Here is a 72,089-nt window from a genome sequence, read left to right on the forward strand (position 1 = left end):
GATTTACAGCATATTTGGTTCATTATTTTTATTCCTATTCTGGACCGGATTATTAAAATAATGTTTGGTTCATTTTTTTCAAAACTCTATCCCCAAAACATGATCTTGACACAAGTTTGAATTATCTGCATCTTCACAGCTTTCTCAGGTTTTGACCGTTTCAATTTTTTTTTTTTATTCATTTTTCTGCACTGCGTGAACCATTTTCTGCATTGCACGAACCATTTTCTTCACCATTTTTCTTCACTTTTCATGATTGCTTCACCATTTTTTGCGCTGCATCTGACTGAGAAAATTAAACCATTTTCTTCACTGCATTCTTCACCATTTTTCTTCACTTTTTGTCAATGCTTCACCATTTTTTGCACTGCATCTGACTGAGGCGTGGACCATTTTCTTCACTGCATTCTTCACCATTTTCTTCACTGCATCTTCACAACCGTGAACCCACCTCACCTACTGCATCGCAACAGCCGTGAACCCACCTCAGCTACTACAGCTCCCCAGCCGTGAACCTACCTCAGCTACTGCATCTTCACAATCGTGAACCCACCTCAGCTACTGCAGCTCCCCAGTCGTCAACCCACCTCAACTACTGCATCTTCACAGCCGTGAACCCACCTCAGCTCCCCAGCCACCGTGAACCCACCTCAGCTCCTCAACCACTGTGAACCCAAATCTGTCACTTCTCTTCTCACGTTCCTAGTTAGTAAATACGGGTACGGCAAAAAAACAGTACGGGAATTTTACGGGTATAATACGGCAAACGGTGAAAAATACGTTTATAAAAATTCGGCCATAAAATTCGGATACGAAAAAAATACGGTACGGGTATATACGGGTTTAATACGGTGCATTATTAATAATACGTTTTGAAAAATACGGCAATATCAATCTTAGTTTTAACATTTTTATGGACTATCTGGTTAAAATCAATATAGCATTTCAAATGCAAAGTATTTAATTAACTAATAACACAAATACTCAATATATAACTGATATTCAAATTATAGTCTCCAGACTCAAACACAATATTTANTAAAACAACTGGTAAAGAAATGCAATTAAATTGTATACAGCCTGTAGAGGAGTTTACCAAATTAAAAGAACAAAAAGTTGAAGGGGAAAATGAAGAAGAAAGAAAAACCTTCATATCTCTAATGAAGGATTAGAAAGCCTAAGATAAAAGATTCAAAAGCATTGTAACAATGATCTAAAAGTTGAAGATTGAATGGGGTTTGAAGAAATTTTTAAACCAACAAAGGGATTATTGTATATGAATAATAGTGGAAAGGGGTTTTTTTGGGATAAAATTTTTAAACCAGCCAAAACACCTCGATTTGGGGTGTTTTATAAACCCCTCAAAAATGTTTTGGGGGGCTTTTTAAACCAGTCAAAACCAGTTCATAAAAAATCTAGCAAGTAATGGTTTTTAAATACCTCAAAACCAGTTTAATTAAAAACCCCTCAAAACCAGTGAAAAAAAAAAAACTCCCAAGCAGACCCTTAAGAAAATGTGTTTGGTTAATTGGTGGGTATGTTATATTAATATTTTTGGTTGGGAGGAATAAATTGGTGGGTATGTTATTTAAATTACTGAATTGTCCTCTAATTAAATATTATTATTATATTATTTTTTAATATTATTATTTGGATTATTTAACCCCCCCAACATTTAAAAACTTAGCAAAAACAATCCCATAATAAAAGTTTGGAAAATCAACAAAGCACCCCCACCAACCCAGCCACTTCCAGCCGCCGGCAACCACCGCAAGCCGTCGGCAACCGGCAACCTAACAGTGTACGGAAGACAGGAAATGGTCTCCGTGCGCCATTTGGCCATTTCCGGCCAGAGATCTGGTTGAAAATGGCCAGACTTGACAGATCTGGTTGTTGACGGCCAGATCGATGGTTGTTAACGGCCAGATTGATGGCCGTTAACGGCCACAGACGTGGTTGTTAACAACCATCGATTTGGCCTTTGATGGCTAGATTTGGCCATATCAGCGCACGACGGCCATTTTTGGCCTTTCGTGCGTCGTTCTGACGGTGGCGGCGGTTGGCTGCGGCGGTGTTTACCGGTGGCAGGTGGCTGGGGGTGGTGGCTTGGGTGGGCTGTAATTTGTTTTGAATTCAAGGGTAATTTTGTCCAAAAAGTTAATTAATTAGGGGTGAAATAGTAAAAATCATATTCATGTAAATAAATTTAAAAATAAGGGCATTATTGTCCTAACATTTTATTAATAAGGAATAAAATTATAACAAAAATAGATAATCCTGATAATCTTAAAATACTTAAGAAAATGTAGGTAATCAGATTATCTCAAATATTGGTTACTATTGGTATTTGAAGATTACCGGTATCTTATATTACTTGATAACCAAACATGGTAATAAAGTAATATAAGATGACTTAACCCCAGTAATCTCCAATACCCCTTAACCAAACGCCCCCCTAGGGTTAAGTCAAAAGTCAACATCCCTTTCTAAATTTCCAATATGTGTACTTTAAAGGAAGATGTGGTGATTTTTATATTTGGTTACAAATAGAAATAGCTCCACCCTATTTGAATAAATTCAAACTTTACATTTCAATAATACTCAACCAAATGATAACCAAATATAATGTTACAAATAAGCCTCCTTCATAAAATTATAAACTTTACAATACATTTAACACATCATTTTCTACCTTTTCCATGACGTGTCTTTTGCGTTAGAGTTAACTGTTAAGAACATGACACCGTAAATACATCGTGATATAGGAAGCCAATTTTTTTATGTTACTGTCCGAGTTGCGTTGTGACATGGTTTTGTATTCCGACGTGTCTTTGGCGTGGAATAACAACACCAAATTCGATTTGTAGAACTACCTATATACATGTATATTTAACAGTAATTAACACAAAATATTTCTGCATAAACATAATTAATATTATTTTCCATCTTTAGGCCGGAGCTCAATTCCTTCAACAATAAGGCCACGCTTAGTGTGCAATCCCTTGAAATAAAAAACACTACAAATCAACATTCCATTATCACCATTTTCATTGAAGAACTCACCCATCTCAATCTCCATCCATCCATCTCCTCTCTTTTGAGATAGTTTTGGCGTATTTCTCGGAGGATCTAAATACACATTGCGCCTCTCCCCATTATCTATTCCTTCTAAATACACACCTAATTTCACAGGTCTTGTTCTAAAACCGGATGTAGATTCAGTCAGCTTAAACACAAGGTAAGCTCCATAGTTGGTTTTGGGAGACAAAATTTTGGTATCGATTTTTCCCTTCACATCAAGCCACCACACATAATTGAGTTCAGCCACTTTACAAAACCTGCAAATGCAAATATTTTACATATTTATAAAGCAAAACTTAAGAGTTAATACTATTACAACCCTGAAACTCTAAATACTGACAAAAAAGCCTGTCGTTAAATGTCACCGTTGAATTGGATGATGACTCGTTTTTACATTTGCAATTTTGGTTTGCCCTTGAATCATTGACCTTCTGAATTTCTAAATATTATGCAAAATGATAACATTTTTTTAATATTAGTGCTACTAAAAATCTATATAGGTTGTATTCAAAACTATCAAATTATTTAGGTGAGACATAAGGGAGTGTACATATAATACATAATTAACTTTTATTTAAGTATTAGAATTTTTCCTTAATCGAACTCAAGACCGATTAAGTAATACACCCAAGAGTTTCCATCGAACTACTCGGCTACCCGGAGGTTGGTTTATGTCAATACACATGTGCGAAACCATGAATTTTGTTTTGGGGAGGGCTAAATTTGTTTTTCAAAACAAGAGCTAAAATTAAAGGTGCATTTGTTTCCCTATTTTTGCCCTACCATATTCCTATCATTTCCAAAATACACATTTGTTTCCCTATTCTGAAAATATTATTATATTTTATTCAATTATTTTTAAACCCCCTAAGTTTGTTAATTTAACTAAACACTACCCAAAAAAAGTTTAGAAATTGACAAAAACACCCCCACCCACCCACCCACATTTGCCAGATTCTGGCCACCACCATCGTAAGGTGGCTGGAATCTGGTATAATGGCGTACTATTGGTTGGATCTGGCCGGTAGTGCGCCAATATAGCATTTTCCGGCCAGATCTGGCCGATAGTACTCCAATATAGCCTTTTTCGGTTAGATCCACCATGGATCTGGTCGAAAAAGGCTAGATCTTTGGCCGTAGCTAGTCATCAATGACGGCCATATCTTTGGCCGTTGTTGACGACCAAATGCGGCCAGATCTGGCCATCAATGGCCAAATCTAACTGTAGATCTAACCTTTTCTGGCCAGATCCACGGTGGATCTGGTTGGAAAAGGCCATCTAGGTGCACGATTGGCCAGATCCAGCCAATAGTAATTTTCAATGTTTTTATTACAATGGTGTTTAGTAAATTAACAAACCTAGAGCGGTGTTTTTGTTAATTTTCAAATCCTACCTTGTTATTACCACCCAACTCTTACTTTTTCAAAATCCAAAATACTAAAACAAATGCACCCAAGATATTATAAAAGGAATAGAAGCACATCTTAATCAAGTATGTTATAGAAATTGGAATTTATTTTGGGGAAGGCTGAATTTTTTTTTTTTTTCATTTTTTATATTATTATATATATTTTTAGATATTTTAATCGCATTTTTTTATTTCGTAATAAAAAATTTATCAGATTTTATACAATTCAATAAATTCTTTTAGGTTTAACATGTAAAAGTCTGTTTTACCCCCAAAGGTTAGAGTTAACAGCTAAAATAGACGATAAGGGATATGTTTGGTAGTTTTTGGAGGTATGGGGTGTTTTCTGTTTGGAGTTTCAGGGGTTGCAATAGTATTATCCCACAACTTAAAGTATAACTCACATCCTGCATCGCCTAGTGAATGAACCAGTGATTCCGTTTAAAATGTTTGAATTCCTATAACTAAATAGATGCCTTTCGGATGAATCACGATAGGGTGAAGCAAACCCATGCGGGCTTAATCCTAAAATGGACAATATATGGATGGTTGCAACCAGCAACAAGTAACAACAATAATAATGTCATATGAATAATGGACAACAAAACAAACCTAGATTCTTGTAGGGACGACCACTTCCAACATTGAGAGTCTCCGCACGAAAAAGAAAGCCCTCTTACCCCAACCATGTAACACTTTTTTCCGCTCTCTTTTTCTATTGCAAAGCTCTGTGTTAAAGAATCGTATTAATGTTAGATTTTCTATTCAGAAAGAAGTAACAACAACATTATTTAATTTAGTTCAACCAAATTATGAAGAAGTGAACCCAGTTTTCATTAGATATCGAATAGAGATATGCACAATTTCCATCCAATTTCATTAATCAATCAAAACTCAATATTCCTGTATAATCCATACATAATAGATATATGAGTTTGGAAAGCGAATAAAATAATGAGTATAATTTATTAGCTTACCATAGTACCATTGTTGATGATGATGGGGTTATGGCAAAGATGAAGATAAAGATCCTTCTTGGACACGTTTGTAGTAAGCAACAACGGCGAGGCCGAACCGGAGATGATCTCCCGGTAATCAGACGGCAAAAACTTCTCCCACACGGCATCCGAGTCCGCAGCTGATTTGAAGACGGTAGACACCACTGAGAATCTGCATGCATCTCTAGCACATGTAAAGGAGATGGTTTCTGATATGCATTCTTCTGGGAAAACATCACTCATATCCATTTTCCTTGTCTTTCCCACTCACCAAACACCACCAGTAAGTCCTTTATATTTGATCTGTTGCCAGGGAACAACTACACAAAGACTTTGGATACTTCGCCTTGAAGGTTTGACAAACACATTATTTTAAGTGCTAAGGGACAAGTCTTTGTAATTTATTGTAACATGCATATCTATCCAATAATAGCCTATAATTTATTTTTATTTGTCCTAATTAATTAACATTAAACAAGTACAATGGTAGCATATTTTCTATTTTAAGAATATCCTTGTTGGACATACGTTGTAATTAAAATATTCTATCCAATAAAAGCCTGTTATTTATTTTTATTTGTTCTAATTAATTAACTTTAAATAAGTACAATGGTATCATATTTTCTATTTTAAGAATATCCTTGTTGGACATCAGTAGTACTTAAAATATTCAATCAGTCCAAGTACAAAGACAAAATTTGCATTGGAAAAGTTCATCCTCTATCCTTCATCCCTAGAGTTGAGGCATAAACAAATCAAACATGAAGACTCAAAACACAATAGATGCTTAAAAGTTAAAATTACGTGCGTGAAAAATAAGGACAAATTGGAAATTATGCATTGTATAAGTTATAAGAAAAAATAAAAGCAAAATAAAAAAAGAAAAGCCATTCTCTCACGAAATTGATATGGTTTAGTTGTTTTATTAAAACTCTCCCTAAATTTATATATTAACAAATAGTTGAATGACACTCTCACGAACTTGGATTCCAATGCCATCACTAATTAATTTTATATCTTAATTAATTGAGTAATATTACGTTAACAATATATTTTTACAAATCTCTTTTATAACCTTGATGTGACTGTTAAAGTTGACAAAATTACCTAATAAATAAGGAGGTGTCTGAATAAGGAGGTGTATTAATGGGCCTCGTGTTGAGGCAGCCCATTAACAGAAACCATTTGTTTTGAGGGTTCTGTGAAAGAAAGTAAGAACATGGCGGCCAATTTTGGGAGAAGAACCCTACAACTGACTTCTGCTTCAGCTAAATCCTTCTCAGCCGCTCACCGTCCACTTCAACGGCGAGTAAATTTACCGGACTAGCTTCTCCCATTAAGCCGACCTCTGCTTCTCGCTTGTCATCTCTTCACAAGCGCACCTACTCCAGGTTACTTTTTATCAGTATTTTATGGTTTTTTTTTTTTTTTGTTTTAAATTTATTTTATTACCATTTTGTTAAATTTTAATGTTCAGTTGTGTTAAATTAGTCTTTAAGCTTGAATAGGGATTGTTGTATGGGTTTTTCATTCAGGTTTCCAGTGGAGCTGGGTGGGGCTCTGTCTTTGATGCCATTACATAGTGTTGCTGCCTCTGCCACCTTTGTCTCCTCCCCAATATCGAGATCTCCCTTATCTTGGTATGTTTGCGGACATGCCCTTTTCTTTATTATAAGTGGTTTGACAGTCCTTTTTTTTTTTTTTTTTTTTTTTTTTTTTTTTTTTTTTTTTTCTTAATCACTGAATTAAAGATATGAAGATTTATGATCGGGGTTGTGTTTTTGAGATTTAGCTCAGAAGTTTTTGTTTTTGGTTCATTGAATTATTTGTTCTTTTTTGTTATAATCATATAATACATGATTGGAGTTTTGGGTTTTTTTTTTTTTTAAGAGATTGAATTTATATCTGGTTCAGGTATCAAAATACAACTTTGCGTTATATGTATAGGGATTATTTAAGCTGCAGAACTTGGAAGTGGTTTCTGGGTGTTTTGTTTTATTGTTTTTTATTTGTTGTTGCGGTTTTGTTTGGATTTGGGGATTGGTTTTTGCGATATGGTGACCTCTTTATTTGGGTTGGTGATCTAGATTTTCAAGAGATTAAATGTAGCTTTAATCTGATTCTTGAGTGTAGGACTCTCTTCAGATGTTAAATCCGAGTATGTTGTTTATGAGAGCATCCTCTTTGGCAAGGTTAAAGTCTGTACTACCTGCCTTGTTACTTATTGATTGTTTGTTTTAGTTTCACCATTTATTTATTTTTTTAATAAAAATTGATTATGTATTAAAATTTTTGTTGTAGAGGGTATTGATGTTGCAGCTTCTCATCCATTGATTACGAGTGGAGTTGCCATTGGTTTTGGTTCTGTAGTATTGAAGAGTACGTCCTAGTACCTATAATACCTGTTTTATGTCTATCATATAGTTAGTTGTTAATGCACTTCAGTCATATTGATCTATGGTTTATAGTTTTTAAATGGCTTTCAAATTAGTGATTCCAGGCCATTAATTGTAAAGACTTAAAATGCGTAAAAATATTCATCACTGTGTTTGGTTCATTATTAATTTCCCTATTCTGGACTGATTATTAGAATACCGTTTGGTTCATTTTTATAAAACTCTATCCCCAAAACACAATTCTACACAATTTTGAATTCTTCACTGCGAAAAGTGCATCTTCACAGCTTTCACAGCTCTCTGCGTCTCCATTTTTTACCGTTACAATTTTTTATTTTTCTTCCACTTTTCGTGTCACTTACTGCTCACCATTTTCTGCACTTTTCTTCACTGCATTCTTCACCATTTTTCTTCACTTTTCGTCACTGATTCCCCATTTTCTGCACTGCATCTGAATGAGGCGTGAACCATTTTCTTCACTGCATTCTTCACCATTTTTCTTCACTTTTCGTCACTGCTTCACCATTTTCTACACTGCATTCTTTACCATTTTTCTTCACTTTTCGTCACTGCTTCACCATTTTCTGCACTGCATCTGACTAAGGCGTGAACCATTTTCTTCACTGCATTCTTCACCATTTTTCTTCACTTTTCGTCACTGCTTCACCATTTTTCTGCACTGCATCTGACTGAGGCGTTCATTGGGATCACCTGTGACCACTTCTCGAAGCCGTTGATCTTGTCACCGTGAACCCAGATCTGTCACTTCTCTTCTCTTCCCAACCACCGTGAACCCAGATCTGTCACTTCTCTTCTCACGTTCGCAAATCGCAAGCTGTGAAGCTGATTTCTCTCTCAATTCCATGCCACTGTTCTCCTTCTCATTCGGCTATTTTTATACAAAGTTCGTTGATTAATTTTATTCGGCGAAGGTATTTTTCAGTTTTTTATTTCTATTTCTTTGACTTCGTGTGTAGCAATTGTTGTAATTGGTGGTATTAAACTTAATGGTAGTGGATGTTTGTGATAATAGAGTGATTAATGATGTGGTATGATGGTGCTGGTGGCGGATCGGTGGTAGTTTTGGTGGTTGTGGTGTGAATAAATTTGAACATTAGGGTTCAAATTGGGGGTTTTAAAATTTAGTCCTTCTGTCGCAATGTTTACTTGATAATGGCTGATATTTTTTGCAAAATCTTTGATTTTTTTTTTTTTTTTGTTGCTTTAATCGACTATTGTTGTTGGCAGATAATGGAAACTGAATAATCATTAAATGGTGAATGTGGTTCAATGTTAAGGGGTTTGGATTTGAGATTGGGGGCTTAGTTTTGAAAATCAATGATTGATTTTGAAGATTTGTTGATTCAGGTTTTGATTCGAAGAAGAAGAATCAATCGAAGAAAGTGTGGTTGTACAAAGGAGTTGTAAACAATATAGGGTACCAACGGAACTGGAACTAGTAGGTTCCTAAAAGATTTGGTAAAGTAGTATTTTGCAAAGCTTTTTTTGTTTTTATTCTGTTCTACAGTTAATAAAGCTGAATTTTCGGACTTTGATTTTCCTAAGCTTAATGATAATTTTTGTTTTGTTTGGCAGGTTTTTAATATTTTAATTCGGATTTCACTAATTGATATATTTGTTCTATAGATTCGACATTGTGATTTAATCGTAACAAGAAATTACGCTCATATGCACAGATGTCAGTATAATTTATCTCGACGTCGTAGGATTGATTACTACTTCCAGCAGAGGCGAAAGTTTCGATGTTTTTCCAGACTCGGAGTTCGTCATACACTTTGCTGGTCGACATTGTCTGTATCTTCCCCTATATTGACATCTTCAAGCAGTGTCGGATCGAACGAGGTATAAGTTTATATGTGTTTAGTTGATTACATTAACATATGAGTATTATATTTTGCAATGTGATTGGTGATTCGTATGGTGTCTCAATGTTGGTTGTCCCTGACCGTACCGTCCTTAGATGAGTGATTCTGTGGCCTGGTCTGCTGAGATGACTCACAGATTTCTGGTCCTATTATCTGAGCGGGCCAAAACTTCGCACGGTATTACAATAAAAATAGCTGATTACCAAGAAATGTTGGACGACATTTCATCACTTGTTGGCAGGAGACTCAACGTCACACAATTAACCTCTAAGTTCTTTCGGCTGCGAAAAGTGTATTAAGCATGATGGAAATTGCTGCAACACACGGGGTTCGGGTGGGATCACGAGTCACAAAGTCCAACGTGTCCCATTGAGGTGTGACAAGAATATGTCAAGGTATATTTTCATATTTTTTAACTAATATTATTCAACGACACCATAAATGTGCGCATTTTTTTCGAACTGCTAAATATTAATATATTATTTTTTTAACTTATCAACAAAACTCACTAGCGCAACAATTTTACCATAAGGGACTTTCTCACAAGGAGCTTTATGAAATAATATTTGAGCAGCAAACTGCCACTGGAAGATATGCTTACACATCTATATCCCAACCGGTGGAGACCTCCAGTTATTCCAATCCTAGCGCAGTTCTCATGGATGATAGTGACTTTGAACCTGATCCTGATCGGACGACAAGGGAAAAACGGTCAAACTCATCTGGCCATGGAAGAGCGAGAAATAGGAGGCACAGACGTAGCCTGGGACAATCAATTGCTGATGCCATTTTTAGCTTGAGGGACGAGCTTGCGGAGAAGCGGACTATGGGATCGAGGGCTAGCAATCGCAGTGCAGATGAGAGGGAAGAAGAGAACACCAGTGCTCCATCTGATCATTTTTCCATGAGCAATTGTATTGACATCATTACGGCCATGCAAGTATCGACACAGTTTTACTTGCCGGTTGTCACGTACTTATATGAAAATCCAAGGTGGCGAGAGATATTCGTGAAACTCCCACTGGAGGAAAAGGCTAACTAGATTTATAACAACTTTCCCAAGAAGTAGATTACACTATATTTCATAAGTGTTTGGCAACAATTTTGTATGCGTTAGTGGACAGTTGTCATTACAATTGCAATTTATAACGTTACTGTATGAACATATTTATGTGATATTACATGTGTAAACATCGTTTTCGATTGTCATTACAATTAAATATTGACTGTTATATTTTGCCAAGTAGTACAACAATTGTTAATTGTTGATAACTGTTTTGCAAATGTGTAGGTTTAAATGGCGTCGTCTAGCCGTACAGGAAGAAGACGACGTGCTACAGATGAGAGGGACGAAGAAGAAATAATGACAGATATAGCCATTGCACTTTGCGCTGCTGCCGCGTTAGAAGCAAGTGGGCTTCAACGACGACATACATCCGTATTAACTGGTCATCAGTACATCTTGGAAGTATTAAACGGTTATCCTGACAGGATCTATGACAAGTGCCACATGGAGAAAGACTGTTTTACATTGTTATGTGAAATTTTGTCCGATCAAGGCAAATTGCAACCAACCAGGACGACAAGTCTGGAAGAACAAGTTATGATATTTCTAACAATCGTTGGAAAAAACGAGACAATCAGAACGATGATGGAGGATTTTCAATATTCGGGTGAGACAATCTTTAGACATGTTACCGCAGTTTGTAACGCTATATGTGAGTTGAAGACAGAGTTTATCAGACTATCTGACTTCAATGATGTTCCAAGGGAAATATCAGCCAACATAAAATATTACTCTTTCTTTAAGGTACTGGTTCATTATGTTTGCTATTAGTAGATAGTTAAGTTCATTGTGTTATTAATTTTTATAGTAGGTTAATATGAGTAAAATTCAATTTTCATTATAGGACTGTATTGGAGCCATGGATGGCACACATGTATATGCTTCAGTTCCACGTGAATTTGCCGATAGGTATCGGAATCGCAAAGGATCGATGTCACAGAATGTAATGGCTGTATGTGACTTTAAGATAATGTTCACTTATGTCGTTACTGGATGAGGATGATCTGCGCATGATTCAAGAGTTTTAAATTCAATTATTGATGATCCTAATTCTGGATTCCCACATCCTCCACCAGCTATAAGTATTTTCTTGACGTATTATAGCGTATTACCTCCACCGTTGAGGCTTTGTAATTCAAATAAAATGTCTGATATTATTACAGGAAAATACTATTTGGTTGATGCGGGTTATCCAAATAGAGATGAGTTTCTCGCCCCTCATAGGCGAGTGGCTTCCCATATTTCTGATCACCGTCGAAACCGAAGGGGGCCACAAGAGTTGTTTAACTACAAACATGCTTCATTCCGCAATGTTATCGAGAGAACCTTTGGTGTTTTGAAAAGACAGTTCTGTATTCTAAATGGAATGAATAATTACCCGTTGGACAAACAAGGGAAGATTGTTATGGCATGTTGTGTACTTCATAATTTTATCAGAATGTACAATATGAACGATCGTATCTTCAAACAAACCAATAATAGTATGGGTAATGAGCAAGTATATAGCGATCGTCAAAACGGGGTAGAATATGGGCGAAATGGAGAAGGACTGAGTCAACCGCAACAAGGTATTGTAGACAATATGATGACTGTATGGGATAACATAACGAATGTACTATGGGCAACACAGTGGACCATGTCGTAGTTGTTAATGAAGTATACGTGTAATAATGATTGTAAGGGTTGATAGTTAGTACTTTTGTGATTAGTACTTGAAATTAATATGGGTTTTTGTTTTTTAATATCTACGGGTGACAAAATTACCAATAAAATATTTAGTATTATTAAAATGTAACTTGATAAGTTATATATATAATAATATATTATTTTAACAAAATTCAACAAAATATTATATTAATAAATCATTTATAAAAAAATATATTAATCAAATATTCAATACAAATATCAATGTCAAAATACTCAACTAAACATATGTTCTGCAAATCCTATTCTCGTAATTATAATCCTATCCAACTATTCAATCTTATCTCCAAAATCTTATCTAAAATAATGAACCAAACGCACCCCATATAACTCATTTTCTTTACATTATAATATTTTTGCTTTATTGCCCATTTGGGGATTAGCTGCAGATTTTGTTTTATTGGTTTTTTTATTGGTTGTTGCGGGTTTTGTTTGGATTTTGGGATTGGTTTTGGTGGGTATGGTAGATCTCTTTAATTGGGGTTGGTGATCTAGAATTTGAGTGTTATGTGAAATTTTAGGTTTTGATCTTTGAGATGGGTGATATTGTTGGAAATTTGATGTGGGTTTGGATAGTTTTTGTGAAATTTTAGGTTTTGATCCTTGAGATGGGTGATATTGTTGGAAATTTGATGTGGGTTTGGTTAGTTTTTGTGAAATTTAGTGAGCGAAGGGTTGTGTGATTTGTTAGAGTTTGATGAATTCATTGCTTCAAGAAAGAATGTAAAGAGAGGGAATGAAAGATTGAAGATTCATTTGGATCTAATTAAAGCATGAATTTTATTTTTGTTGTTTAAGCATAGTGTTATTGTAAATTTATTTATTTACAATAAATAAAATATTATTAAGAATGTGGGTATTACTCATTGCGCGGGGGCTGCTAATACAAAATCTCCATGGAATGCTACTGGTAAGCCTAACTACCTTTTTCTTTTTCCATCTTTGCTTTGGTTGCCCAATACCTTGCAGATCCATTTATCTAAATCTTATGCTATCTATGGGATGCAGTTCTGTGTCATGCCTGTAATTTTGTCTCTTACATAATCACATGTTTTCTGTTTTGATATGACAGAGCAAGTTGTGTGTGTCGCAGAGGTCACAGGATCATAGTGGACATGGTTGGCATGAATCAATAAAACAGGTGATGATGGAATTTGGGGGGCAAAAAAGGTCCTGTTACATGGACCCACAACTTTTTGGTAGTTTAGAGTTAGATGGTAAAAATTTAGGGGTGAGCAGTTCCAGGTACCCTGTATTTTTCAGGGGAACCGGAACCAGACCAGAATCGGAATCGGAATCGCAATCGCACAGTGCAAGTTCCTAAATTCAAGGAATCGGAACCTAAAATGCAGGTTCTGGTTCTTTACTAGGTACCCTGTAAAAAATCAATTATTCCCTATTAGTTTAAAAAATGACAAAAATACTTTAAAAGTTTACAAATACAATCCCTATTGCAAGTCGTGGCAGTCGCAAGCTTGTAAGCTGTTGCAATTTATGTTGTCTAGCTATATAAAAATTTATAAAATACAATCATACATAGCATTGTGCATTACATATATGGGGATTATAGATAGAGGTTATGGATTTTAATTTTGAGAAATTGCTTCAAAGAAATGAAACCCAGTTCACAAATCACTAATCTCTTTTGATTACCATTGTTTTGAGGGGCCAAAAGAGAAGCCCCACAAGCACAAGCACAACACCAAGGCAACTGAGCAGAAAGAATCAAAGGAAAGAGAGAAATATAGATTACAGCATAATAACGCCGAAGAGAGAAAGATATTAAGATAGTTGATTAGTTTCATATCATGCACCTTCAATCTGAGTAGTATCCCTTGGAGAATCAATAGTTGAAGTTCTAGATAACACAAGAGAAGAAGACAATAGAGAGAACGGAGAAAAAAAGAATCAAGAGATATTGAGCTAATCGAATTGGGTATTTTGCTTTGTGTTTGTAAATGTAAATTTACAACATGCCCACCAATTTATTACTCCCAACCAAACATATTAATATAACATCCTCACCAATTTATTTCAACCATCCAAATACATTTCTCTAAACATTCCCAGTAATCTTCAAGGTAATATTTCTTTCTAGTAATATAACATTCCTAGTAATCTTTAAGGTAATATTTTTTTCCAATAATATAACATTTTGGAGTAATACAACATTCCCTGAACCAAACTCACCTTTAATGTTAGTTATGGATGGAAAACATAACTAAACCAATCGGTTCGGGTCATATTTGTTGGGCCAGTTTGGTTTTCGGCGAATTATGCTCACCCCTAGTGCTATAACTAACAAAGATACATTTTTCACTGTGTATTCTTTTAAGAATGTATGTGAGCATAGGAAACATAGAAAAATTCCAAAATGTCTTACTGAAGGATTGCTGCTCTAAGCATCAAAAGCATCAAATGAAGTCATATTCTTTACTACTTTTGTAGGGTGTCTATTGAGAATATAAATAGTTGTACTTATAACTCCTGCCTATAAAGATTTCGGAAGACCTTCTTGACATATACAAAGTTTAATCCTTTGTAAGGGCACGAGTCGCAATTGCAGCATTGTGCATGAGTAAGGGTCGATTCCACAGAGACTGGAAGTGCTTTTGTGATCCTAGAAACTATGCCTTGATGAAAGTAACAAGAATTGAAATAAAGAAAAACACATAAACAACATTAAAGTAAATCTAAATCTAACTATCTACAAAGGATCATAGGGCTCTAACTCTATCATAATCATCAAGCTACGTGTTCATCATCAAACTATCTTTCTCCCTACTCCATTCTAGGGTTCGTACATCTTCGGGTTAAACCTAGTACTTTTCATCATCTAAACTAGCTAGTGGCCTACAGCCTAGTGTAAATAACAAAGGAACCAATTCGCATAGACATAAACCATCCATTCATAGAACTAATCAAGATAAACACGGCGTCTCTCATTTCTAAGGTATTGTCGTGGCCCTTCGGAATAACTTAGTGTTTCCATCAACTAAACTAGCTAGTGGCGTATACCATAGTCTAGTAACGAAAACCCATTAAGCACAAGATGATTTTAAAGACAAAAACCAATCTATACTCGGGTAGGGCTACAAACCAATCTTTCTATACCCAATCTTGTCTCATACAATCAATTAACTAACATCAAGGTTGATCAGACCCTAATATCAACTAAATATTGAATTAAATGCAATGAATAAATCTAGAACATAATAGAATGAATCAAACAAATAGAATAACAATAAAACATAAGACTTCATTTAGATTTATATAAAATCCCTAGAAAACATAAAGGAAAAGAAATGATTACACCTAGAGCCATAATTGTGAAGAAAAAAAGAGGAGAGGAAGAGTACCTCCTCTCCTCTCCAAGCTCCACCCTTCCAAGAAACCCCAAATGAATTCCCTTCAAAATGTGTATATCAAACCTAAAAACTCCCTAAAAACAGACTAAAGCTGTTTTTATATAGTTTTTAGACAAAATGACAAACTTGTAAATATTGGTCGCCGAAATTAGGGTTGAAAATGTGACATTTTTACATTCTGCGCGATTTGCTCCTCAGTGCTGTTGAATTACGCCCCGGCACGGTTGAATTGTGCTCCAACGCGTTTCAGGCGATTTCTTCTTCAACAAAAATCGTACCACGTCGCGGCTTAGGAAATCGTGTGGCGGCATAAAGTCAGAATTTCATTCTTTTTTTCTTCTCGCCTCGATTTACCTACACTCGATGGGTCTAGGATGTCCGAACACCAACACAAGCACGAATAATCCATTCTTTTGCACCTGAATACCTAAAAACAAACACAACACCTGTGATTCTGGAAGATAACAAAACATGCAAGAATTCATCATAAATCACGCATTAATTACCTTAAATTCCTTACAGTTTCACCCCCAAATCACTAAATAAATCCGCATTTCCAACACTCAACACTTCCTCACTTATTTTTGATATGGCCATCTCCACAATTGTTCTATCTTTTCCCTTCGCAATGTCTTCTATTATGGGTGTAACTTGTTAATTGCTTGCAAATTCTCTAACTTTTGCCGTAATCTTCAAAGTTATTTGAAGTATATTTCCTTCTCTATCAGTGCATATGGTTTTGATCATCTCTCCATTTTGTTTCGGAAAAAAAGCTTTAAATTTCTTGAACACCATAAAAAAGTTTATGATTTTTCTTTTAAGAAATAAACCCAATTCATGCAAGAATAATCATATAAAAAGATAAGAAAGTACATGTGTTCATTTAAAGATGAAGTTTACATTTTGCCTCATATGTCTAGACGGATAAGCTCTAATGGCTTCTTTTGTCTCCAAGAAAGTACATGTGTTCATTTTGGATTTCTAATGGAGTTTTTTGTTTGTTTTCAGGGAAAAAGGGAGAGGTTGAGTTGATTGGCAAGAAAAAGCTTTTAGCAATGCTCTGATACCATGTAAGGAATCGAGAAAGAGACGCAAGAGAAGCAATTCAAGACACTAATACTGCCAGAGAATGCCAAAGAGAAAAGCAAGCAAGAGAGAAAGAATATCTGTATATTTTTTGTATTATGTTGTAAGCCTGTACAATGACTAATTTGTACAATTTCTGTAGATGTAAAAGAGGAAAATAATAAATACAAATCCTTGTAATTATTCAATCAATCACATGGAATAAGGTGATTGATTGAAGCCATAATCACTCCTTAATCTTAGTCAGTAGAAATCAAAGGAAAGCAGTAATTATAATGATTCATTCCATATTTCGCCGCTCCCCTTCAAGCTTGTGGTTTGTAGATATTGAAAACTCCAAGGTTGCTAAGTAGATATATATGCTATCTACTGCATAACGGTTTTGTGAAGATGTTTGCTAGTTGTTCTGAAGTACGAATGTGTAAAGTCTTAATTATCCCTTCTTATATTTTGCTCCTAACAAAGTGACAATCAGTTTCTATATTTTTCGTTCTTTCATGGAATATTGGATTTGCTGCTATGTAGTTTGCAGCCTTGTTGTCATAGTATAAAAGAACATTTTCTCTTACTTGTACATCTAGATCTTCCAATAACCTCAAAATCCATATGATCTCACATGTCGTCTTTGTCATAGCTTTATATTCGACTTTTGATGAAGAAAGAGATACTGTAAATTTTTTCTTTGTTTTCCAAGAAATAAGAGCTCCCCTAGCTTGATGCAGAAACTTGTAAGCGATTTTCTTGTCATCGGACATGTGGCCCAGTCTGAGTCACAATGAGTTGTGATATCCAAACCTTTGTCTCGAGGAAGGAGGAGTCCTAAACCAATTGATCCTTTTAAATATTTCAGAACTTTTATTACTGCATCCATGTGAGATCGTTTAGGTCCATGCATGAATTGACTAAGAAAGTGAATTGCATAACTAATGTCTAGACGAGTCATGGTGAGGGAGATCAATCACCCAACAAGTCTTTGATAGTTTGTGGGGTCTTCTAGAGGTGGGTCATCTTCAGTGGACAATATCCCACTGTCATATTCTTGAGTAGTCAATTTGGTGTTTTGTTCTACTGGAATAATACTTGGCTTGCATCCTGATAGCCTAGAATCAGAAATGAGTTCCAAGACATATTTTCGTTGGCTGAGAGATATTCCTGCCGAGGATCTTGCAATTTTGATTCCTAAGAAATATTTTGGCTCTCCTGGATCTTTTATTTGGAATTGTTTGTTGAGACGCTCTTTCAAGGATTTGATGCTTACTTCATCATATCCTATAATAAGAATGTCATCGACGTAGATGATTAGAGTAATGGAAGTTTTACCTTTGTGCCAGGTAAATAATGCATAGTCATATTTGGACTGAACAAATCCTATGCTAGTGAGAGCTTTGCTGAATTTCTCATTCTATTGTCAGGATGCTTGTTTTAGTCTATAGAGGGATTTTCGTAGAGGACATATTGTGTTCTCCCCCTGTCTGCGAATGTCAGGAGAAAGATCCATATAAATTTCCTTATAAAGATCACCATGAAGGCATTATGAACATTCATTTGATGGAGAGACCAGTCACGAACGGAAGCCACTATAAGGAAAGCACGAATAGTGACATGTTTGGCTACAGGTGAGAAAGTCTCCTAATAATCGAATCCCTCATGCTGAGTGAATCCTTTGGCTACCAATCGGGCTTTGTACCATTCAATTGAGCCATCAGCATAGTGCTTGATTTTGTAGACCCATTTATAGCCAATGGGTTTTCTATGAGAGGGACACTTTGAAGTTGTGGGACACTCATAGTCTGCAGTCTAAATCAGTGGCCGAGTCTGTAGAGTATTGCTGTGTGTGGGAATAGTCAGAATTGGAACAGGGGATCCTAGTAGGGAAACAACAGTCGACATCTAAATAGGTGATTCTGCTAGAGGATCATCAATGGCTCCTGTGTCAGAATTAGAGGTAAGAGTATCAGGTTGAGAAACCAGAGGAGTAGGTAGCATAGTAAAAAAGGGATCTGGTAGAGCATCAGCTTCAGGATTCAACCTGGGCGATGGAGATGAAGTACTATTTTTGGTGGCAAATGGAAAAATATCTTCATGAAACACAACATCTCTACAGATTAGGAATTTGTTTTCAACTGGATCATACAACCTGTGACCCTTCTAGAGTATAGGGTATCTTATAAAAATACAGCGGGTGGCCCGAGAGCCGAATTCAAGTTGTTGGTGGGGTTTACACAGCGGAAAACAAAAATAAAACCCCTAACAACAACATTGAACCAAAGAGCCTTATACCTGATTTGCGTTATTTACATATGAAATAATATTGAATATAAAATTTCTAGATTTCATACCAGCGTTTGGAGGCTCCTTCAATCGATACGAATCGCTACCACTCTAAGATAAGAGTGAACTCTCGGTATCCATACGAAGACAGGATGTCGATTACCAAGCGGTTCGATGTGCTAGCAAAACCCGCAAGGATCAAGGATGGAAATGTAGCGGAATTTTTCTTTGAAAAATTCTCTTCTCCACTTAGAGAGAAAACGTGAGAGAATGAGGTGAGTGGCTAGGATTTTAATTAATGTGTTCTAATGTTTTATTTTAATTTTAAGTTGCCTTTTATATGCAACAAAAATTAAAACCCTAATCTAGTTAGGAATAAATTTATTCCATGACTAAAATAGTAAATCCCCATTACCAAACAAGGTAATAATCCACTTGGCATCTTATTTAAATTTAAATATGAATTTCATATTCATATATTATCTTTATTAATATCATCAAATAGTAATATTGAGTAATATATTTAAATTCAAATATGAATTTCATATTTCATATATATTTATTATCTTCACTAATATTAATACCATCAAATATTAATATTAAATAATATATATAATATTTAAATACATAATCTCACTAATTTTAATTTCAATATGAAATTAAATATAGGCAACGACCTCAATAAATTTAATTGCATTGTGAGATTACGAAAATGCCCTTTCATCTCAAAAGATGAAAATATCATTTTCATCATAAATGACGAAAATACCCTTTCATCACAAATGACGAAAATACCATTTCTTACCAATTCTTCCTTAATCTGTCTTATATGTGTGTGACCTGAAGGCTCCCCATCATATCGGCAGTGAGTAGTCTCACGGTTAACACCAATCAATCGTCTCACTAAACATAGACCAAGATTAGCCTCTAGCAAGACATCATGGCCACCTGATAGATTTGGATTCAGTGAAACAGCTTGCCTATCAACGATATGGTTACCGTGCAATCCGATCATTTCATCATACATTATCTCATCAAGGTCGAGGTACAAAAGTAGTGTCAACTTCAGATATCCTTGATCTCTCGATATTCGGTTATTGGATCAACCACCAAAAAAGTTTGGATTGAGCTACAACTCAATCCCATTGTGGCCACATATTCTATGTTGTTGCCATTTACCGAATTACTCAGTGAGATAATTTCTCCCATACCCGGGAGTGATGAATCCTTTGTTGATCCACCATAGTCTTGATACACTCCTTGATGTAGCCAATCACAACCATATTGATAGCTCTGAATAGAACTACGTTGGGCTAGTTCAAACTACACAAATTGGTGCACAAGACGCTCCAGTGATCTCAAGTCTAAGGATCACATGCACCACCATTCGTTAGAGGATTTATTCCATAGACACTAGGGTTACCATCCATATGGAATCCTCTAGTGGGTCTGTCTAGTGAACTTACCTCCAGCAAGCACCCATGCGTTGCACCAAGTTGTCAGCAAACAACCTTGACAAGTGAGATTATTCACTGTCTTTCGACAGGGTTGTTCAACACTATGATAGCCTTGCCGTATTATCTGTGTCCTTGGTTAGAATAATACTAGGGTTACGACATTTCTAAAACGACCACCTTATGTGATCATAGGGTTCTCACTATCAAGATTTGAAATACTTGATACCCTCGTCATTGTTCTATCATCCTAATGACATATATTAATACATACAATTATGATTTACATGATATGGTAGAAATTTCCTTTTATTGATTAATAAATATTATTACAAAGAGTCAATTTTACAATAATTGATTGGCTTTAGGGCAACTACTCTAACAATCTGCCACTTGCATTATTGCCAATCATTCATGTACTTAACATCGAATGACCCTAAGTGCCCATCATGCTTCTACTGCAATAGAAAATTTAACAGTGGGTTAGTAGGTATTCTACAAATCCGCACATCCCATTTTTCTGATCGATTTCTTAGATCAAATTGAATCGACTAAGTAAGTGTTTGGATCACTGGTGAGACCGTGGTTCATTAGCCACAACAATGGCTCCATGTTGTCATATTAGATCTTTACTGGATCAACAATGCTTGGAATCACATCAAGTTCAGTAATGAACTTCTTGATCCAAACCGCCTACACGGCTGCATTAGATAATGCGATATACTTAGCATCAGTTGTAGAATCTACTGTAGTACTTTGCTTCGAGCTCTTTTGGCTCACTACAGCTCTATTGAGACAAAATACAAATCCAGATTGCAAGCGAAAATCATCTTTATCTGTTTGGAAACTAGCATCATTGTATCCTCTTACAGTGAGCTTATCTTCCCCTCTATAAACCAAGAATATATCCTTAGTCCTTTTCAGGTACTTAAGGATGTTCTTGATAGTTATCCAATGGCGCTCACTTGGATCCGATTGATATCTACTACAATTGTTTAACGCACATGAGATATTAATTCGAGTACACAACATGGCATATATGATGGATCCAATTATTGAGGCATATGGGATCCTTTTCACTCTATCTCTCTTATCGTGTGATTTAGAACACATATCCTTAGAGAGATAGACACCATGTGACATTGGAAGAAATCACTTCTTGGATTCTTCCATACTGAATCTCTTTAGTACCTTGTCTATGTATATATTCTAACTTAGGCCAAGCAACCTACGAGATTTATCTCGGTAGATCTTTATTCCAAGGATGTAGGCTGCTTTTCCTAAGTCCTTCATAGAGAAGCACTTGGATAACCAAGTCTTTACAGACTGCAAGTTTGGTAAATCATTCTTGATCAAAAGTATGTCGTCAACATACAACACCAAGAATACCACTGCGCTCCTACTTACTTTCTTCTAAACACAGGGCTCATCTTTGTCTTTGATAAAACTGAATTCTTTTACGACTTCATCAAAACGAATATTGCAGCTCTTTGAAGCCTACTTGAGTCTATAAATGGACCTCTACAACTTGCATATCATATCAGCTTGTCCGTTAAGAATGAAACCATCGGGTTGTGTCATATACACATCCTCTTCAAAGTTTTCATTTAGGAAAACCTGTTTTGACATCCATTTGCAAAATCTCACAGTCATGATATGCAGCAATCGCAAGCATAATCTGGATGAATTTAATCATGGCAATCGGCAAAAAGGTTTCTTCATAGTTAATACCATGAATTTGTTGGAAACATTTGACAACCAGTCGTGCCTTATAGGTGCACCTTGCCATCCATGTTAGTTTTCTTCTTGAAGACCATTTACACCCTATGGGTTTTATCCCTTTAGGTGGATCCACCAGAGACCGTACTTGGTTCTGGTATATGGAGTCCATCTCAGATTTCATGGCTTTAAGCAATTTAACAGATTTGGATTCGATATAACATCTTCATAGGTCTCGGATTCATTGTTTTGGTAGACTAGTACGTCGCCACGTTGAGTCACAAGGAAACCATATCTCTTAGGCTCATGACGTACTCTTCTAAACCTACGTAGCTCTTGTGCTACTTGAGGTGGTTCATTTTGATCTACGGATTATGGAGTAACCTCCTCACGATGTTCAACCATTTCCTGTGGCATATCTTCTCGTCATTCGTCTAATGCATCTTGTGGTTCTAGAACTTCATCAAGTTCTACTTTTCTCCCACTAGTACTTCATAGGAAAAACTCTTTCTCTAAGAAGACACCAATACGAGCAACAAAAATTTTGTGCTCTTTTGGATGGTAGAAATAATACCCTTTGGTCTCCTTAGGATACCCCACAAATATACATTTGCAAGATTTCGAGCCCAGCTTGTTCGAAATCAATTTCTTGACAAAAGCTTCATAACCCCAAATCCTTAGATAAGACAAGTTGGGCTTTTGCCCACTCCATTGTTCATATAGAGTCTTATCTACAGACTTTGACGACACACGTTTCAGTACGTGAGTCGCAGCCTCTAGGGCATAACCCTAGAATGATGCAAGTAGATCACTAAAACTCATCATGGACCTAACCATGTCAAGTAAGGTCCTATTCCTCCTCTCAGACACTACATTATGTTGGGATGCATACAGAGGGGTGAGTTGTGATACTGTCCCACATGCCTTCAGGTATGTTTAACTCAACTTGCCACACTTGGCTTAGTTGTTATTTTGAGAATATCCTTATTGTCTATTTTAAGAACATATTTTTATGAAATTGTTCCATAAAGAATATTATTTATACTAAAAGACAACAATCCCTTAGTAAAGCAATATTCTCACTTGTCCAAAGTGGACACATAAATATTATTTCTAGAAACTGAAGGAAAATTATAATAATCCACAAGTTCCAAGTAACAAGCCCGTCGGCAAAATTAGACAATAAGATCCTATAGCTAATGCAGCATCACGTGCTCCATTTCCAATTGGTAGGTACACTTCTCCTTCGACGAGCAATCTACTCTACCGTAGTCCTTGAACATTAGTACAAATGTAAGTACCACATCCTGTGTCAGTGACCCAAGATGTTGAAGGGAGAAGTTAATCTCAATCATGAACATACCGGACGAAGGAGTAGCATTCTTTTTCCTTTTTCCTAGGAAGGCCTTGCAATGTTTCCTCCAGTGGCTAGGATTCTCACAGTAAGGACAAACGCTGTTCCTATCCACAATAGTTTCTTCCAAAGACTTCTGAGCCTTTTCCTTCCTACTTGAGTTAGCTTCAACCAACGTCAATGTTTCTAAGATTTTCATGCCTGATTCAGTAGCCTTTAACATATCAAGAAGCTCAGAAAGGGTAGTCTTCTTATCATCCTCAATGAAGTCATAGACAAATTGAGAGTAAGAACTGGCAAAGACTGTAATGTCAGGTCTATTGCTAAACCCTCATTAAGTCTACATCCCAAAACCTCAAGCTTGTTCATTTACTCGATCAACTAGAGTATATGATTGCCAATTTTGGTACCCTCTTTCATCTTGCATCTAAACAGTGACTAAGGCACCATATGCTTCTCATTTCTCTGGAGAGAATAAAGAATAGAAGCTAAGTCCATATTTTGTCACTACTATCGCAGTAATGGTGTCATTGATGCAAGCACAACGTAGCTTGTCATTTTTGCTTTTGCATTATGTGTATGCTTCATATATACGTACCTAGTTTGATGGATAGAACTATCAGTAGGCTCTGGTGACAAACATTATTACAATATTTATTATTATTATTATTATTATTATTATTATTTAATAAGGTCTTTTATTAAATAATCACTCCCACTATTTTCCTCAAGTCAATAGCCCTCATTATTAACTTGGGAAGGCCCATTGGCTTTCCTAGTGGATTGAGATCCCATCTAGCCCATTTCAAACCTTCACTTTGGCGAACAAGCCAAAATGGGTTGATTAGGTAGGCCAACAGACTTAATCTACATTAGTTGATAGCTCCCATTACCAACCTCAAATGCGAAGTGAGCCAACAAACCAATCACACAATACAATGATAGAAGCCTTTGTCCTCTAGTGTGATTCTTAGTATCAGTAGATTGGACACACGTACACACAACAAGTGTACTTCTCTACTATGCCTATGACGAGCTTATCAACCTTTGTTTTGGCGAACAAGCAAAACTCATCATTTTAAGTCGATCCATCACCATTAAAGAAAACTCCAATGATATTTCTATTGCATGCTATTGCATGCAATCTGTGAAGCAGCAGCATACGTTTGCTTGCTGCCGTTGCTGCTTCTTGTTGCTGCCGTGCACGATAGCACACAGTAGCAACATGCCACCCTACATAGTAGCATCCTCCTATGATCAAAATCAAGTTTTATTTGATTTTGGTCCCCCAAAAACAAATGCAAAAACCAGAATCGCAACACATCAACCACAGTAGATTTTTACAACCAAAAATTCAGTTTTACGTAACATGCAATAACATAATCGATACATATCGAATTCATCAAATCCAAACATTATAAAATAACATAAACAACATAAATTTGGCTCTGATACCAATGTAAGTTGTTGGTGAGGTTTACGTAGTGGAAAACAAAAATAAAATCCCCAACAACAACATTGAACCTAAGAGCCTTATGCCCGATTTGCGTTATTTACATATGAAATGATATTGAATATAAAATTTCCAGATTTCATACCAGCGTTTGGAGGCTCCTCTAATCGATACGAAATGCTATCACTCTAAGATAAGAGTGAACTCTTGGTATCCATACGAAGACAGGATGTCGATTACCAAGCGGTTCGATGTGCTAGCCAAACCCGCAAGGATCAAGGATGGAAATGTAGCAGAATTTTTCTTTGAAAAATTCTCTTTTCCACTTAGAGAGAAAATGTGAGAGAATGAGGTGAGTGGCTAGGATTTTAATTAATGTGTTCTAATGTTTTATTTTAATTTTAAGTTGCCTTTTATACGCAACAAAAATTAAAACCACCCTAATCTAGTTAGGAATAAATTTATTCCATGACTAAAATAGTAAATCCCCATTACCAAACAAGGTAATAATCCACTTGGCATCTTATTCAAATTCAAATATGAATTTCATATTCATATATTATCTTCATTAATATCATAAAATATTAATATTGAATAATATATTTAAATTCAAATATGAATTTCATATTTCATATATATATTATCTTCACTAATATTAATATCATCAAATGTTAATATTAAATAATATATATAATATTTAAATATATGAACATAATCTCACTAATTTTAATTTCAATATGAATTTAAATATAGGCAACGACCTCAATAAATTTAATTGCATTGTGAGATTACCAAAATGCCTTTTAATCTCAAAAGACGAAAATATCATTTCCATCATAAATGACGAAAATACCCTTTCATCACAAATGACGAAAATACCATTTCTCACCAATTCATCCTTAATCTATATTCTATGTGTGTGACCTGAAGGCTCCCCATCATATCGACAGTGAGTAGTCTCGCGGTTAACACCAATCAATCGTCTCACTAAACATAGACCAAGATTGGCCTCTAGCAAGGTATCATGGCCACCTGATAGATTTGGATTCAATGAAACAACTTGCCTATCAACAATATGGTTATTGTGCAATCCGATCATTTCATCATACATTATCTCATCAAGGTCGAGGTAAAAAAGTAGTGTCAACTTCAGATATCCTTGATCTCTCGATATTTGGTTATTGGACCAACCACCAAAAAAGATTGGATTGAGCTACAACTCAATCCCACTTTGGCCACATATTCTATGTCGTTGCCATTTACCGAATTACTCAGTGAGATAATTTCTCCTGTACCCGAGAGTGATGAATCCTTTGTCGATCCACCATAGTCTTGATACAGTCTTTGATGTAGCCAATCACTACTGTATTGATAGCTCTAAATATAATTATGTTGGTCTAGTGTCAAACTACACCAATTGGTGCACAAGGCGCTACGGTGATCTCAAGTCTGAATATCACATGCACCACCATTCGTTAAATGATTTATTCTATAGACACTGAGGTTACTATCCATATGGAATCTTCTAGTGGGTCTATCTAGTGAACTTGCCTCCAGCAAACACCCATGCGTTGCACCAGGTTTTTAGCAAACAACCTTGATAAGTGAGATCAGTCACTGTCTTTCGATAGGGTCGTTCAACACTATGCTAGCCCTACCGTATTATCTGTATCTTTAGTCAGAATACTACTAGGGCTACGATATTTCTAGAACGGCCACCTTATGTGATCATAGGGGTCTCACCATCAAGATTTGAAATGCTTGATACCCTCGTCATGATTCTACTATCCTAAGGACATATATCAATACATACAATTATGATTTACATGATATAGTAGAAATTGCCTTTTATTGATTAATAAACATTATTACAAAAAGTTATTTCTATAATAATTGATTGCCTCTAGGACACCTTTTCTAACGCCGAACTTGTCATGTGATCCAAGAGTGGTAACATAACAAAGACAACTAAAAACTTAGAGGTGGTCAAAAGTTAGCTTTTTCTTGAATAATACCTCATAAGGACTCTTTCCATGAAGGACTTTGGTTGGCATGCGGTTGATTAGGTGTGTGGCTGGGATCACACATTCACCCCAAAAGGGAACGAGTACATGGGTTTTGTGTTTGGGAGCACGGGCTACTTCCAGTAGATGATGGTGTTTCTTTTGACAACCCAATTTTGTTATGTAGTATATGTGCAAGAGCTTTAATGCAGTATGCCAAGTGATAAAAAAAGAGATGAACAACTGTGATTAAAAAAATCTCTAGCATTGTCAGTTTTAGCCCTTTGGACGGAAGTATAAAATTGGGTGGTGACCATGGATAGAAAGTTTTTAATGTGGGTAAGTGATTGGGTTTTGGATTGCATGAGGAATGCCCACATACCTTGGGAAAAGTCATCAACAATGGTGGGACAAAAGGTTGGTTTGTAGTGGAGGTGCTATGTGGAAAGGTAATTCGGGCTTGCTTAGCTAATGGACATATAGGACATTGAGGTTGAGGGATATTTGCACTGTAACATAATCTTTGTTGAAGAGTAAAAGAAGTTTTATTAATCATTGTATTACAATTGGAAATTTTATTGGTTACAATACAAGTAGGAAAAATATTAGGAGATTCAGCAGGTGCCTAGTAGTATAGACCTTGATTGACTTTACCCAAGCCCATTAGTTTCCTAGTCGAAGGGTCTTGAAATTCACATGTGTTAGGACAAAATTTTATAGTGCAACTATTATCTTCACATATTTTGGATACTGAGATAAGGTTAAGATGGAATCCAAGGACACATGTCACATTCTTAAGGGATAAATTTGCAGATAATTGGACAGTCCCTAAATGAGTGGCTGGTGTTATGTTCCCGTTTGGCATACAAACGGAAGTGGATGAGGTAGTGGAAATAGTGGTAAAAAATTTTGGATTACAAATTATGTGATCACTAGCCTCTGGATCAATAATCCACATATCAATTGTAATTAAATTTAAGCAGTAAGAAATACCTGTGTATGATGCTATGGGTGCAGTCGGGATATTATTCAGCATTTGGAGCAACTAATTGTATTGATCCAAGTTGAGGGTAGGGGTTGGCTAATTTCCAGAAGGAAGAGAATCAACTTGGAAAGAAAAGGAATTACCATTTTTGTCCTTGGTGTTGGAATTAGGATGACCATGCAATTTCTAGCAATATTCTTGATCATGGTTTCTTCTCTTGCAATATTCACAATATAATCGCCCTCTATTGGATCTTGAATTTCTAGATCCGTTTGACATGTTTCCAAACCTGGTTGACCAAAAGTTTGACCTGTTTAACCAACCCTAAACCTGTTTGACCCATTGCGTGATGTGGCACGATTTGACCTATTAGATACGTTTAAAAATGCGATTAGCTTCAGGCCGTCAGATTTGGTGAGTGAATCTAGGCCCTTCATTTCTTCATATAAATTCAAACTCTTTCCACCCTTATTTTGCCCTAGTTGCCCAAACTGATCTCCATTCTCTTTCACTGCAAGTGCCATCGGGTCTGTTGATGGTCGATCATAGTTTAATTGGCATTGGATCTCATCTTGCACTGCCAGTTGAAAACTCCGATGGAGAGTGGGTGGTAGGGATGTGGCCAGAATTTGTGTCAAGAAAGCTAAAAAACTTGCGCTCAAACCGAGCAAAAAATGCGACAATCTGTCGCGATCTCGGATTCTTTGATACTGGTGGAGCATTTCCGGCGGCCCTTCAAAAGTCTCCTCAGCGGCGTCCAACTCATTCCAAACAGTAGAGAGCCGATTGAAATAGCTGGTGACCGAGTTATTTCCTTGTTTGAGTTTGTTGAGGCACGGTCGGTGAGTGAATGTTTTGACAAGATCCAGCTTCCCATACATCTCCTTGCTGTATGCCTAGATCTTGGCGGCCATTTCTGTCTATGGGAGCCCTGCCGCCACCTTTGTCGAAAGGTAGTTGTTGATCCATAATCGGATCAGCATATTGCACCAGCTCTAATGGCGTTGAAGATGAGGTTGCGGCGACAGTAGGAGGGACCTATCAAGAAAAGGGTCTTTATCTTTTGTGATGAGGGCTTGTTGGAAATCGCGAGACTAAGAGGCGTAGTTATCTGAACCGGTTAGGGTTTGTTTGATGAGGACTAATTCTAGTCCATCAGAGACCGATGAGAAGAGTATGTCACCTGGTTTAGGGCGACTATTGCCAGTGGTTGGTACGATGCGAAAGGGATACATGCAGGGATTCGTATTTGGATCCGAACCTGACTAAGGAAACGAATCTGGGTTGTAACTCGATATTCCAAATGAGGTTGGGTTAGGCCTTGAACTAGTAAAAGAATCTGGCTTATAACTCGACATTCCATATGGGTAAAGGGTTGGGTCAGGCTTGGTTTGAGTTGTGTGAGCTATGTGGGCTTGAGTTGTGTGGGTTGTAGCATGCCTAAATTGAGTGTTTGGGCTTCAGTTGTGTGGGCTATCTATGGTGATCGAGTTGTTTGTATTGGTTGGGCCATCTGGTTTTTTGTATTGGTTGAATTTTGGTTTGTGTTTGGGTTGATTTCCATTCTAGATTTCAAATGGAGTTTTCTGTTTGTTTTAAGGGACAAAGGGAGAGGTTGAGTTGATTGGCAAGTGGAAAGCTTTTAGCAATGCTTTGATACCATGTAAGGAATTGAGAAAGAGAGGCAAGAGAAGCAGTTCAAGACACTAATACTGCCAGAGAATGCCAAAGAGAAAAGCAAGCAAGAGAGAAAGAATATCTGTATATTTTCTGTATTATATTGTAAGCCTATATAGTGACTAATTTATACAATTTTTGTAAATGTAAACTAGGAAAATAATAAATACAAATTCCTGTAATTATTAAATCAATCACATGAATTAAGGTGATTCATTGAAGCCATAATCACTCCTTAATCTTGACAACAGAGATCAAGGGAAAGCAATAATAATAATGATGCAATCCACATTTGGTCAGTTTTGAAAATGAAGCTCGCTAAAATTTTCTCAAAATGCAAGCTTCACACAAACTTATTTTTGTCGGCCCCTCAAGAAGTCCATTACCATTTGTAATTTGCTTTAGCAACTTCAGCATGTCAGAATCGTTTCTGCCGTTACCATGTATCTTTAATGACTTGATTTCTGAAGGAAAGATCTTTTTAGGAAAATTCTAAGGGAAAGCTTTTGTTCCTTTTCATTTCGACATTTACTATGATCTACTTGATTTTTGTTCTTTCTATCATAAATTCTACAAGCATTATTTTCAATTAGTTGCACAAGACTTTTTTGTTTTTTTTTTTTTATCATAAATTCTACAAGCATCATCATCTTTATCTTTCAAAAAACTTACGCGATAAGTTTTTCTTAGTCAACAATTTTTCTACCATATGACTAAAACCCTTGCAATGAAAACATTCAGGATTTCCGCGAAATCAAAATTTTGAGGAAACGGTTTTTTTTCTTGCAAATCATAAGAGAAGACTTGGAATCTGAAACCATACCTCATCTTTCACCGATTCTTGGTGTTGAAAAGCCCACATTTGAACTAGTCTCTACAGCACCAACATTAGTGCCTAATAGCCTTGGGGCTATTTGTGGGAGTATTCGCGAGCACGGACTTATGATTCATATTGGGAAGGAAGCTCCTGACCTTATTTCAAACCATATTAAGAAGCGACTCATTGAGGTATTCCACCTTTTAGGTATCACAGATTGGAACTCAATCTTTTGGGCTGCACATCCTGGTGGGCCTGCAATTTTGGACCAAGTGGAGGCCAAGTTGGGTCTTAAACCTGAAAAGTTACATGCGACCAGGCACGTGCTTGCTGAGTATGGTAATATGTCAAGTGTAACTATATTGTTTGTTTTGGATGAAGTATGGAAGAAGTCAACTGAAGAGGGGTTGAAGACCATAGGAGACGGTTTGGAATGGGGAGTGCTTTTTGGATTTGGTCCTAAGGTACTTACGTATTGGACGTTGGTCTTCAGTGTTAACATTGCTTAGGGGATCCTCTTATTGATTTACTTTGCTTTCTTTTCCTTTTTTTTCTTTTTATGGTTATTCACAATAAAGTATGCAAAAATGTCTAAAAAATTATGATTTTAAATTGTAAATCATATTCTTTATCATAAATAAATATCAAAAAATTTATGAATGCTTTATTTTTTTTTTCCTAGAGCTTGAAAAGTTGAACATATTAAGATGATTCTACGTTACAAAAGTGTACGTGGTTATAATAAAGTACTGAGAATCATTGTCATAAACTTTTATAGGGTATCTAGCGGTATAATCGGACAGCCTTAACTTGGTTTGTCTTTCCAATCCAAGGTGTCTCTTGTAGGGCTGGAGAGCTTTTCAGTTGATTACTCTTGTTAGGGTGTCTAGCGGTAAAGTTGGAGATCTTTATACTTGATTGGTCGGTGTCTAGTTTTAAAGTTGAAGAACTTTTGTTCTTCGTTATAGTTGATTTTTAGTTATCAAAGATATAAAATCTCGTCACATATAGGGAAGATTTGGCACATTGCCCATCATATTTTACCTAATCTGTACAGGATCTAAAGACACATGACAGTTTCACCATCTAACGGCTAAAATTAATTAATTTAATTTTTTTGTTCTTTTTTGCTAGTGGTGAAGCCAAAATTTCAAGCAAGCGGGGAAGGAAATTCACTGGTGATATAATTTGAAATTTTAAACATATTAATAAATATTGAAATTTTAATTATTTTATTCAATAAAATAACAATTACCCTCAACAAAATTTGATGTTTTAAAGTGATGATTGTCAATATTGTTAAACACATTAAATAAAAGAAATCATATCAACATAATGAAAGTTATAAAGCTACTAATTTTATAAAAAGTAAACTAAATTAAACAAACCAATTAGAAGAGGATTTTTATACTAATAGGATATTTTCCCATATTAAAAACATAAAAATCAAGTTTGGGGAAAAATATTATCTTTTGATTGGCTAGTTCAGTGTTCAATCCATAGAGCTCCGCCACGTCCATCTGCCCACATTCTGCATATAGTTTTTATTTTTTCCCTTAATTTATTGGAATAGCATGAAGATATGCTGATTACCCACACAGCAGAAATGAAAATTTGCGGATTGTTTTGGGGAAACAGAGGAAGAAGCTGGAATTCATTGTATTCCAAAATTAGAACATCAAAACTTCTGAGAGAGGTATGATGGATCGTTTGATTTTATATATTGTAGTTTCAGCTACTGTTATGATTAACAAATAAAAGCATATATAATTCTTTCCAACAAAGTTGTAGTTTCATAGAACTTGACCATGGAAAACCCGCTAACATCCTCCTAATCAACACCAACATATTTACTTGATAATAGAGTTTTATGGTTCAACTGTTGGAAATTTATTGCACAAAAACTGTCAATGTGCAATAGATAGTTGTCCCTTGCTGAAAGAATTTGTGCTAAAACAATCTGAAACGTCTTAAATGTCTTCAATTTTTCGCTTAATCATCAAATCTATTTATATATATGCTAAGCACAGCAGTAGTTATAACAGATTCCAAGTGTCACGGGGTAGGAGTTTCATACCCAAAATGTCACGGGCTAGGAGTTTCATACCCAAAAGGCTAACCTATTAGGTGGAAAAACTCCCCCCATTTATAAGCTCAAAACCTCCCCAATACGCTTCCAATGTGGGATTTGTTACATTCTCCCCCACCCAATCCTGTGACACCCTCGTCACAGGTAGGGCCCCCTGCCTACCCATCCACCTCACTCTCGTGTGAACCCACAATCACGCGTGAACACCCCTGCGTGGACGTTTGACGGGACATCAAAAGACAGATTGGGTCTGCTCTGATACCACTTGTCACAGGCTAGGAGTTTCACACTCAAAAGGCTAACCTATTAAGTGGAGAGACTCCTCTTATTTATAAGCTCAAGACCTCCCCAATACGCTTCTAATGTGGGATTTGTTAGACAAGGCGTTCAATCAATTTCCAATCACCAATTTGCTTCTTATTTTTTAAATAAGATTCACTGAGCTAATATAGAGACAATCTTAACTTAAAGATTCCACATACACCAACCACCGAGCAAATATACGTGATGTTTTTGCTTTCTTCGTCTTCATCTCGTGGGGAATTCATAAACACAATAGTCTTAAATCTTATTTTGTACATTAAGCTATCACCATTATTACACCAGCACCCCTTTACTTTAAAGATAGGACAAATACATGCTACACTCATTGAGCCAACAATTCCTTCTCAAACAAACTAAGCCACGACTGGGTATGATGCACAAGTTGCAACACCTACAATCAAATAATCAACATCAACGTCAGCATAAAAGAACTAAAGGCTGGTTTTCAACAATTCCTCATCACATTTGTTAGCTTATCAACATAACTCAAAAATGTGACTCAGACGCTCGGTTTAATTATCTACATATTCATAGAACCATATCACTAAGACTTTTAGAAAGTAAATGAATTTAGTTTTCTGTAGTTGACATCATATTTTAGGTCATCTTGGCCACAAGTTAATTATCAATGATCTGATGATCAGTTGAAATATCGCGCATGGCTCAACTAGGATGAGATCATTGTTTTGACAAAGACAATTTGGGTAGTAGAAACTTACCACACATGTTTTTCCCCAACTCCATCTTAAAGTAGCCATTGTCACCCCAGCTTTGCCCCCAAGAGTTCTTAATCAGCCAAAATGGAACACCATCTTCAACCCCATACCCCACTGCAAGAACTGCATGGTTCACATCCTGCCATAGAAACTCAAAGTAAGTTAGAAAAGCAATAATGCATCACATTATAACTTCTATTTTCGGTGCAGAGGTGAGTGACATTCACGTAAAAGAAGTTATCGATATTAACTTTCATTTGATTCTTACATTTAAGACATTAAAAACAAACTAAAATCCCTTCCAGAAATTTGAAATTTTTAGCAATAAGCCAAAAATATAAAATCTCTTAAACATATTCTCTACCTAAATAAACCATCGTTCTCCAAACCAGTAAAACTCACCATGGGAGTAGAGCCGCATGTGTCGCTGGTGTAAACTCCACTCTTGTAAAATCGGAAACCATTTACCACCTGAAATGCCACACTCACTGGTCGAACTGAAGCAACTGCATGCTTTAATTCGTCTTCGGCACCCTGTATATATGTATATATATGAAATGAATCAGTAACCTTATATAAGTATCTCTAAAAAGAAAAACAAAAAAAACAAAAAAAAAACCATCCAGAACCCCAACTCTAGCTCAATTCATTCTTTTCCCAATACTGAGGCAGGTAATATATAAATCAACTATGAAACAATTATAAGCTATATAAAGACGTGAAGAACCAGGGGTCCACAAGCTTCTGGACCTGAAATGGACCCTGGTCGGTTTGTCTTAAACTGCAAGCCTATCAGAAAATCAGGCAGATTTGGATATGGTATTGAATACTCTACCAGGGTAATGTTGACAGAGTCCTCGACTTGGACACCAACATTTTCGGATGAGAATTTGCATTCACCATCTTTACCAGTGTATGGATATGCCGCCTCGGTATCAAGGCCACCGTTGTATTTGATGTATTCGAAGGCTTGCGACGGCAACCCACCACTGCAACCAAAGTTATTGAAAGCTTGGGCACAGTCCACAAGCTGTTGTTCTGACAAAGAAATTTGCTTTCCAAATGCCTGGTGGTAAGCTGCCTCAAGAGCTCCAGTTGTGCTGAAACACATAAAATATTGAATTGGAGGTCATTTACAGAATGATGCCATAATTGACAACGTGCTTAAATCAGTTCAATTTGAAATTACCTGAAGGTCCAGCAAGATCCACAGTGGCCTTGATCTTTCACTGGGCTTACTATGCCCACTTCTCTCCAGTCTTTCTACACATACAGAAATAGAGAACCGGAAAAGAAAAATAAAAATCGTAATCCAATGAATTCCAAACTAATCTCAATGAAGAAACCCGGTTTATTGAAAGGGTGAAGAATTTATAGTAGCTCCATTAAAGTACCGTTTCGGGAAGGGCATCATCTGTAAGCTTGTGATTGCCCTTTAGGGTAGCCGAGCAGTTTTGTGCAGCTCCCAACCTGTGTCTTTGGAATTCTTCCCATGTCCAATCAGCAAAGTCTGTATGTTCACATTTAATTAAAACTCAGCATATTAATACCAATTAGTAACTCCAATAAATATGCCCTCCTTCAATTATTTCAGCTAGTGAACATCCAATATAATTCATCTACCCTAACAAACACATGATTAACAACATGACAACGTGTGGACCAGTGATAGATCAACGGTCAGTGTGAGTAAGACGACAGAATGTTAGCTAAGAAGACAAACACACACGTGAAAATTAGATCACACATGTTATAAATGACCAATCAGGTGCCTATATTCCTCAAATCTGACGGCTCATATTATTCCAAAAGCCTGGGAATAGTATCGGCCCAGTATACTTACCACCATCACCACAATCTACATGAGCATATCACTGTTTGACCAAACATCTAACGACAGGTAATGGTCAAGTAGCGATGCCGGGCCAGTACCATAACTTAATCCTTAACAGAAAAGAAAAAACTTACGATTTACGCCGAGCTTGTACGAAAGGCCCTTTCTGTTAGTGGATCTGATTAAATCCAAGTTGTCGGAGAAAATCTGAAATCGGAGTTTCATCTCCTGAACAGTCTCGTATTTCTTCTCAAACCTAAACAAAACCATTTCTTTCAGAACAAATATCATAATTAAACGAATTTAAAACCACCTGAGGCAGCCACAGCACTAACCTGTGAGCAAAACGCGCGAAGGAGAGGGCGTGATGGCTGTGACCGATGACTTGGAGGATAGAAGCCTCCAAGTCAAAGAGGCCGTCGGACACCAATCTAATGGGATTGGAGTCATCGAAGCTGGATCCTGTGGCCACACAGGATAGTAACAAGATGAGGGAGGACACCAACGTTATACGAGCCATGTTTCTCACTGTCTGTCTGTGTGAGATGTTGTCCGAATATGTTGGGGATGAGCAGAGATGGTAGGATGAGTGAGTTAAATGAAGGGAGAAGAGATTCGATGTCGGGGTAAGGTTAAAATAGTCAAGATTCCACTGGACACCTGTAGGTCAATGTAAGGTTCCTTTAGCGTATATAATGCTGCAACAAGTGACGTGTACAATGACGTGGAATTCTTCTATGTCGTTGTAGTGGTGATCATACTGATAATAACAAGGGTATTTTTAACTTCTTAGTTTGCGTCATTAATAATAAGCAGTAATGTGTTTAAAGATTTTCGAAGCTAAATAATTTTAATCAACAGCATTAAAGTTACCAAATTTTTAACTAAAATGAATTTGTTAGATTCAACATATATAATAGCAAATTTTACATTTAATTGAATCTAATCCAAAACTGAAAATGGTCAATTTAAGATAGGGTTTGAATTCTCCTATATATTTTGGTCCATTACCATGTTGTGTGGTAGTAAGAGTCATGCTCTTTGTATCCATCTTCCATTATGATTTATTATTAACAGAGGACAAAAATGTGGGCCTGATATTTCTAAGATTGAGTGGACACAGTGAGTTTAGTCATTGCTAAATTTAACTTACTCCATGGGTCATGAAAAAATCTTATCAAACTCACATCAATTATCATGAACTAAACTTAATAATAGTGTATATTACTAATAATAAATTGAGATAGTATGTGAAAATATAACTTTATTACTCTAAAGATAAAACGATTAATCGTAACAAAGACGTTTAAAAAACAGAGTTATATATAGAGTTTATTATGTCAATTATTTATACATTAGAATTATTGATTAAAAGTGGTAGGCACCCTGAATGGTTGACTAGGATAGATATTAATATCAATTTGGATTTGTTAATTGCATTGTATTCTACAGTCATACAACCGTGTCTCTACTAGTCAAATGTTTAGGTATTGAAAATGAAGAAATTTAGTTGTAAGGATTAGCAGCGTTTAAATTTACAGAAAACTATTTTGTGAGATTGTTATATAAATTACTAATTTTAAAATACTTGAACATACCAATTTCAAACTTTATTGATACTTTTTAAACATTACTCTGATATTCATATTCATTTGAATTTGAGTTTGAGTACCTACTAATAATAGGACATGGTATGAATAATGTACAAGTTAAAAGATATCGAATTTGACTAGAAGATACGTGATTTCTATATTTTCAATTGATATCAATAAAACTCATTAAAATATTTCAATAAATATTGCCCAGTAACCCAATTTGAGGTTTTTAATCTTTTATTTTTGTTTTCAACCACAAATTTAATTAACACCCACGTGTTATGAGTTGAATGACGACAAAATCAACTACATTTAAAGAGAAGGCCCAGATATTTAACTTCAACACGAAGCCCAAAATCTTGGGCTGCTCTAACGGGCCGACGAAAATCTCAACATATTTATTCAACTAACAGTCTAGGGGGGTGCAAAAGGTGTATCGATGCTATGATTTGAAAAATAAACTATTACATCCAACGTTAAAATGTATGGTTTTAATTTTTCAAAATTTGGCAATTTTTTTTTTCTTAATTTTAGAAACCTGCCTTTTGAAATTGATATAAGAATAGGAGTCCACATCAAGACTAGGGATTGGCACAGACTTGGCCGGGGACCCCTCTCTCTGGGTCTATCCCGAAAGCTTAAGGGGATTCCCGAATCCAGTCCAATCCCCTAACGGGGAATTCGGGGAATCCTTGCAGGAATGTGGGGAATCCCGAGCACATCCCGACCCACCCCAAATTGGGGGACTTTGCAGCCTTAAGCCTACCTTATTTTTTTCCCAAATTATAATGTATATCATCCAAAAAGAAATAAACTTAAATTATAATGTTTATATTAAACATAAATTTATTGACCATCATAATAAATTTAAAATATACAGCATCATCCAAAAAGAAATGAACTTAAATTTATGATGTAATATATCACTATATTACAAATTTATACTCCAAATTTACATGGGAACATTGGAACATCACCCACATCACACTATCAAGCTCATTATAATGTAATATATCATTTATTATAATAAACTTAAATTTGATTCCAAATTAACCAAAAAGAAACAAGCCTTCTCAACTCACAAGTCAAAGAGCAGCCAAATAAAAAAATAAAAAATAAAAAAACGTCACTCATATTCATAAGGAGCCAAAAGGACCCCATATCACACTGTCAAGATTCAAGAGTAACACCCAAACAACATCACCTAACATTCCATGTGCAGCCCACAAACAACCTAGACAAATTTTAAATTATTACATACCTAAACAAAATCTAAAACATATTAAATTGCATATTATTAAAATATTAAGATAAAAAACTTGTCACGTAAGAAATCCAAAACTTTTCACCAAAAGCATCAATATCATCAAAATTATACCACTTCGGTTTTCTCCTAAACACATTGTTTTAAAACCTGGCCCGGCCCGGTCCGGTCAGTTGAACTGGTTGAACCGGGACCTGGCAGCTTCAACAGGTCGGGTTTAACTTTTCCGATTGACCCCAAAACCCTAAGATTTGGGAGGATGATCGGCGAACAATCGACTGTCGGAAGGTTAGGGCTTTTAAAGACTAAGTTCCGGTGAATGCAATGGTGGTGACGGCGTTGATTTTCGATGAGTAAATGGACCGAAAATCGAACAAACCTGGCAGCGGCAACAATGGGATTTTTTCAGCGATTAGCGAGGCTAACGGGGGTGGGGTGAGGTGGGTTTTAGTCAGGAGGAACAAGGGAGTAATTCTTGGGTGATAGGGAGGTTTGTCGGCGCCGACGTGGATAAGATCTGGCTAGGAATACCCACGCTGGCGTAGGTGAGATCTGGCCGAAATCAAACCTATTTCGGCCAGATCTTGGGTAAATTTTAATGGAAATGGGCTCAGGGGACGATTGGGGTTGCATCTGGGGTGTCGTCGCTGTCGATCAGTCGCCGGTCGATTTTCATTTGGGGTGTGTTTGATAAAGTTCAAACATGTAGGGACTTGCAGGTAATATTTAGGGGTGTATTTGTTGAGTTTTAAAATTTTTTGTCAAATCGGTTAAACCGGTCAACCCAGGACACGGAAACTTTGCCGAGTTTCACCCCCGGTTGGGTTTTAAAACATTGCCTAAACAATCAAAAATATAAATTAAAGGATATCTAAGTAACATGTACACAAATTTTAACTATCGTACCTATGACTAAAGAAAATGAAAGAAAATGATTACTTTACAAATCTATACTACTTCATTGTCTACGTCATTGTCATCATAAATTGATGAACAAGATCCTTGCCCTAGGCCTAACATAATAGTAAATGTAAAAAATAGACATTAAAAGCTAGCATATGTTAATAATTTTTTTTTTTTAATTTCTAGTGTTAAAGAAATAAAAATTTCTTTTTGATTACCTTTTATGTCAGCCCATTTCCAATTCTAAACACATCAACGCCTCTAATGTATCAGAATGAAGCATGTTGCGATGTAGACTTAGTATGTTGCTAGCAATGCTAAATGCAAACTTAGAAGCAACTATGGACACAGGAACAACTAGGATATCTCGAGCAATCCTTTGTAGGATGGGATAGGATATTTAGCCCCATGTAACCTCCACCAAGTCAATAGATCAAAGTTTGGAGTTCTAGGAATAATTTTCTCCTCTAAGTAAAATTCCAACTCAGACTTTTCTTGGCAAATACTAGATTCTTTTTCCAAAAATCTATCTAAAGTAGCCAGTACCCCCATTCTTTCAAACTCAACCTGAGAAGAGGTACCAAAGGATGCAATGAAAGATTGTTGTGTTTGACAGCTTCCATGGTTACTCTCATATTGAACATACAAATCATTACATAATCTTTGGATCCTCATAATCTCATGTGGACCATCATCTCCACAGATCAAAGGAAAGAAGAAGTCTAACAACTTCAATTTAAACCTAGGGTCTAAAACCATTGCAATCCCCACTCCAATACTTGTTTCACTTTTCATCCATCTAAGTCGTCATCTTCCTTATCAAATCATCCCCATCTGGGAGCAAACTAGTCACATGAAGTCTAATTTCACATATCTTAGGAAAATAAGTATTGGCAGTGGGAAATTTCGTTCCAGAGAATATGAGTGTGGTTTCATAAAATATTTCTGGCTTCTAACTAATCTTTTCTACAAACTCCCATTCTTCATCACTTGGTAAACATCTAAAATTTGATTCATGATGCTTTAAGCGCCTAAATACCCCTTTATAAATGAACGTTGTTTGAAGCATCAAATATGTTGAATTCCAATGTGTCTTAGAATCAAGACCTAATTTCTTTGTGCTTGGAATGTCTGCTTGATGTGCCATGTCAACAAATTTTTGCTCCCTTTTAGGCGATGTTGTCCAATAGGAAACAGTCTCACAAATTTTGGATTTTGCTTCTCCAATCACTGATAAGCCATCCTGAACAATTAAATTGAGAACATGCACACAACAAAGCATATGAAAAAATTCGCCATGTAACATAGGAGCGGAACGTTGAAGCTTTCTTAAGATATCCTAGACAACAACATCATTGGTAGAGCAATTGTCAACCGTCAATGTGGACAACTTCGTATCAATATTCCACTCATAAAAGAAGTTCATCAATGCCACAGAAAGCACATCTCTAGTATGTGGGGAGCGTACATGTACAAACCTGTAATATAAATTGCAGATAATTAATATTTTAATTTAGCTAAAAAATCTACAAAGAAATAAGAATAATGAAACATAAAAATTAAAAACAAAATACCTTAAAATTCGATTACGCAAGACCCAATTATCATTGTAAAGTGTGTGGTGATGGTCATATATCCTTTGTTATGGTTACTGGCAATCCACAAATCAGTAGTGATGGCAACTCTACTCCAGTTCTTGCTTAACATTTTTATGGACTTCTCATTCTCAATTTCATAAAGCTTCATAATGTCCCCCCTAATAGTCCTCCAAGAGACAACATTGAAAGAGAGTGAAATAGTGTTGCAGAATTTTCTAAACCCCATATCATCAACCATGCTCAACAAATACTCATGAAGAATAATCATATTTGCAAGATCATCTCTCCCCGCCTGTTGATCAAAACAGTAATTGATTAATGTCTTTTGGAGTCTTATTTTTGCATCCCCGCAAGCATCATTTGTGATATATCTTGATTCTTTCGCCTTGTACAAATTCTATGATGATCATGCAAATGCCTTGTTCCGTTTTTAGAATGACTGACAAGTTGTTGGTGACAATAGTTACACTCTGCATTTTCCTTGCCATCAACTAAAACCTTTTTGAAATGTAGCCATACAACTAGCCTAGATCTTCCAGTTCCAGTAATACAAGTATCCTCTTGGGAAAACGGGGGAGGGGTTGAACGGGGACTATCTATTGGGATTGGTATGCTAGTTCCATCAATTGGAGATTGTTCTTGGTCATCTTTACTGGGTGGAACATTCATGTGGGAACTCGCAATAGATATTTTTTTGGATGCCTCGGAATATTGGTTGATGTCCTCTTCTAAACCCTTTCTTTTGATCGATGTTGACATAGTGTAATGTAACTTATTAATAATCTGCAGATAACACTCACAAAAGAATTAATGTATTAAAAAAAACTGAAAAAACACTCCTACAACAATTTAAAAAATCTACAAAATTTGCTTGATAAAGATGTTAAGAATTTGCAAACTGCAGTTTCCATTTGCAAATTGTTTGCAAACAACCTACAGTTTGTAGATGCAAATAGCCTGCAGTGCAGTTTGCAACTACATTTGTAAACTGCATAGTTTGCGAATGCAAACAGCCTTACATGGTTTAATGCTAAGGGCATTCATGAACTCCCTTGCATACCACCCAATAAGCAAAAACTTGGAAAGCAGAAATATGGTTTAATGATAAAAATCACACTGAATTTTCATGCTCAAACTCATACAGTTTGTACAAATAGTAGTGACAATAAAAACTGCAGCACACATTGCAATAGTTTATCAAGTAACAAGAGATTGAAGGAAATGTAAAACATACATGAGAAAGTAGCATATCTAATTCAATGTCATCCAATCCAATCCAGTTTAGCATACCAAACAAGGCTATAGAAACCTACTTGATAGGTAGAATAATATATGAGACTAAAAGTAAATTCAAAACTCATAAGCATCTAAAATTTTTAGACTTTTACCTTTAATAGACGCCCAAAACTAATCTAAAAGTAAACATGGCTATTACTTGTAAAATAACCTTCAAAGATCAAAATTGACCCCAAATAGAGAAACAAATAAAAAAATGGCAAATAGTGAAGCCCTTAGATCTTACAAATCATAATTCATAGATGGTGAAGTTCAAGATTTTAGTTAATAGCCAATCCACATCACCAATAACAAAGGGAAATGGGGATAAATAACAACAACAACATCAACAATAGTAACAGAATAAGTAGTAATAACAACATCTCCAGCCACTTGTAATGATTGGAGAAGTTAACTGTAGGGATTTAATCAAATAAAGTGCAGAATAACAACAAAATTTTTTTTTCATTCGAAACCCATTTTATCCTGGATCATAGATTGAAGTTAATAACCATTTTAAAACAAATATACATAAAGATTAAAGTAATGTTATAATCAAACCTTCGATTAGAAGCTCCACCACTTTTGATTGAATGGAAAAACGTCCTGCTTAAAGAGGAGAAGTGAACACACGGAAATCCACACAAAGACAACAAGACCCACACAACCAATTTGCTAGTTTGAGAGTGAAGGTTCAAAGAAGAAAAATGGGAGAAGTTTTTCTAAGAAAAACTCTCTCTACAAATCTATCTTGGGTGGCAAGTATGAACTAAATGAGGAAGGGTTAAGACCCCTTTTTATAAGGAAACCCTAACCCTAATATTCCTTTGGCATATACCAAGGAATATTCCCTTTTATTTCCACTAATATATATTTTTATAAATAAATAATTAGACTTTACTTAGTGCCTAAGATAAGGTTGTTTTTGGTATTTTATTATTATTGCATTATTCATAGAATAATGATTCATTATTTAAAATGCATATACAACAATATATTATTTAAATAATGATTTATTTATTCATTTTAATATATATATATATATATATATTTGAATAAACAAGTAATCTTACAAATTAAAATCCAATATTAAAATCGGAAAATAACCTATTAGGCGACAACCTTCAGCAAATTTAATTGCACTGTTAGAATTACCTAAATACCCTTCACCCTAAAATGATGAAAATGCCCCTACTCCAAATCTTCTTTGATTTGTCTTTTAAGTGTGTGACACATAAGCTCTTTATCATGTCCATAGTGGGTAATAGTGCAATTGACATTCAATCAATTGTCTCATTACAACGGACCCAGATTGGCCTCTAGCTAGGAATTTGGGCCACCCAATATATTCGGATTTAGCATATCAACTACCTACCTGTCAATGGTATGGTTACTGTATAATCAAATCATTTCATCATCCGTTATCTCATCAATGTTTGAAGTACATAAATAATGTCAACTTCAAATATGCTACCTTGATATGTTCATATTCGGTAATTCAAACTAACGACTTTATGGAATTTGATCACCAACTCAATTCCACTATGGCTACAGTTTTGCTGTCATTGTCATTTACCGAATTACTCAGCAAGATAATACTTCTATAATCAAAAGTGATGAATCTTGTGTCGATCAACCATAACCATAGTGTACTTCTCAATGCAGCTAATCACTTTGGTACTGATAACCCTAAATAGGATTATGTTAGGCCAATGTCAAACTACATCGATATTTACACATGGCGCTCTAGTGATCTCAAGTTTGAGGATCTCATACAGCACCATCCATTAGAGGATATATTCCATAGACATTGGGGTTACCATCCATATGGAATCCTCTAGTTGGTCATGTCTAGTGAACTTGCCAATTGCAAGAACTCATGTGTCACACCAAGTTGTCACCAAACAACTTTAACATGCAAGATTTGTTACTATTTTTCGATAGGGTCGTCCAACGCTATGATAGCCTTACCATATTATCTGAGCCCTTACTTTAGGATAATACTAGGGCTACGGACAATTTCTAGAATGACCATCTAATGTGATCATAGGGTTTTTACAATCAAGATTAAAAGCACTTGATACCCTTATCGCGATTCTACAATTCTAAGAACATATATCATAACATATACAAAATACAATTTACATAATATAGTTCAGGCATAATATAGTCAAATTGCCTTTTTATTAATATCAACATGTTTTACAAGTAGTCAAATGCTACAATTTGATTGGCTCTAGGGCACTTACCCTAACATTAACAAGTGATGATGGAGGCCATAATTAAATCAAAGCATCCATCCTAATTCGTGAGTTCCCATCATTGGGCATATGTAGAAGATTTTAAAGAACTTTAGCATGTAAAAGCAAAGAACAATCTCCGATATGCAGGCGCTACAATCAAAACTCACACAATCCCTAAGTAAACCATTACTACTAAAAAAATATAAGTAGTTAAAAATAGACACACGTGAAGTAAAAAAGCTGGAACACAAATAAGAAAAGCAAACATAGCTAACACTAAAAAGAATTTCAAGTTAAACAAAAGAGAATTGAAAATTAGAATTTAAGACATACCATCAAAGTTTCAATAACGGACAATAGTTTGCGGAGGTCGAAATTGGCAAAGAGGCAATGAAGGGTTGACAGACGAGGGTTTTTAGAGGCCGGAATCGGCAGAGAGGTGATGATTTCAATGAAGGTTTGACAGACGACGATAGTTGATTAGGGATTTAGGGTTTGACCAATGAATTGTGTTTGTATTGTAACTTTGTGTAGTTGAGTTGTGTGGGCAAAATTTGTGTTTATAAAAGAAGGGAAAATCCGTAATTATAAAAATATAACAAGGGCAATTAGGTAATGGAATTGAAATAATGATTCAATGAAGGACAAAAAAAAAATTATAATGATTTATTGATTTATTATAATGAATCAAAATATCAAATAATACATTATACATAAATAACATATATATTATGTATTAACATATGAGTACGGATAATAGCATATTATGTATAATGTATAATTTTTTTTTCATAGCATATTATGTATAATGTATAATACATATGATACATTATACGTTATACATATATAACATATTTATTATGTAATATCAAATGATACATATACATATATAACAATTCGGGCTGGGGACAAGACTAACTTCCTCCCTGAATTTAGGGATTGATTTTGAGCCCGGGCCCAGGCCCATCCCCAAACAATTCAGGGAACGGGTAGGGCCCCTGACAGGGCAGGGAACATGCCCATCCTTAATCAAGACCAAGTTAAAATTGTTCTCAACCCCTTGTCAATGAAACTAAGTTGTTGGGCGGGGAACATGCCCATCCTTAATCAAGACCAAGTTGAAATTGTTCTCAACCCCCTGTCAATGAAACTAAGTTGCTGTCAACTCTAAGGCCAGTTAAATACCTTGTTATCCCTAACTTTACTAAAATTAATAGATCAATTTACTTGTAATTTTTACAAAAAATAAAAAATAAAAATACAATTATACTCTTAAGGGTTATTTGAAATACCTATATACTTGAGAGGCTTACAGTCCTTTTTTCTTTAACGGATTTTGTTAGTAAATAATGGATAGGGGAGGTTTGAGAAAATTATTGAAATCTAAGGGGAGGTGAGGAATGCTATTTTAAACTTGTAGGGTGTAACCGAAAAGCACAAACCTTAGGGGAGGTGAGGGATAATAACCCTTTAATTTGAAATTACTTACCCCCTTCCCTTTCAAAAGAGAGGGAGAGAGAGAGAGAGAGAGAGAGAGAGAGAGAGAGAGAGAGAGAGGGTTTATACATATTTTCTGGAAAAAAAGGACTATTATTATAAATCAAAGCTGTTATCCCCAATACTACAGATTTATGCTTTTAGAACTCATCTAAGCTTCCTAACAAACGTGTGGATAAACAAACAAGGTCAGTTAGAGGAAAAATTACTTAGAAGTATATTGTAGATGTATCCTAGTCATCCTCGTACAGTCATCAATAAAAGTAACAAACCAACAAGATCTATCTAAAGTAATAACTTGTGATGGTCCCTAGACATCATAGTGTATAAGCATAAAAAGACTTGGACTATTGTTTAATTTTATAAGAAGGAGACTCGATGACTTTTTGATAGTTCACAAACATCACAGCGGGAGTTACTGATATCATTTTTTTAAAACAAACTTGGAAAAAGTTTCTTCAAGTAACCAAACAAAGCATGACCTAGACGTCGATGCCACAACCAAATGTCATATTTTTGTTTATCCTTTTTAGAGTAATCAACTGTCATAGTTTACTGTAACATGGTAGAATGTTTTTACTCTAAATCCAAGTAATATAACTGTCCACGTCTAATCCCATAACAAATCGTCTGTTTTGTTGGAATACTTTTAAACTCACAAAATTCAGACCAAAAAATCACCACACAAGATAGGGCTTTGGTTGTTTTGGAGACAGACAACAAGTTATAATTTAGCGATGGAGCAACTAAAACAAACTCTAAGTGGAAAGTGTTGTTAAGGGTTAATGATCCTTCCCCAAAGACCTTGGTGGACTCACCATTGGCAATAGAAAAAAAAAATTTGTGAGGATGTTTTAAGGTTAGAAAAATGCCTAGAATCAAATGTCATATGATTAGTAGCACCAAAATCAATTATTCATGCACTATTAGAAACAAATGTATACATATTTAAAGACTTATCATCATGTCTAGCAGTGGCTACAAATGCTGAAGATTGCATGACATCTTCTTCCTTTTTCACAATAGAAACAATAGAACTTCTCTTCTTGTTGTTGTTGGGCTTGTTGGGTTTCGGTTGTGCATGCTTACTCTCATTCTGAGCTACCACTGCTGAAGTTTCAACAAAATTTGGAACCGGGTTTCCGCATAGAATTGTCCCACACATCTTTTTTTTTTTTTTTTAACTTCGACTTTTACCTTTTTTTTTTTTTTTTTAATCTTGTTTTTTTTTTTTTTGAACAACCTTGACTCTTAGACCTTTTTTTTTTTCTTTTTAAACACAAACTTCACTGGCGTTTCTTCTCAGCAGTGGATAGCCAGCGTTGGTCAGAGAATGGTAGCAGATCGGTGCAATAATCGACAACGGGATCAGACCAAAGACAACATCTCTTCTCGGAAGTGGCCAATCAGCGTCATCAATGGCAGATCAATGATGGCAGAGGTTGAGATAGCAGCAAATCGGCGATTCTTTCGGTAACAAGTTGGGGTGTCAACTTTGTTTCTCGGCAGATTAGCAATTTGCGGTGACGTTTCAGCTGGGCGATGGAGTTTCTCGGTGAATCAGTGGAGAGGAAAAATCTTTAGATCACGGATTCTTCCCTTCTTGGCTCAATGACGGTAGCATAGTGGTGTTTCTTGGTGATTGATTTGGCTGGTTTCTTGGGAGGTTTAATATGGTTTCTTGGACTTGGTTGATTTGCGGCTAAAATTTTCTGTGTATTTTTGTGGAAAGGTTGTGACGTTTGATGGTGTGGGTTTCTTGGTGATGTGAAGTTGTTTGGGCAATTGGGTGATGATGTGGATTTGCGGCAGATTGGTTGAAGATGGCTGGCGTTGTTGATTTGTTTCAGATTGGGATTTTTTTTTTTTTGGGTGTTCTGTGGTTTACAGCGGCCAGTTGGTGGCTGGGTTGGTGGGTTTTAGAATTTGGATTGCCGCGTTTTCTCCTTTTTAGATTGACGACGGCTAATGGTAGGATTTCTCGCCAGTGAATTTCCTAGCAATTGCTCTAGAGTGAGCAATTTTTTGGATCAGAGAGTGGCTTTGATACCATATAAATTTCAAGAATTGCATTTTCAATTCATTGATTAATTCAGTAAGAGTTACAAACTTTATATATGAAGGATACAATCTACGGAATCTCCTAATTATGTCAATTACAATATACAGACATAATTAGGAGATTACAAGATATCAAAGACATTATGAGTATCCTAAATTAGCAAAAAAAGAAGATCTTGAAATATTTAGGAAATATAGCTAAAACTTATATATATAATTTGCTTTGTTGAAAAGGTTTTTTCCTAAATGTGGGTTTGTATGGGTTTTTCTTGTATGTACTGTTCTTACGATTATTCATGGTTTTATCACCTTGACCTTTGTCAGTTATTGTTTTCTTGGTTTCCTTTCTTTTGAAAGAACTTTTGTGTTGATTGTCAAATTGTTGACTTCCTAATTCTTTTCTAGCTATTTTCTTTCTTTTTGCATTTGGTAAGTGAGTTTTTCATCTTGGCGAATTTTCATTCCAACTTTCTGGACAAAACTATGTAATTATCCATAAGTTAAATTGTCATATGGTATAATACCATCATATTGTTTCCAAATTTTTTTCTCTAACATTTTCAGCTAAGATGTTGGGTAATCATACTAAAAATTTAACCTTCCAATAAGCTTTGTTACTATCAGGCATTTGCATGACTCTAACAAAGAATGTTTCTTTATACCACCTATAATCATGAAGGGTTTTGCATTTTAAGTTCATTAATGCAGCCTGACTTTTGTTTTTTACGTTTGCAGGGGTCTTCTACAAAGTGAAGAGTTATTGTAAAGATTAAGGTGTTAACAGCATCCTGAATTTCATTACCATCTTCATCCAAAATTGGTATTCCATTATCATCAATTTTGATTGCGTTAAGAATTTCACTTTGGTTTTGATCTTATAGGTGGCTATCTCACCAAGATTTGAGAGAGCCAGTGAAACCAACTACTAACAAGTGGGCTATGGCTTGGTCTGTTGAATTATGTTTAGTCCTATAGGCATTACTGACCATAGTCATTTGTTGTAAGACCATAATATTATAATAAGACATCCCATCTATGTTCCATTCATAGATAGAATTGACATTGTATTTTCTTTATTGTATTTGAGAGGATTCTATTGGACTAAAATAATATTTTGTAGATAAATATTGTAAATACAATAAAACCTCTTTATAGTGATATCCTGTATAGGAATAACCTCCATATAGTTATAAAAAATTTTAATCCTAACTTGGGATAGTTATAAATAAAAATAAACTTCATATTGTAATCATATATCAATGGGATTTAGGATATTTCTCATGCATTTTGAGCTTAAACGAATAGTAATTCCTTGTACTTTCTCTTTGCAGTCTCGGATTATTTCGAAGCAAAAATAGTGATTTAAAGCTTTTTCAACTTAGAAAAGGATCTAGAATTTGAAGATTTGAGAGTTTTGAGGCTAAAAGGAAGTGTTCCTAAAGACTTGTTCAAAAAGAAGATCAAAGAAATAATGATTCAAGTGTTGTAGTCAAGAAAGGGCACTTTCTTCATTTTCAAAAGAAAAGCTTGATGTCGCCGCTGTAAAAAACGTTATGGGATTATGGACATTTGGGTTTCACAGCAATGAAACTGGTTTTTTTGGGGAAAAAATCAAAACACATTGTTTTGGCTTGTTAGGGTTTTCACCCAATAAGGGAAACACTATTTATTATTTAAGGAACAAAAAAGGAAATTTTGGGGAGTTCACTCGCTTGGGAGGTAAAGGAACGTGAGAGAAGAAGGAGACAAGATTCATCATCCTTGGAGAGATTTAATGAAGGACAAAAAAATATATTTATAATGATTTATTGATTTATTTTAATGAATCAAAATAGCAAATAATACATTATACATATATAATATATATATTATGTATTGACATATAATTACGGATAATAGTATATTATGTATAATATATAATGTATAATACATATGTATAATGTATCATATGTATTATACATTATACATTATACATTATATATATACATATATAACATATTTATTATGTACTAAAAATAGTTATAATGATTTATTATATTTAATTTATATATGCATATTTAGCTTATTATATTTAATATAAACAATTTCTCTATTATTATTTATTACCCATTTGTATATGATTTCACTCAATGTTTCCACATTTATATTATTATTATCATATTTGAATTGGATCAATTAATAATATGAAACAGTTAATTATTAAAGTGGAAATTTTTTGACAAATGTTTTTTCTTTAACATTAGTAAATTACTAAATTGTGTCTTTTTACATCATACATGATACAATTTATCGTGTCTCTTAATCTTTATAGTACAATGTATGGATTATTTCAATATCACATAAAATTCCTCTTTCTTCTTCTAATTAATTGGTAAATTTAATTTAGAACGATTTTAAATGTCGATTTAAGTAATTAATTTGTTCTTGCATAATTTATGACTTCATTGATTGATTTTTAACTATTCAAATTAATATAGGATTAAACGGTTAAAGTAAAACCTTACTACAAATATTTAAGTAGGGCTATTGAAAATCCGTGGATTATACTGTTTTTCTTGTTTATTTGGTAGGATTTTCAGATATTTCCCTCTGAATTTAGGCCTGAATTTTGGATCAAAACAAAGCAAATCGGGGTCAATTGATTCAAACTTGAGAGTTTTCAAAGTTCAGAGATGTTCGAAGGTTGCTTGGAAGCACCCTAGAGGCTCAGCGGAACGAGAAGGAAAGAGAAAATCGAAGATTCAAGTATTGAAGTATGCAAGGGCAGTTTTGTAAATGTGACCAAATGAAGACAGAGTTTTGCCCCGGTGAAAAGCATGCCGGGTCATGAAACTCTTGAGGTAAAGATGTATTTTTTGCATGTCGTCACAATGCCGCAGCAAAAATCAAGTTCGCCTCGGTGAAATTTGGAAAAATTTGTTTTTTTTAAAACGCTGCATTTTCTTTTATTGTTTTAGTTCCTAGGGTTTTAGCCGACTATTTAAGAGAGACTTAGCTCACTAGGAAGAGGGAGTCGACGTTCTTAGGAAAGGGGAAGAGGAGAAGGAGATTTGAAGAATTTGGGTCTCCAAATTAGGAAAGATTTCATTCCTCTTCCAATTTCTAGCATGTTGAACTCTTTATTTGTTGTTTATGTTATGTTTTTCTTTACATTGAGTATGAACTAACTCACTTTTGGGTTAGGGTTTTGATGTAACTTGGATTACAATGGTTTATTCTATAAATTGATGTTGTTTTTGAGTTCAATTGCTTGGATTATGTGTTTATTCTTGTTCTTAATGCAATTGGATGTTGGGTTATTGATTCAATTGAATGTTGAGCATTATGAGACTGAGAAGTGATTCATGCGTTAGCTTTTTAGAGTAAACACCGTAGATTAATTTAATATTTTGTCTAGCATGTTATAGAAAATATACTTATAACCCACTAACATGTTATAGAAAATATATATGTATATAAGAATGTAATAGTGGGCCCAAAATAAATTTAATTCAATGCTAAATTCCACTTCTCTTTCCGAAGGTAAACCCGGCAAATCTTCCGGAAATACATCTGGAAACTCCCAGACTACTGACACATTTTGGATCTCTAGTTGTGGGACATCACTACTTTGCACTACATGGGCAATGTACCTAGAGCACCCTTTTCTTAGCATCTTTCTGGCCTTTACACTACTAATTAACATACTAAGCTGGTGGCCCTCACCAAAACTAAACTTATCACCATCATCAAGATTAAATCTTGTTTTCTTCTTTCAGCAATCAATATCTACTCCATATCTCCCCAGGAAATCTATGCCCAAAATAACATCGAAATCGGGCATATCAAACACAATCAAATCCACCGGCAACACCCTTCCATGGATCACTACGGACTCCCCTGGAAGCATCTGCTGAGTTACCACACTAACACCATCTGGCAATTCTATCTTAATGGGTTGTCCCACTATAACAGGTTTCAAACCTAGTCTCTCTGAGATCCCATGTGTAATAAATGAGTGTGTGGCTCCAGAATCAATTAATGCATAAAAGGGAACTTAATGAAATAATAACTGACTAGTAACTGCAGATGGGCTAGCCTCGGCTTCACTCTATGTTACTGTAAACACCCAAGCATTGGTACCTCTGGATATTTGTGTTGCAGGTGCAAGAGGGGCTTTGCAGTCTTTCATTATGTGCCCTGGCTGTTGGCATCTATAACATACATTCCGACCCAACTCTTTGAGACACTCCCTCGGATGAGTTCTCCCACACTTCTGACATTGGGGAAAAATCAGTAGTCCTTGGCCGTTTATTCTGGCAGTCCCTTCTATTCTTCTTGGGCTAAAATCTTTTCTTATTTCTCACTTCTCTATTTCTTAGGACATCAATTCTATCTCCCTGTGGAGCGGGAGGTGGAACACTAGGTGCTGCTGCTGATGGAATTATTAGGGTCAGCTTATTCACAAATATTTCAGCCAATAAGGCTCATTCCAAAGCCTCACTACAAGTTTGAGAGGGTTAGGCACCTGCCATTACATCTCAAGCTATTTCTGGTTTCAGCCTATGCACAAACTTATCCCTTCTCAATTCTAGTGTACTCATTATACCGGGTGCAAACCTCGTGAAGGAATTAAATCTTACGAAGTATTCCTTCACCAAACTGGACCCCTGCTGCAAGCTAATAAATCCTAAGTTTTCTCATAAACCATGTCAACCGTTCAGCATTCTGTCTCAAACTGTCGTATGAAATCTCCCCAAGTCATAGCGGCTACCTCATGCACATCCTCCATCAATTCCCACCATATCTGGGCATCACCCCGAAACAAAACACTAGCATACCGAATCTTCTCCTGATCTGTCATGGGGAACAGTGTCGTCGTATGCTCCACGAACCTAATCCACTCTTCTATTACTATTGGGTCCGTCGTACCTCCAAATTCTAACGGCTGATGCTGACTGGGTAACCCATAAATAGGCTCTAAACGACTCTGTACCGACCTCTCTCTCTCCTCTCTGGTGGTCGGTACCATAACTGGTGTCTCAACTCTCTCGCGTATAGGTCTCCCCTAACTCTCTACCATTACCTATTGTATGATACTACGAACCCTTGCTTCATCGAGGACAAAAGGAGTAGATCCTAACGGATTGGATGGTTCACCCGCACTCACTACATTCTTTTTACTTGATCGGGTCATACGTCTCATCTAAATCACATAGCACCAACACTATTAGTCAACTAAGTTAACTCATCTACTATAAATAAGGAAAGAAACAACTTACAACGGTCGGCTACGATACGTCAATGCAGCGAGAGGGGCACACTGTCAAATCCCAAAACCATGCTCTGATACCAAAAATGTAATATTCTGTCTAGCTAGTAGTTCTTTGGAAAAATATAAGTAAAACTCACTAACATGTTATAGAAATATATATGTATATAAGAATGTAATAGTGGGCCCAAAATAAATTTAACTTTATATATAAATCTCTACATTAAGTAATAAAGTCACAAAAATAAGTACAAAGTAATCTCAAATAGTGGTGCCATTCTCCTCTGCCACTTGACATTCCTCTCGACCGCATCTCATCTATTACTTGCAAAAACAGTGAAATCAACGGAGTGAGCACTAATTGCTCAGTAAGTAAACCCACAATACTTCTATTCTTTCTCCGTTACTCTGATCCTGGATTTTCTTTCCTTACACCAAACTTCTCAATTCTTCTCTGCTCTTTCTAAGATTCTAGTTTCTCACTTACCGATATGTAAGCACAAATAGGGAAACTAACTCGGGGTAGTAGAGATGGCATGATGCATATGCACAAATGCATAAACTTTTTCTATGCAATGCATTTTCTTTTATGTTTTTCTGTTTTCTTTCTTTTTCTGTATTTCTTTTTTTTTTTTCTGTTTTTTCTTCTTCTATTTCAATTCTCTCTTTTCTGTTTCTCTTCTTTCTTTTTTGTTTCTCTTATTTTATATTCTTTCTTTCTTTTCCTTTCTTTTCTTTTCTTTTCTGTTCTTTCTTTTCTTTTCTATTCTTTTTTCTTTTCTTTTCTATTATTTCTTTGCCGATCGGACTCGGTTGAGGCATGGATTCGGAACTCTGGCCATATGAGTGTATTCTCAAATTCTTTCTTTGGTACAGTCCTCATCCACATGAACTTCTTATGGACTGTACAAATTATTCTTTCTTATTCTTAGGCCGCTCACTAAAGGCGGCGTGCATGTAGGCATATTCTTCTTCTCTGTCACTCACGGGTTCCCCATCGCAACAACTTTCTCTCCTCTTATCTTTTTATATCTCTTTAAATAAAATTTCAGATTTGAGGTATTCTTTAATTATGTTCTTTAGATAATGATTCTACAATTAATTTCTTTTCTTTCTGTCTCTTCATTCTTTAATGTTCTCATACATGTATATATGCATGTAAATATGCTCATTCTTTGTTATTCTTTCTAAATGCAAATGCTCAAATGTAAGAATGCATTATGGCATATAAAGATATCATTATGGAACTAGTATTCTCTACCAACAACATTTTCATAACAAAGTAATAATCTAACATACTCATATATATGCACTTTCTTTGAAATTTCATCAAACACCTTACATGCACATACAAACCCTAAATTGGTTATATTTCCACATATTTCTCAAGCCACCAAAATTGGAGTAAAAACTCCCTAAGGCCAACAACCACCCTAGGCGAATTTCACCTTCCACCCTTCCACATCCATTCTTTCATATTTCATCAACTCAACACATACAAATACATCACTTCTCATGGCCATAAGATTCACAAATCAAACAACCTCAATTTCAGTCCATAATTCTCATCATCCAAACACACATACAACATATACGAAATTTCTCTACACAAGTGTCTATTCAATCAAAGCTAAAATTGGATTTTAAGTACCTTGAATTTGAACAATTCCAACACTATAATCTTTCTTTGGTAAAATTCCCCTTCCTCTTAACCCTAAGCATATAAAAACCATAAGAATTCAAAACTTTAAAATTTAACCTTACATCTTGGTGCAGGAATCTTACCTTTGAATGCTTATGATTGAAAATCTATCAAAATCTAGCCAAAATCCTCTAAATTTCCTTGGAAATTTAGTAAAAAAATTTGAGAGAATTTGGGCTGAAGGTGGCATGAACAATGGGTGGAATGGCTAGGGTTTCAACTCTTGAACTCTTATTATTACATAATAATATATATAGTTTCCCATTTTACCCTTGCACTTTCTAAAAATTCCATCTACGTCCCTTAGTCAATTACCAAAATACCCTTATTTTTATTAACTTCTCCATGTTATTCTATTTCTTTTCATTCCCCACTCTTTCATCTAATTATGAGTGGAATGACCATTTTATCCCTAATAACATTTTAAAGAATTTCCTTCACACTTGTTCAAAATAACTTTAACAAAATTCAACTAAGGGTATTAGGGCATAAATAAAGCTACGTACCTTGATATAGGCGTTACAATTAAGCAAACGCTGGATATAGGTTTAGCTACCTATGAAATCTCTTTAGGATTCCACTTAACTTAATGGACTTTGAACCATTAATCTTCATTTTATTGGGTGCTGAAGGTTAATAGGGATAAGTAGGAGAATATAGCTTGGGAAGGTATATTCTACAAATTAGGGAGTCCGATTTATAATCCTTGCATGCGAACTTGAAAGCAACAAAAATTGTAGATTAAATTAGAGTATCCTAGTGAAGTTGAAACCCTAACCTCTCTTACCTTGAATTGAATTTGTTTTAATTAGTTTACTTTTAATTTCAGATATTTAATTTTTTGCTTTAAATTTTATCTTTACTTTCTCCAACAATCCAAACACTTTTGTGTTCTTCAATTAGTTATAAAACTAGGAAAATCGGTACTTAGCACTCAATCCTTACGGGAACGATACTCGATTCATCACTTTATTACTTTTTGCGACTAGTGCACTTGCTACATATGCATGTTTGTGAAAGCACGCATCAAGTTTTTGGCACCATTGCCAGAGGATTGATTTTTGTGTTAATATTGAAGTTTCTAGTTTTTGCTAAATTAGTTTAATTGATGACAATTATGACAATTATATATATCGAGGTGGGGACAATTTGATACGGGTTCAGGCCAGGCCGAGGACAAGGCTAACTTTGTCCTCGGCTCGACCCCAAATTCAGGGATTGATTTTGAGCCCAGGCTCGGGCCGGTCTCCGAACAATTTGGGCCGGGTCCTCGACGGGCGAGGAACATGCCCATCCCTAATCAAGACCAAGTTGAAATTGTTCTCAACCCCTTGTCAATGAAACCAAGTTGCTTTCAACTCTAAAACCAGTTAAATACCTTGTTACCCCTAAATTTACTAAAATTAATAATAGGGGTGAGCGATTTCGGGTATCCTGTGATTTTTGGGGGAATCGAAACCAATCGATTCCCAGGAAAAGGAATTGAAACCAGAACCAACCAGTTCCGGTTCCAGTTCTTTGATTCTTGGAACCGGAACCTGAAATGCAGGTTTCGGTTCCTAACCCGGGTATCCTATAAAAAGTCAATTACCCCCTATTAGTTTAAAAAATGACAAACACACCTTAAAATTTTACAAATACACCCCTAACAAATTAAGAAAACCTGCATTTACTAGTTTTCAATTTTCATTACTCATTCATTTGTATCCAATGTGACTCACATATCCTCTAATCTCTAGACAACATTTGAATTCAATCAATTCATCATAATTTACACCAAATTTCTCTGTCAAAACCAAAACACAAACAATTATTGAAACAAGAAAAAGTTAAATTATTGAAATGATTAAATTTCAGTGAACTTTATTATCCGAAAATACAAATATTTATTATAATTACTAGAGTGGAAATGAAGTTTTTGAATTTGCTCATAATTAAATTAACATTAATTGTGAATTTTTGAAAAAAGAATAAAATTAAATATTAATATTAATATGATTAATGAATCTTTAATTAAATAATTAGGATGACTCTAACTCTAAGTTCGTTTTATGATTTCTTAATATACCATGACTCATGAGACATGAGTTGTCATACTATAATGTAATGTTATAATTAATTAATTATTAATTTATTATAGATATACTTAGAACTTGATAATTGAAGTAAATAACTAAATATATTATTACTTAATCAAATATACTATTTTATTCTAAATAACTAAATATGTTATTACTCAATCAAATATACTATTTTATTCAAAAATAATTCTTTTAATAACATTAGAACACTTTTGATTGAATCCTAATTCCAATTATACACTTAATTAATGAATCTACTCTATTTTAATTCTCTTAAGTTTTAATCACATGCCCTCAAAACTTTAACACTATAATATCTTTTTTCTTAAGAGAGAAATAAAATATAATTACTAATAATTAAATTATTTCGGAAAAAGTTTCATACACAATTAGTAGGTGGTTCTGATTTTTATATTTTAATAAATTAACGACTAATGATTTATCTTTGATACTCGTTGAATTTCGATTCATACTTAATTACTTATAAGTAGATAAAAATAATTTATATAATATTATAATTACTAGAGTGAAAATGAAGTTTTTGAATTTGCCCATAAGTTAAATTAACATTAATTGTGAATTTGTGACAAAAGAATAAAATTAAATATTAATGCTAATATGTTTTATGAATCTTTAATTAAACACTTACATTTCTTAATAGAATAAAGATAGCTTGACAAATACTCTCTCACAAATGTGTCGTGGTAGCTCGCAATTGGTTAGCTTGTATTTGGTTAAGCATGACCCATGCGAGCTGACCAATTGCGAATTGATACGTCGCGTTTATGAGAGAAAGTTAGTAAGAAGTGTTCGTTAGTGTAATATTACTCTTCTTAATATACCAGAACGCATGAGGCATGAGTTGTCATACTATAACGTAATGTTATAATTAATTAAATTTCTAATCATTTAATTAAGTAATGTAGTAATGTTTATCAATTTATCATATATAATTAATTAATTACTAATTTATTATAGAAATAATTAGAAGTGAAGTAAATAACTAAATATTATTAAATCAAAGATACTATTTTATTCAAAAATAATTTTTTAATAACACTAAAACACTTTTAATTGGATCCAAATTCTAATTATATTCTTAATTAATCAAATAAGTAATCAAAACTTTAATATTATAATATATATTTTAGAAAACATTTTAAAAAATATATATAATATTTATTATTTAATATAATCAACACCAACCAAGGGGGGCCTCCACATTCACACGTCACCCACAAGTGTCTTAATCCCATTCAATGTTCTGAAACCCGGACCAGACCGGGCGGTCAAACCGGTCCGACCGGGTTTCGCTTACATTTCCGGTTTGAAGAGAGCAAATAACCGGGATTTTCAGTCAAGCCGTTTCAAACCGCGATTGGACAGTCTCACTGTAGCAAACAGACGGTCCAACCGGTATTAAAAAGATTTCCGGTCCACACCTAATCCGCTTTAATTACATGAAATAAAATTAAAAATTAAAAAGTAAAAACCACAGTCGCACAAACACAAAGTCAAACTGTCAAAGTGTCAATCCAAACCCCCAAAATTTTTAATACATTTTCAAATTTCAATTTGCTTTTGAGCTGTGAGCTACTAAGCCGTCTGCCCCTTTTTCAGTTTTTCAGTTTTTCATCTTGGTTTGCTACTGCCATTCGCGATCTCCACTCTCCAGTCTAGTCCTCCTCCTCCTGTCCTCCATTCGCGATCTCAGAAGTCAGATCTCTTTCAAGCTTTCAACTAAGCTTTAGCGATTCAGCCTCACGCCTTCACTCTTCAGTCTTCAAGTCTTCGGTCTGCTCTACTCTCTTCAGTGTTTCTTCCTTGCCGTGGCTGGTCTGCTGCCTGCAACTCTTCATTCTTCAACTTCCAGTCTTTAACGTGAACTTCAATCATCACCATCGCCATCTAAAAGCCTGCTTCTTGCTTACCATTGCTGATCTGCCGGATTAGTCACTTCAGCTCAGATTTCAGCCTTCCCATCTGCCGTCGTCTGCCGCCATCTGTGAGCTGCCGTTAAACTTGAGGATTGAATTTGTAAACTTTAACTATCAAACTTTGATGGTTTTATTATTGTTGTAGGGTTGGTTTGATGGTTTTTAAACTTTAGTTAGATGAAGAATTTGAATTTTTTTTCTTTTTTTCATTTTTGCTGCTGACGTCACCGGTCCGATCGATCGGTCGAACTGGTCAAACCGTTCGAACCAGGAACCGGCCATTTGGTCGGGTTGACCCCGTGTCCGGTTTTCAGAACATTGATCCCATTTTTAATTTTTTTATATGTAAAATTCGACAGACTCCCATTCTTTACTAATATTCGTTTTAGTCCAGGTTCCAAGACAGGTTCCATCCCGGGTACCCGCCTTGGTTCCAAGCAAGTTTCAGCTTGGATACTCGCCTTGGTTCCAAGCAAGTTTCAGCTTGGGTACCCGCCATCGGTTCCAAGTAGGTTCCATCCCGAGCACCCGCCATCGGTTCCCATCCCAGGTTCTCATTCCTACACATGTAGGAACCAGAATCGAATCCGCATAGTGTCAATTCCAAAAAATTGGAACCAGACCTGCATAGTATCGGTTACAAAAAATTGGAACTAAAATTGGACTCACATAGTGTCAGTTCCAGAAAATTAGAACCGAAACCTACCTGCACAATGTCGATTTCGGTTCAGTTCTGGTTCCACCCACCACCCATGCTCACCCCTAATTAATGGATACAATTTACTTCTAATTTTTATTTAAAAAAAAAACTAATAATAAATAAATAAATAATAGATACAATTATACTCCAAGAGGGTTATTTGAAATATCTATATACTTAAGGGGCTTACAATACTTTCTTCTTGAACTGATTTTGTTAACAAAGGGTGGATAGGGGAGGTTTCAGAAAATTATTGAAATCTAAGGGGAGGTGAGGGATGCTATTTTAAACTTGTGGGGCGTAACTGAAAAAAACACAAACCTCAGGGGAGGCAAGGGATAATAACCCTATAATTTGAAATAACTTACCTTTCTCTCCCAAAAAGAGAGAGAGAGAGAAAGAGAGAGAGAGAGAGGTTTATACATATTTTGTGGAAAAAAGAAAAGGACTATTATTATAAATTAATGCTGTTATCCCCAATACTATAGATTTAAACTACTACAATTTAAAAAACAAATATCTGAAATATACTTTTAGAACTCATATAAGCTTCATAACAAACGTGTGGATAGATAAAAAAGGTCAGTTAGAAGAAAAATTACTCATAGAAGTATACTGTAGATGTATGATTTCTTTATAAGTGTTTCTGAATGAAATTAATGTGTTTGTCATGAACAGGTTTTATCTCCAATAAGTGTCATCCTAATATAAACAAAATTAACATATATTTCTATTAAAGTGTGTCCTAGGGGTGAGCGGTTCCAGGTACCCTGCATTTTTCTTAGAAACCGAAACCAGAACCGTACAGTACAGGTTCCCAAAAAAAGGAATCAGAACTAGAACCTCATAGTGCAGGTTCTTAAATTCAAGGAACCAGAACCTAAAATGCAGGCTCCGATTCCTTTCCTGAGTACCCTATAAAAAAAAATCAATTATCCCTCTATTAGTTTAAAAAATGACAAAAATATCTTAAAAGTTTAAAAATACACCGCTAACAAGTTTTGATTACTCATTCATTTGTGTCCAATGTGACTCATAAATCATTTAATCTCTAGGCAACACTTGAATTCAATCAATTCATCACAATTCACGTAAAATTCCTCAATCAAAACCAAAACACAAACAATTAATTAAATTAATTAAACAATCATACTATAAATCTATAATTTAATATTATAATTAATTAAATTTCTAATCATTTAATTAAGTATTGTACTAATGTTTATAATGGAATGTTATAATTAATTAAATAATCATACTATAAATCTATAATGTAATGTTATAATTAATTAAATTTTTAATCATTTAATTAAGTAGTGTACTAATGTAGTAAATTACTAATGTTTATAATGTAATGTTATAAATTTATAATTAATTAAGTAATCATTTTACTATATAATATTATAATTAATTAAGTGATTATAATATAATGTAATGTTATTATTAATTAAATAATTATAATGTAATGTTTTAATTAATTAAATTTCTAATTATTTAATTAAGTATTGTACTAATGTTTATAATAAAATATTATAATTAATTAAATAATCATACTATAAATTTATAATGTAATGCTATAATTAATTAAAATTCTAATAATTTAATTAGGTATTGTGCTAATGTAGCAAATTACTAATGTTTATAATATAATGTCATAATTAATTAAGTAATCATTTTATTATGTAATGTTCTAATTAATTATATGATCATATTATAATGTAATGTTATAATGAATTAAGTAATCATACTATAAATCTTTAATATAATATTATAATGAATTAAATTTCTAATTATTTAATTAAGTATTGTACTAATATTTATAATAGAATGTTATAATTAATTAAGTAATTATTTGTTTATAACGTAATGGTATAATTAATTAAGTATTCATATTATAAATTTATAATGTAATATTATAATTAATTAAATTTCTAATCTTTTAATTAAATATTGTGCCAATGTAGAATATTACTAATGTTTATAATATAATGTCATAATTAATTAAGTAATCATTTAATTATGCAATGTTATAATTAATTATGTGATCATACTATAATATAATGTTATAATGAATTAAGTAATTATACTATAAATCTTTAATGTAATATTATAATTAATTAAATTTTTAATCATTTAATTAAATAATCATTTGTTTATAATGTAATGTTATAATTAATTAAGTAATTATAATATAAATCTATAATGTAATGTTATAATTAAACAAATTTCTAATTATTTTATTAAGTAATGTATTAAATTACTAATGTAATATTATAAAATTATAATTAATTAAGTAATCATTTAACTATAATATAATGTTATAATATATTAAGTAATCATTTAACTAGTAATGTATTAATGTTTATCAATTTATTTTATATAATTAATTAATTACTAATTTACTATAGATATACTTAGAACTTGATAATTGAAATAAATAACTAAATATTATATTATTATTCAATCAAATATACTATTTTATTCAAAAATAATTCTTTTAATAACATTAAAATACTTTTAATTGGTCATAATTCTAATTATACACTTAATTAATCAAAACTTTAATATTAATATATTAAAGTTTTTTATATGGTTTAATTTATAAGTAATAAGTATAATTATATATTTATTTAATTAGGTTATTGTAAAAATTTAACTTTTTCCATTTTAATTTTTTTATATGTAAAATTATATGGACCCCGCCATCCTCACAAATATTTCATTTCAGCTCAGGTTCCAAAACAGGGTACCTGCTGTAGGTTTCAAGCCGGATACTTGCTGTAGGTTCTTTTTTCCAAGTTCCAGTTTCTTCACATGTAGAAACCGGAATCAGAATCGCACAATGTCAGTTTCAAAAAAATAGAACCGAAACCTACCCGTATAATATCGATTCCGGTTCCGATTCCAATTCTACCTACTGCCGGTCCTCACCCCTAGTGTGTCCTAATGATAAATATCATAATACTTTATAATAAATGATAAAAAAAAAATTTGATTATTTTATTATATCAGCTGTACGTTAGAACTTAGAATGAGTCATCAAGGCCTGGAGTTCATGACTTTATGTCGTGTTAATTTCAATTACTTGAGAATACGTTTAATCATTTCCCACATTCCTTACGTGACCATTTTTATTTTTTGTTTAGTTTGGAATAACTTTGTGTCACTTGGTCAAACTGTTCTGACCCATCAGCCGTATTCATGGCTACCCAACTTCTTTTAGATTATGGAAGAAGGTTAACCCAATTAGCCCAGGTGTTGGACCCAAATTCCCCCGCCGGTTTCAGTGTTGGACCCATATCCAAACCGGTCTATTTTCTTCCAAATTATTTCCATAACAAAAACTATAAAATATAAACATGTGTTATAAACATTATTAATTTAATAAAATTATTGATAGTTAGTGTATATGATTGGTTTCGGTTTTATATTTTCCCTTAAAAAACTAATTGGATTTTATCGCATAATTTTATTAAAATTGTGAAATACATCAATGATTTAGATTTAATTGAGTTTTTAAAATAATAATACTATATCAACAACTCTCTTTTACAAATTTTTTTTTCATAATTTTGACGTAATAACTCACAATTGGTCTGTTCACATTGGGTCTTACATGAATTTTACATAGGTCTCATTAATTAATTATAAGTTGACTAATTATAAACAATCACATTAAATTTATTAGAAAAAATTTATAAAAAAAATTATAATTAGTGTAATATTACTCTAAAATAGAGACGCTGGTGCAAATAGGAATCCATTGTGACAGCGCCCAAATTAATTAAAAATCACATGGGAAAAAGCCTTCACACGCATCGCTGACACGTTTAAGAGGTAGTCAGTCCAACCCTGAAACTTCTGCAATCAGATCTTCACTTTATATTACAAATTAAATTAGCGTTAATTTTATGTGTTTTGTCAGAAAGGTTGGGCCAATCATAAGGTTGACTCTGACCCATTACCTAATTATGTATTTAGTAATTACATTACTGCACGTTGTCGCTTCGTTTATAAACACGCTTACACCATAGACTGTTTCCCCTGCGTACATACTATTTTTTCTTACTAAATATATCTCACACGTATGCAATCTTCTGGTCAGCCCTTTACACGTGTATGTTCATATTAAGAAATTGGTTGTGTTTAGGACAGTCACCACTAATGAGAGTCGTTATTAGCTCTGGACGAAATAAAGGTAATAACAGGAATAAAATATAATAGTAAAACAAATCAAACAGTAAACAAAGAAAATAATACGTGCGATTTACTCTGGTTCACCTAATGTAGACTACGTCCAGCTGAGTCAATATTATTGCAATATGTCTCACTTCTCTCGTTTACAATGAATGAATTGTTCTAACACACATAACAAGAGAAAAGTATGTTTATATACTAGGTTAAGANAGGATGTTTGACTTCAACTAATCATTTTGAGTTCTGAAGTTGACAATAAAATAAATTCTTAAGTGGTTACTTTTATTAGGGCCTGTGAGAACTTGAATTTAAAAACTTATAAAATATTATTTTGTTCTTTTTATCATCAGACCACCGATGAAAAGTTAACCTTCCAATATATATATATAATATTATGTTATATAGAGCCTAGAAGATTAGGTATATAATAAGATATTTATTTTCATATGGTCCCATTTGATTTCTACCAAAATATTAGTAAATAGACAACAATAATAACTTATAAATCTTGCTCTTCGACAGAAAGAAATGATTTAGTCTTAAAAACTTTCGTTTTGACGCAGATAAACAGACGATGTCACCACGCGGTCGTTATATTCTAACTAAAATGACAATAATATACATTGACTTTCCTCAAGTAACGACATGAAAATTGACAAATGGCCACCCCACACAACTCACCTACTCCCTCATTGACAAATTTATCCCTCTAACTCGAAGTCGGAAGCTTCTCTCCGGTTCAGATTTGTACAAAAAAATCAAGAGTTTAAGTTTATCTGCATGATTACTATTAAAATAGTTTTGATTCATTTTGGTTTTAGTTTTAACATCAAATCGTACAGGATTAAACAAGATGTTAGGGATCGCCCCTCAACCACCGCGTTATGGTCTCACCGTAGAGGAGATCTGAGTCAACTAAATGCAAGATTCCGGACCGTAAGATCTACCACAAGCAGAAAAGTCCGCACATCACGCGGTTCACACTAGTTGGTGCCATCTCGTCACGCATAGAGGCCGGTTATGTCATTATAGATATTAAGATAATGCAATCATTTATTTTATTTATTTTTTTAAGTCTGGACCTAAGCTTCCAGAAGGTTACCCAATATTGCAAGCAGACCTTACCAAAGTCCCAAGACATGATTCGCGATTAGACGAAATTGCCCTTTCAATTGATAAATACAAATTTATGAAAAATAATATATATTTCATATCAGATTTATATAATAATAATAATAATATTAATAATACAAAGCCTTTTCAGATTTTTTGAAAAAGTATAGCTTTTGAAAGTGACGTGGTGAAGTAGAAGCATGCCTTAAACATGAATATGGGGAAGTTCATTTCATGGTGGCTGAATTTTTATGGGATTTAGTTATTAAATAATTGGTGATTCGAATGCGTGCTTTTTATGCATAAACTTCCAAGGAGGAAAATCCGTATCGAAATTTCTATTGTTTTCACCATAACGCGAAAGTCAAGAAGGGTAATTAAGTAATTTTATATTGAACCAACTTTGTGGACTTAGAACGTATTAACACAATAATCAAATGATATAATAACATTTAAATCTATATTATAAATAGAACATAAGGTGGAAGAATTCCATGTCGAATATCATAGGATATATTTTTATGCAAAGAATGACAAATTCATAGAAAAATTCCAAGGAAGATAGAAAGGAGTTTCTCAACTTGGGATTTCAGAGAACAGTTCGTATTTTGAATATTAGTCTTGGGCTCTCCTTTAAAGGTCCCTCCTAATCCTTCTCATTTCTTCATCTTCAAACCTTCTCCAAACCTACTTCTCTCTCTTTCAGATAACAACAAGATTTTGACATCAACGCTTGGATCTTCATCTGATAAACCACTAGGGCTTTCAGGAACCATTCATCATTAGCTATGACGGTCGCGAAGAAGAATTTTACGTGGAGATCTATTTTCCCAAATTGTTTCGCTGCTCAAGAGGAGCCTAAATCAGACAAGCCCAAGAAGGCAGTGACAAAGCAAAGTTCATTCCAGAGGCTTTCATTTTTGGATTTGAGTAATCCCAGTTCAATTACGCTTTCGGAAGATCTTTCCGTATCTCTTGCTGGTTCAAACCTTCATGTTTTTACGTTGGCCGAGCTGAAGGTGATCACGCAGAGCTTCTCGTCGAGTAATTTTCTTGGTGAAGGTGGATTTGGACCGGTGCACAAGGGGTTCATCGATGACAAACTTCGGCCTGGTTTGAAGGCTCAGCCGGTGGCCGTTAAGCTTCTGGATTTGGATGGTTTGCAGGGACATAAGGAGTGGTTGGTGAGTACTTTCTGGACAAAATTGATAATTATACATCATAATTAAAGATTTTTACAAGGAATTGGAGTTTCCACTGTTTTAAATTATTAACTTATCTTCTATTTCCTTTTTTTCCTTTGATAGACAGAAGTCATCTTTCTTGCACAATTGAGACATCCACATCTGGTGAAGCTGATTGGGTATTGTTGTGAAGAAGAACATAGGCTACTGGTTTATGAATATATGCCACGGGGCAGCTTAGAGAATCAGCTCTTTAGAAGTACGCAATATATATATAAAAACGTTTTTTCTGAAGTTTTTTTTGAAGCAATGAGGAGACTAATGTGAATTCTCCTTGTGTGTGCAGGATATTCGGTATCACTACCATGGTCAACAAGAATGAAAATTGCTCATGGAGCTGCAAAGGGACTTGAGTATCTCCATGAAGCTGAAAAACCTGTCATATATCGGGATTTTAAAGCTTCAAACATCTTGTTAGATTCAGTAAGCATTTTACATATTCCTCTATTATTCTACACCCAAAATTGCATTTTTTTTTTTTTCCTCCTTTCTTTTCTATTTTGGCTAATGTAGATTTTATTCTTATTCTCTAGGATTACAACCCTAAACTCTCAGATTTCGGGCTAGCAAAAGATGGTCCAGAAGGAGATGACACGCATGTTTCCACAAGAGTTATGGGCACACAAGGCTATGCCGCTCCTGAATACATCATGACAGGTAATTAACTTTATTGAAAATACTATTTTGTGCATTTCCCATCTCTTAAAGTTTCTTAGCCTTGACATAAAGTAAATGTTTTTTTCAGGTCACTTGACTGCAATGAGTGATGTTTATAGCTTCGGGGTAGTGTTATTGGAGCTTTTAACAGGCAGAAGGTCGGTGGACAAGAGCCGTCCTCAAAGAGAACAGAACTTAGTAGAGTGGGCGAGACCTATGTTGAATGATCCCCGGAAACTTGGTCGAATAATGGATCCGAGACTTGAAGGCCAATACTCAGAGACGGGCGCCCGAAAGGCGGCTGCATTGGCTTATCTATGCCTCAGCCACAGGCCAAGACAAAGACCCACAATGAGCACTGTAGTTAAGACTTTGGAGCCGCTCAAAGACTATGAAGACATTCCAATAGGAACATTTGTGTTTACAGTTCCAACCGACACTTTGCGCAAGGAGGAAGATGTAAAGGAAAGTGAAACAAAAAGGGAATCAAGGAAAGAGAGCAGTCACCATCGCCAAAATCACAAGCTTCATAATCACCGTAGAAATCAGTATAGGTCACCAAGATCAACAACAATTGACTCAGATAATGGGTTGAAGTCGCCCTTGCACCCAGTGTAGTCGAACGACTATAAATCTTATTAATTATACTGTAAATTAATAGGCATCTAGAATTAATAGGGATTAAGTGTAAGAATTAAGCACTCTTGCGGAGAAGAAATGTTTTCTTAAATTGATTCTTTCAAATACAGGAAATGTCCATTTTTTGAATTTTTAAATTGTATATGGGATTTTTATTTATTTATTAAGCAAAAGGCTGATTCAGATGTGGACAATCAACCACTTAGATATGTACCATTCAACTTTATCAACTACAGCTAAGCAGTTTGAATATACAAAACACGGAAATACTACTAGTGATTAATGATAATCCCATCTCTAATTACTACATAATTATGGATCATGTAGCAGCCAAAGGTGTAATGACTTAAGGGTGTTTAAGTTTTCTTTCTTTCACTCTCTTGTTTTCTGATCAGATCATATAACAAAGAACAATGCTAGTTTTACAAAGACATATACAAAGGGGGCATATAAAGATAATTATCACCCTTGATTTTCATGATTTCTCTCTCTCTCTCTCTTTCTTTTTTTCCCTTTTTTCTTTGTTTTTTTTCTTCTGGATGATATCACTTTATAACCTTCTTTGTATGGGTCTTTACAAAGATAATATTTTTTAAAAACAAATCCCTCGTTTTGAGGCACTAACTCCTTTTTCTTTAATTGAAAAATAGACAACAATGGAAGCCTTTTTTTGTTCTGTTTATTAAAGCGGTTCTTCCTTATAATTATTATGAATAAATGGCGGTTGCCAATCAAATAATGACTTAATGATACTTTTTTAGTTATAGATTTTTAAAATATCACTTTATTATCAAAAATTATATTTTGTTTCCGATTTTGGCATCCTTGCGACCCTACACCATCACTATTCTTTTCTCCGATCATCACTCACTAAAACCCCTTAAACTTTACTTCCTTTGACCTTATCAATTGCCGACAATCAAGCGATTAGAGTTTGTACAACCGTCCCTCCTAAATCAAATTCCGATCAATTTCAATTATCAAAATCTAACATTTCACCACCAAAAGACTCATTAGTCTTCTCTCTTTAAAAGCTCTAATAACATAGACCGAGTTTACTCTCCGTTGACCGTCTGAATATAAATTCAAATAATAAAATAGTATTTTAAAAATTTATGAATGGAAAAGTGTTATTAAGTCATTATTTGGGTGAAAAATAATAGTTTACTCTAATTACTATAGGGAATACACGGTTGGCATTTTCTTGTTTTTCTTGTAATGACCAGGCCGAATAATCGATTTTCTCTTCTAAATAACATCTTCCTGCGAATGCAAATGGAAGCATTTTTATATTATTCATTAAAGCGTTTTTTTTTTCATAAATATAAATGTATTTCATGATATCGAACTAAATAATTATAAATACATTATAAATACTCAAATATCGGAACCCTGACTTCCTGAGTGGCCGAGTCAATGCGTTGCTCCATGTTTGAAGTATACTAATTAATTAACGACTGCTTTTGTCATTTAGGTAATACTAGATCTGGAGAAGTAAGTGATAATTAGCTGTCAGCACTTCCTTAAGTTGAAGGTTTGATTAATTTAATCCAACAATTAAATTACTGGTTCATAATTGGGCCAAATTTGAATATCTTGGTACGGTCGGTGTATTTTTATTTTATTTTTAAGAGCTGTAGTTTAGCTGAAAGATATGGTTAGTGACTTTAGTTCCTAGCTGTCAATAGCAATTCTCAAGGCAATTAAACCTGGATGCATTATATAAAGAGATACTATCAAATATCTCCAATAATAATAGGGAGAGTGACATTTTCGCACCCAAGGTTCGGCGAAATAACCCTTTCCCACCTGTTAAGTTTTAAAGTAATACTTTCTCGTCCTTCGTCAGGTTCTATTAGTATTTTATATTAATATTTAATTAAAAAGACAAAAATATTTTTAAATAGTTTATTTCTTAACTAATTTATTATAAATTAAAATTTAGTTAAATAAAGTCTTTACTTAATTATTTATTAATTCAAGTGTAAAAATATTTTTTTTCTTTATTTATTTAATTAATTAGGAATATTAATTTTATATGTTAATTAGTAAAAATGAAAAATATTATAAATTTAGTAGATTATTGAATGATAGTGATAGGATATTGATGACATTATAAATAAATATTAACGTCATTTAACTTTAAACAATTCTATATCATTACTTCTAAATTTTTAGATGGGATTAACTATTTTTTCTTTTTTGACTTTTTAATATTTGATTTTGTGGCTAACTAAAAAATAATAAAAAATTTATAAAATCAAATATTTAAGGGTATTTTCATCTTTTCACTAAATATTAACAGAAAACATAACAGAACCTAAATAATGGTGGAAAAGTGTTATTTTGAAACTTGAAGGTGGGAAAATATTGTTTCGTCAAACCTTGAGTGGGAAAATATAATTCTCCCATAATAATATTATAAATGAGGATTTAATTTTGATTATTGATTAATCTCATGTTAAATCCTTTTATACTCTATTAATGTTATATAATTTTTTCCCATTGGGTGCTGAAACTTATTGGTTTCTTATATGTTATATTTATCATAAAATTTAGGTTTGTGAATTATTAAAGTATCATCTCCTTGAATCTATATATGCTCGATTGGTTTATGCCTCTTGTCTTTTGTGGTGTTTTATTAACTTTCAGTTTTTGCTAATTGGAATAGTAATGGAAAATATGTAAAATGACCAGCTTGTAGTGGGTTAAAGCAAAATAACGACAAATCAAATGTAGCGTCCTCATTGACTAAAGGGTGCTGTAAAGACACATATACCCCTAAGATAGATATTAACATTTAAATGCTTTCGCATCGTCATCCTCCCTTTTTATCTCTCTCTCGTCTCACAACTCACACACAACCACAACAAAAGCTTACTTTGAATTTCAGTCTTCAGACGGTTATTCCAAAACTGTAGGGGTTTGAGAGTTATATTGAAAACTAGATGATTTAAAGGATTAAAGGAAACCATCTGGAGGTTTAGCCGTTTAGGGTAATATTCCCTATATTATTTTGCTTCTCTGTTTTGGATTTTTTATTTTGCTTCTCTGCTCTGGATTTTCTATTTTTTGCTTTGCATTCGATGTCACAAACGGCAATTTTTTTTTTTTTTTTTTGAGGCCGGAACAGATATAAATAGACACTAACTTTATGACTGCGCTAATTATTCATACATTCTAGAGGATAGATATATAGTATTATTGAAAGCAGTTAGTGTGGAGTTTATATATAGTGGCTGTGAGCCTGTGACTCAGAAAATGCATGAAGATTAATTTCTTTTCCTTGTGTGAACCAGTAAATCTGAAGTTGGGATTTTCTTCCAAAAAATTCTTGGCGCACCGAGAAGAGAGAAAATTTAATGATCAACCAAGTTTGAAATTACTCAGTATATTCATAGCAATGCAGTGAAATTACTCTCTTTCATTTTACTTCAGATAGAATACGTTTGAAGACATAATTAATTATATAAAGTTCTCACTAATAAAGATGGAATGGGAGTCTGGGCTCCATGACTGCAACAAGTGGGAACTTTCTTATTGTTGCCAATCCATAAACTTCCTCATGCTGATATCTTCAGGTTTTATGTTCCCTGGCAAATTCCAGTTAAAACCATGTAACATGTTAGCTAACTAGACTGAATCATTTGCAGTCCAAGGCTATAGCAGGGACATCCTCCTACCAGAGCCAAATGGCAAGAAGTCAAAGCTTGGCCCTTCACATCGATTGCTTTGCCTATGAACCTTCAGGCCGAAACTCTTCAGGCGCATCCCATAATGAAGGGCTCTGCCTAGTGCCTTTACGAATATGGTAACCAGCAACATTGCAATCTTCAAGGGCCAAATGCGGGGCTAAGAGTACGGCCACTGGATGAATCCTCATGGTTCTTTCGATTGCATCAATATAAGGAAGTTGTGGGAGTCTTTCTCTTCAACCCATTTCCCTGCAAAATTACTCTATCAAGTTCTTCTGTTGCCTTTTCATAAGCTCTGGTGTTTCAGGAGTTGGACATAGCCCATTCACAGTTGTAGCTGCGGTATCCGTGCCAGCAATGAATCCTGATCACGAATGAACAAAACCAAAAAAATGAATAGGTTACATATATTGCGAGGACAGGTTGTTATTAGAATACTAATTCATAATTCACATTATATATTGAAATATTAAATAATAGCCCATAGTAATTTCAACAAATATATATTATAAAATTGACTTTAAAACTGTGTTCAGGTTTTGTTATTTAATTAATTTTTGTTTGATTCAGCCCATAAAACTTGCATGGCCAACTGGCTTGAATTATCTATAAAATTTGACTTTGGCAAGAATCGACTTAATATAAGTGGACTGGTAGTCATTAGTCATCGGCATAATTTGAAGTTGAACCACTCATGTGGGCAGTGTCTTTCTCAAACTACTATAAAACATGATGTTTCTTCAACTT

At 34.5% G+C, this 72,089-nt stretch overlaps 4 protein-coding genes and 1 pseudogene across 4 annotated transcripts; 2 read left to right on the forward strand and 3 right to left on the reverse strand.

Moving 5' to 3' along the window:
- Positions 1-2,924: 2,924 nt before the first annotated feature.
- On the reverse strand, positions 2,925-5,732 carry LOC116132529 (F-box protein At2g02240-like). The gene is made up of 3 exons (XM_031418188.1): positions 5,468-5,732; positions 5,103-5,218; positions 2,925-3,338 (listed from the first exon to the last, which is right to left on the reverse strand). The coding sequence occupies exons 1-3, from the start codon at positions 5,729-5,731 to the stop codon at positions 2,936-2,938; spliced, it is 783 nt and encodes a 260-aa protein (XP_031274048.1). The 5' UTR covers position 5,732; the 3' UTR covers positions 2,925-2,935.
- Positions 5,733-28,907: 23,175 nt separating this feature from the next.
- On the forward strand, positions 28,908-31,236 carry LOC116132577 (chalcone synthase-like). Its single transcript, XM_031418239.1, has 2 exons — positions 28,908-29,186; positions 30,652-31,236. The coding sequence occupies exons 1-2, from the start codon at positions 28,908-28,910 to the stop codon at positions 31,234-31,236; spliced, it is 864 nt and encodes a 287-aa protein (XP_031274099.1).
- A 2,040-nt stretch (positions 31,237-33,276) lies between these two features.
- LOC116132552 (thiol protease aleurain-like) lies at positions 33,277-36,311 on the reverse strand. The gene is made up of 8 exons (XM_031418218.1): positions 36,026-36,311; positions 35,825-35,946; positions 35,251-35,366; positions 35,046-35,119; positions 34,692-34,956; positions 34,259-34,390; positions 33,860-33,995; positions 33,277-33,531 (listed from the first exon to the last, which is right to left on the reverse strand). Exons 1-8 carry the CDS (start codon positions 36,208-36,210, stop codon positions 33,494-33,496), a joined length of 1,068 nt encoding a protein of 355 aa, XP_031274078.1. The 5' UTR covers positions 36,211-36,311; the 3' UTR covers positions 33,277-33,493.
- Positions 36,312-65,621: 29,310 nt separating this feature from the next.
- LOC116132536 (serine/threonine-protein kinase RIPK-like) lies at positions 65,622-67,773 on the forward strand. Its single transcript, XM_031418195.1, has 5 exons — positions 65,622-66,291; positions 66,415-66,550; positions 66,638-66,774; positions 66,885-67,008; positions 67,097-67,773. Exons 1-5 carry the CDS (start codon positions 65,896-65,898, stop codon positions 67,624-67,626), a joined length of 1,323 nt encoding a protein of 440 aa, XP_031274055.1. The 5' UTR covers positions 65,622-65,895; the 3' UTR covers positions 67,627-67,773.
- Positions 67,774-71,128: 3,355 nt separating this feature from the next.
- Positions 71,129-72,089, reverse strand: part of LOC116132578 — a 2,153-nt pseudogene continuing 1,192 nt past the window's right edge.

The sequence above is a fragment of the Pistacia vera genome, unplaced genomic scaffold (genome assembly GCF_008641045.1).
Source record: "Pistacia vera cultivar Batoury unplaced genomic scaffold, PisVer_v2 Contig255, whole genome shotgun sequence".
NCBI classification, from domain to species: Eukaryota; Viridiplantae; Streptophyta; class Magnoliopsida; order Sapindales; family Anacardiaceae; genus Pistacia; species Pistacia vera.

What these genes read in the sequence shown, in the direction of transcription:
- LOC116132552 (XM_031418218.1), bottom strand. Translation starts at nt 36,210, where the DNA reads ATGGCTCGTATAACGTTGGTGTCCTCCCTCATCTTGTTACTATCCTGT. An exon ending in ATGATGCCCTTCCCGAAACG is followed by an intron (nt 35,120 to 35,250) that starts GTACTTTAATGG and finishes CTGTATGTGTAG; the next exon opens with AAAGACTGGAGAGAAGTGGG. An exon ending in GGATCTTGCTGGACCTTCAG is followed by an intron (nt 34,957 to 35,045) that starts GTAATTTCAAAT and finishes TATGTGTTTCAG; the next exon opens with CACAACTGGAGCTCTTGAGG.
- LOC116132536 (XM_031418195.1), top strand. Translation starts at nt 65,896, where the DNA reads ATGACGGTCGCGAAGAAGAATTTTACGTGGAGATCTATTTTCCCAAAT. An exon ending in CAAACATCTTGTTAGATTCA is followed by an intron (nt 66,775 to 66,884) that starts GTAAGCATTTTA and finishes CTTATTCTCTAG; the next exon opens with GATTACAACCCTAAACTCTC. An exon ending in TCCTGAATACATCATGACAG is followed by an intron (nt 67,009 to 67,096) that starts GTAATTAACTTT and finishes TGTTTTTTTCAG; the next exon opens with GTCACTTGACTGCAATGAGT.
- LOC116132529 (XM_031418188.1), bottom strand. Translation starts at nt 5,731, where the DNA reads ATGAGTGATGTTTTCCCAGAAGAATGCATATCAGAAACCATCTCCTTT. An exon ending in TCATCAACAATGGTACTATG is followed by an intron (nt 5,219 to 5,467) that starts GTAAGCTAATAA and finishes TCTTTAACACAG; the next exon opens with AGCTTTGCAATAGAAAAAGA. An exon ending in TCGTCCCTACAAGAATCTAG is followed by an intron (nt 3,339 to 5,102) that starts GTTTGTTTTGTT and finishes TTGCATTTGCAG; the next exon opens with GTTTTGTAAAGTGGCTGAAC.
- LOC116132577 (XM_031418239.1), top strand. Translation starts at nt 28,908, where the DNA reads ATGCGACAATCTGTCGCGATCTCGGATTCTTTGATACTGGTGGAGCAT. An exon ending in GCCGCCACCTTTGTCGAAAG is followed by an intron (nt 29,187 to 30,651) that starts GTAGTTGTTGAT and finishes GAAAACATTCAG; the next exon opens with GATTTCCGCGAAATCAAAAT.